This window comes from Molothrus ater, chromosome 14, assembly GCF_012460135.2.
Source record: "Molothrus ater isolate BHLD 08-10-18 breed brown headed cowbird chromosome 14, BPBGC_Mater_1.1, whole genome shotgun sequence".
Classification (NCBI taxonomy): domain Eukaryota; kingdom Metazoa; phylum Chordata; class Aves; order Passeriformes; family Icteridae; genus Molothrus; species Molothrus ater.
The window spans coordinates 3,858,675-3,927,073 of NC_050491.2; the positions used below are offsets into that span (position 1 = coordinate 3,858,675).

The 68,399-nt window shown below is 52.4% G+C and overlaps 3 protein-coding genes across 7 annotated transcripts in view; all 3 read right to left on the bottom strand.

The window, feature by feature from the left end:
• Positions 1 to 36,305: 36,305 nt before the first annotated feature.
• Positions 36,306 to 43,376, bottom strand: CNGA2 (cyclic nucleotide gated channel subunit alpha 2). Its single transcript, XM_036402013.2, has 6 exons — positions 43,276 to 43,376; positions 42,205 to 42,318; positions 41,174 to 41,344; positions 38,875 to 38,982; positions 38,390 to 38,496; positions 36,306 to 37,732 (listed from the first exon to the last, which is right to left on the bottom strand). The coding sequence occupies exons 1-6, from the start codon at positions 43,359 to 43,361 to the stop codon at positions 36,306 to 36,308; spliced, it is 2,013 nt and encodes a 670-aa protein (XP_036257906.1). The 5' UTR covers positions 43,362 to 43,376.
• Positions 43,377 to 45,954: 2,578 nt separating this feature from the next.
• Positions 45,955 to 58,361, bottom strand: LOC118698595 (mitochondrial fission factor homolog A-like). The gene is made up of 7 exons (XM_054516345.1): positions 58,294 to 58,361; positions 54,184 to 54,388; positions 53,201 to 53,349; positions 52,400 to 52,488; positions 51,698 to 51,859; positions 48,782 to 48,860; positions 45,955 to 47,712 (listed from the first exon to the last, which is right to left on the bottom strand). Exons 2-7 carry the CDS (start codon positions 54,386 to 54,388, stop codon positions 47,581 to 47,583), a joined length of 816 nt encoding a protein of 271 aa, XP_054372320.1. The 5' UTR covers positions 58,294 to 58,361; the 3' UTR covers positions 45,955 to 47,580.
• A 1,309-nt stretch (positions 58,362 to 59,670) lies between these two features.
• The window catches only part of PRRG3 (proline rich and Gla domain 3), a 10,200-nt gene continuing 1,471 nt past the window's right edge, over positions 59,671 to 68,399 (bottom strand). The window contains exons 1-6 of one of the 5 annotated variants that reach the window (XM_036402019.2): positions 66,475 to 68,399; positions 66,244 to 66,285; positions 65,505 to 66,044; positions 64,446 to 64,627; positions 62,405 to 62,565; positions 59,671 to 61,907 (exon numbers count right to left, since the gene is read on the bottom strand). The exon at positions 66,475 to 68,399 is cut by the window's right edge and continues 918 nt beyond it. In XM_036402019.2, the coding sequence (XP_036257912.1) occupies positions 61,368 to 61,907; positions 62,405 to 62,565; positions 64,446 to 64,521 (777 nt within the window). In that variant the 5' untranslated portion in view covers positions 64,522 to 64,627; positions 65,505 to 66,044; positions 66,244 to 66,285; positions 66,475 to 68,399 and the 3' untranslated portion in view covers positions 59,671 to 61,367. Of the gene's footprint in view, positions 61,908 to 62,404; positions 62,566 to 64,445; positions 64,628 to 65,504; positions 66,286 to 66,474 lie in introns of all 5 variants that reach the window. The other 4 variants (XM_036402018.2, XM_036402017.2, XM_036402021.2 and 1 more) reach the window with 4 other exon arrangements.

The window sequence follows — 68,399 nt, forward strand, 5'->3', positions numbered from 1 at the left end:
CTCCATCAGAAAGGACCAATTAGGTTTGCTTCTCCTTTTGAAAAACACAAATTTCTGTCACCAGCTGTTCATGGGACATGGCTGTCTGGGCTGCTTGTCTCAAGAAATTTGATTAAATTGAGTTAAATTCAGTTAGATTTAGTTATCATGTATTAATTACAGGCCATGCTCAGATTTCTGTGAGTTCCATCATTCCAGTGCCAGAACAGGTCAAGGCACGGCCGAGAGTGGAATATGTTTTAATCTGGAGGAAATACAGCTGCTAGATCAAACCAAAAGGCTGAGCAGCTCCACTCCAGCCCATAGCTGAATTCATTTCCTCTTGGGTCTCACTTTTGCTGGAGTCATCCATCCAAACCACTTATTCTCCAAGGACAATTGCTGTGCAGTGCAGGCCAGTGCAGCAGAGAGATTTCTCTCCTGACAGATTATCCCCAGGGAGAAGCTGAGCAACGCTCCAGGGCCTTGCAGAAGATGAGGTCTGAAAAATAATTCGGCACTACAAACGTGTTCTCCTTCCCCTCCACAGGCACCTTGGGCCCCTGAGGGCAGAGCTGGGCACACAGGGGCTTCCAGAGGAGCCCCCACCCCTCTGTGGGAGCTGGGTCATGATGCTGGTCAGCCCAGGGGCTGTGTCCCTCCAGGTGTTTAATTAAAGCACTTGGGCTTCCCAAGCAGTGGGGTGTGAAAGCAGCACCTCATAAAAACGTCCCAGTCCCAATAACACTCCTAAATCAGCTTCCTGGGATGCAGCTGTAACAACCCCCCTGCAGAAGCTGTGGCAGCACAGGGAAGGTTTTATTGGCCCTTAGTTATGAGCTTTGGCACAGAGGAGCTCTCCAGCACTGCAGCACCTCCACCAGCAGCTCCCAATGCTCCCACACCCTGCCACACACTGCAACACCTGCAGCCCCCTTCTAATCCTCCCAGCACCCAGAAAGCAACACTGTCAGCTCTCCCTCTGCTGTTTTCCTGGTGGTGACCTGTGTACAATTGATTGAAGCCTCCTGACACGCCAGCTGCTCCCAGGCTCCTTGCTGCAACCTTGAGGGAAGTCCCACAGGTCAGGTCACAGACTAAGAGCTGTTGAACACATCCCCAGAGGGGGAACCTCATAATTAACAGCTCTTTAACCCAACTGAACCCCTGCAGGCTGGATATGTTCAGAAAGACATGGTTAATTGTGGGAGCAATTAGCCTCTGCAAGAATTCACCAGGTACACGATGGATTCTCTGTGCCTGGAAGTGTTTAATTCTCAGTGGAGGTTTTTTTTGGAAGATAAGCTTCTGTCTGACCAGGGCGGACAGGCTTCATACAGGAATAGCCAATTTTATGCAAGAAGAGATGAACAGAATGGTCTTTTGAGCTGGAAAATCTCTAAAATCTCTGAAACTATTAAGAGAGAGTGAGACATTTCTAGTGGGTTTGACAGCTAGATGACAAATCTGTGTTAAATTCCACAGGATCCAAAGAAACTACTCAGCCTCATTTTCTGATATCCTCCAAGGGGTTTCCCAGTGGGGGATTTTAGCTTTCCATTTTTTAGCTTCAGAATAATTTCCTGAGTTGGAAAACTTCTCAACCTCCCCTCCTCTCACCTCCCCTGCTCCTCCATCGTCTCCTGTGTCTCAGAGTAGGTGCCAAGCTGTGCGTGGGTGCACCCCTGGGAGAGGCAGCAGCAGAGCCAGCCCACACGTGTGAGGAGCAGAGCAGTGGGCACCAGTGGGAGAAGCCAAACTTTGCACTTTCGCTGCCCAAAATGATCTCAGAGCCTGGGCATCACCCCCTTTGCCAGCCCTGGAGAAGCCCCACAGCACAGGGAGGGAATGGCTGCTTCCATTTTGCTTCCCCAGAATAGTTTGGGTTATCAATATTTCCCTTTTAACTCTGCTGTGAAGCCCAATCTGCCCAAATCCATCAGGGCACAGCAGCTGTGCTTGGGGTTGGCTCACCCCCCCAAAAAATGGAAGCAGTTGTGAAGCTCAAGGCATGCTGCAGGTGATTAAGAATTAATAATTGCTTCCAGGTCCAATTGTTTCAGCCAAGATTGTTGAGTTTGGGATTTTTTATGTGTTTTGAAAAAGATGGCAAATAATTGAAAGTGCAGAGTAACTCCTAACCAGTCATCACCTTCTGTGGACTTCCATCCACACCAAAATAGAAACCTCTCACTCAGAGATGCTGCACCCTCCCTCCCAACCTTGCTGGGCTGGCTTAGCAGGGAGATTCTTCAGGAATGCCTGAAATACAAGTTTTGACCCTCTCCAGTAGTTCCTTGTCTGTCTTGAACTCAGCAGCTCCTTTGCAAGATCAAGGAGGAAAAAAACCCAAGGGTCAATTATAAGTGGAAGAAATGAATGAAAAGGTGGCTAGGCCCACCAGTATTAATTTTAAAATATAAATATTTAGGCCATTAAATGTAAAAGCAGTCAGCCTCTGAGTTTTGGTGGGGCTTCCTGACAGGCATGACAGCAGGACCCTGCATGGGAGAAATCTGCTGTTATGAGGCTGCCAGTCCTTCAGAGAGCAAAGAGGTTAATGAAATAGAGGCAGAGAAGATTGCAATGTTTCCTGCACTTCCTTGTAAGTTAAATGTGTGGTAAGTACTTTTCTTCCAGAAATCCCAAGTGGAAGGAGTAAAATAACAACCACTTGAAGGATTGAACCCAGAAGTCTCCAGTTGAATTCATATTTAAAATAGGGAGTTTGTACAAATGCTTGGAAAGCTTGGGGCAAAAAAAATACAGAAACAGCAGTCGCTGCTGAAACTTCTGGAATGGGGTAATTTGTAGAAGAACCCAAGACTTGGTCAGGCCTTTTGAAGGGGACAGTGCCCCTGTGATCATCCTCTGTGCACTGAGAATGTGATCATTCACTGTGCAGCACAGCAGGGATGGTGGGAAAGGGCTCTGGGGACACGGAGCAGGATTTGAAAAGCCAGGGAGGATTCAGCCCTTGTCCCCTGCAGTCCTGCCTGTCCTGAGGCTGGCTCAGGATGGGCAGGGCTGTGAGGTGCTGAGCCAGGCAGGAGATCAGCTCAGAGAGGGCAGCCCAGCAGCCAGCCTGCAGCACCAGAGATCATGGAAATGATCTCAGCTTTGGGCCCTGCTGAGCTGCACTGGGAATGGGCACCCTGGGCATGCAGGAGTGAGCAGGCAAGGCCACAGGGCACATCAGTTGAAACACTGCTTCAGTGACATTAAAATCACCCCCTAACATCTCCACACGTGTCTTGAGGCAACTTGTGGGGCATCCCAAGGTGAGAGAGGCTGGAGGGGTGACCTCCTGCCATAAGAGCACCCTCCAGCACTGCAGAGCACCCTAAGGCTTCCTTGCCTGTCTGTGGTTGCCTTCTTTCTGCAGATAGCCCCCAGAGGGTCCTGTCACTGCCCATCTCCTCTCCCTGGCCAGCTGGCACACGCTGGAGCTGCAGGCAGGAGCTGGCTCTGCCCACGAGCACGGCCAGCAGGGCTCTGGAAACCTGGCTCCCCTCCTCAGTGTTGGGGAAGATGAAACAGGAAAGCCTTATAAATATGATTGCCTGGCAAAAGATTTTGAGAATATGGAAACTATGAGCGAGATTGAAATGAAAGCAAGCTTTGAGATACCTCAGTTACTGAACAACTGGAAAACAGTGACAAGGCCAGCTGAAGGTGATCCCCTTTTGATGGAACAACACCCTCTGCTTGCAGACAGGCCCAAGGGTCAGAGCAGACCCTGCCAGCTTGGCAGAAGGGGCCCAAAGAGGAGTTTTTAGGGTTTAAAATGTAACCCAGTATGGTAATGTAATGATTCTTATAGGCTGTATGGAAATGCTATAGGATTGTATATTGTACTAGATTGGTCAGTGAGAATTAGAATATTCAACACAGAAAATGATTTATAGTGTTGTAATGGGAACTTCACTCTCTTGTCTCTTCCCCCTCTTAGCTCTTACCTCTCGTACCCCTTTTACTCTCTCACCCTCTCATCCTCTCTCCCCCTCTCTTCTCTCAGCCCTGCTCTGAGCTGTGCCTGGCAGCTCCCAGCAGGGCCCTGCACCCAGGCCCTTTGCAATGAACCCCAAGTTCCAGACCTGGCTGCAGAGATCTCTCATCTCTGTCCATCCTGACTGTGCTACCCCCGACGCTCTGACACTCAGGAGATGGGTTTTGTCAGTGCACTGACACAGCAGGGCCAGAGCTTCTCTCTCCCATTCCATGGGATCTGTTCCTGCCCCAAGAAAGAGCAGAGATGAACATCAAGACACAGCAGTGCAGGAGTGAGGGAGGCACTTGCACACACAGCTCCCAGAGAGACCCTCGTGCTCAAACTGCAGCTGAGATGCTGGTTTGTCCCCTATCAACACACTGTCCCCTCTTGTCATGCCCTGTGCTGGCCCTGGCAGCCCTGTGGGATGGCTCTGCCAGGTTCTGAGTGCCACAAACACCCTGGGAATGCTCAGCCAGCCAAACAAACCCTGGCTGGGCTTCTGGCTTTGCCCACAAAGAAACTGGCTGATACTCACAGAGCTGCTCACAGCCAAGCTGTTTCATTTGGTTGGGTTTTCCTTCTCTTTTTGATTTGTATCTTGGTTCTTAGCTGGTTCTGAGCCTGCAGGAGGGGCCAGGCTGCAGTGGGTACATATCAACACAGCCTGGCTGATTCAGAGTGACCAAGCATCTGACACGAATCCTCCCAAATCAGCAACGTGTCCTTGGTGACTACTGGCACTGCAGAGGTGGAAACCACGCAGAGAAACCCTACAGATGTGATTTCTCATCCCTCTCCATACAGCCTGAGCCTGGAGCCACAGTGACAGGCAGCTCTGCCCAGCACTCCCAGCCACATGGAGGCTGAGGTTAGGGAAAGGCAGGAGCTGTGCCATCTCCCTCTGTCCTGACACAAGCACAGGACCCTGTTTCAAAGACAGCAAGAGCTTTGGGATCCTTCAGGTCACTCTGGAAGTGGCATTTGCTTCCAGCCCAACTGGTCCCTGCTGCCTCAGTGATGGAGCACTGCAAGGTTTGTAGGGCACTTTCCCCTTGACAACCCAGACCTTCCTGTTCAGCTTCTCATGTCTTTCTGGAAGCTGTTCTGCCTTCACCCAAGCTGAGTTATAAAGGCACCAACACCACGAAAAACCCCAGGTTCCTATAGCATTCTTAATGATGTTCCTGGTCTAACAGAGCAGATTTACTCCAGAGAAGGCTACATCAAACATTGCTGTTCCATGTCTGTCTGTCTGCTCTCCCTCTTGCCCACTAGCTGTGAACAGCTTGCAAGGGAAAACACACCTGAAAGCTCAGGTGTGCTCCTGACTTGTGGCTGTCCCTGTAAATCGGGGCTTTGCACAGCAGATCCTTCTGGCCCTTCTTCTTCTCCTGCAACAGCAGCAGAGGCTTGGTTGTTGCCGCATTTCTCTTCACAGAGAAAAGCAAGGCACGATTCTTCCCAAGAATATTTCTGGGATTCACATTCTCTGAACCTCAGAGAAAGAAAAAAACAATTCTTATTTCATTTGCTGTGCCTGTGTTTGTGTCAAAGTAGAATGCAATGTGGAGATTGTTTACCCACAGTGATGGTTTTGTTTCCTTGGCCTGTGTGTGTGTGTGTGTGTGTGTGTGTGTGTGTTGGGACTGTTGGGGGACAGTCACGAGATTCTGGGCAGTGTGTGCAGGGTTGAGTGCTTGGCAGATCCAGTTTAGATGTAATGTAACATAGTGTAATATAATTTAGAATAATATAGTACAATAAAGTAATTAATTAGCCTTCTGATAAGATGGAGTCAGATGCATCATTCCTCCCTGCCATGGGGGTCTCTGCAAATCCTATACTTGGTGTGAAGGCAGCAGACAGGAAATCCACATGGCACTCCCTGTGTTGTGTGAAGATTCATGGCTGTGTTCTCTGAAGGTCAGCTTCATCTGCTGCAGGCAATTAGGGATAATCTATGGCTCCTGCTGCTGCTCCAGCCCTGGCCGTATGCTCCCTGTCAGCACCAGACCATTGGTCAAACAAAAGTCACAACTGGTCAGTGTCCTGGAGAGATGCTGTGCCAAGAGCAGGAGCAGGGAGCTCCTCAGGGATGGGCTCCCAGGGATCTTGCTTCTCTGAACAGCTGGGGAGTGGCAGAGAGGGACAGCCACAGCACCCCACAGCTTCTGTCCCAGTGCTGTCCCCACAGAGCTCACAGGGCACCCTGTCTTGGTTTGGAAAGCCAGGTGTCTGCTAAGGAAGGCAGGAGCCTCCCCTGAAATGGAGAATGTAAACCCTCCCCACCCCTCTGAATTGCTGTAAATTTTAAATTAAGGGGCTCTCAAGCAAAAATATGGGAGCAGGAATAGCAGTTCTTTATTAGGGAAGAAAATAAAAGGATAAAATAAACAATGCAGCACAGTAAAACAACACTGACAGAGTCAGAACCCAGCCTGACACCCTGTGGGTCAGGCTGTTGGCAGCAGTGCCATTGGAATTGTGGCTCAGCCCTCCTGCAGTGCCAGGGGTGGCTCTGCTGGAGCAGGGATCCTGTAGAGAAGGATGGATTCTGCCTCTGAAGATCCAGGGGAAGGAGAGGCAGCTGCTGTTCCTCTGGGGAATCCAGTGCAGAAGCTGTGCTGGTGTTCCAGAATCTCCAGATTATATCCAGGTAGGAATGCTTGGCTCCTCCCCCTGGGCTCACATCTCCCAATGGGATGCTGTAGCTCTTATCAGCCATGCAGGGACATTCAATGGCTGCTATCAGCAGGTGTCCCCTCCCCAGGGAGGAGTGATTGAAGGAAAGCTGCCCACTGAACAGAAGTCAGCTGCCACTCAGATGGCAAATAGAACACAATTTGCTTGGCAATCCAGAACACACCCGCAGCCCTTTGCTCTCTCCATTGCTCTCTTATCTCTCTTATCTCCTTTATCCTTGAGATTGCATCACTTGCTCACCTTCCCTGCCCTATTTGGAGCCCTGATGTCTTCCTCAGGGTAAGGACTCCTCTTCCTGTCTCTCTGCATCTGCTTTTTGGGGTATTTCTCTGTTTGCAGGCAGAGATGGATGTAGACCACGTGCTGATGCCTAATGGTTTTTTCCCTTTTTGTTTTTTTCTTTTATATATTCTCTATATTTTTTACACATATATTTTCAGCTCTGTAGCCTATTGTTGTATCTCTGGCTAGTTTTCCCAGTACTTTTCCCTAAGCAGAAAGACAAAACACATTCCAGAGCCCCTGTTTTCACCTACAAAGTTTAGTCCCATCTGAGGGGAAGGATTTAAAAGGGGCTTGAACTGGAAGGGGTGGAATTGCATCACCACTTGTGCTCTTAATTGGTGATTTTTGTCAATTATGCTAATTTGCTAACTACAAAACTGTATTCACACTGTGAGGGGGTTGGGCATTTAGTGGACATTTTCCATATCTGCCCCTGGAGGCCTCCAGTAAAAACCAACTTTTATATTATCTCCTATACTAATATAATCCTGAAAGTGTGTTGTTTAATTTCTAGGTTCTTCAAGGCCTCAATGCAATTCCCTCCTTTGCCCACTGGACTTGGAGGACCTCAGGGTTTGGGGATGGCAGGAGGCAAGGAAGGGCTGCTCTGAAGGGGAGACACGGGCAGGGAGATGTCCCAGATGCCTGATAGACCCCAGGGCCACCCTGAGTATGCTGAAACCTGGATTTAGGAAATAACTTTGAAATCTGAGCCTGAAACCCTTGACTTAAAGTTATTTTCTCATGGTTGCTCACTTGGTGGCATCTCTAAGCATGATCTCTGCAGTCTGCAGAAGGGGCCTGGGGATCCCACATCATTTATACCACTGAAACGAGCACCAGAGACAAGGCTACAACCCTGACTGCTGACCCACAGCTGGGACCAGAGTCTGAGAGTGCCCTTCCAGGGGCTTTGGGTTCTGGGATTGCAAAAATTATCACAAAACAGCATATCCTGCAAATGAAGCTCACATTAGATTTACAAGAGCTCTCTTAAGAAAGCAGCCCCAGGTGGTGCAGGCAGCTTTTCACCAGGGACTGCAGTGAGGCCAGTGAGGGGCAGTGGTAATGAGGTCCCTGCTGGGGCCACTGGCAGCAGGGGGAATGTCACTGTCATCTTTTCTGAAAAATCCTCTTTGCCCAGGATTTTCTTCTGGGAGGCTGAGAAGCCTCAGCTTCTCCTGTGTTTGCTGCTCTGGAATGTAGTCTGGAGATTGTTTATCCAAACATGTGAATTGTTTTAACTTCATGACCTATCACCATCAGCTCTGTCAAGGCTCTGAGGAGTCAGTCACAAGTTTTTATTATTCATTCTTGTTAAGCCTTCTGTCTGTATCCTTCTCTTTCTTTAGTATAGTTTTAGTATAGCATAAAATAGCATAACATAATATGATATATTATAATATGATATAATGTGATGTGATTAATATAATATAATATAATATAATATAATATAATATAATATAATATAATATAATATAATATAATATAATATAATATAATATAATATAATATAATATAATATAATATAATATAATATAATATCAGCCTTCTGAGAACATGGGAGTCAGACTCCTCATCTCTCACCTCGTCCTGGGGACCCTCACAAACCCAGGGGAAGGATGAAGGGGTGGCAGATATGGTGACCTGGGCCATGCCCCAGAAGCTGGTTCCTCCTGCCAGGCCCAGCAGGGAACGGGAGCTGGGGCATTTTCTCCCTCTAAATTGTCTCTATGGGAGGAGGAGGTGGCTGAGTTTGCAGCCTCCCTGGCCCTGTCTCTCCCTGTTTGTGTGCTTTGGTTCTGAGCAGCCCTCAAGGCTGTGTTTTGGAGAGAGGGTTTCATCAGGCAAAGGAAAGGTACAAAGATGAGTTAATGAGAACGATTATTCAGTGACAGCTGCTGCCACTCACCTCCTAACGAGTGCAAGGCACAGCCTTGCAGAAACAAGCCTTTCTCTGATGATTATGTTCAGGAGATTAATTTAGGAAACTCTGCTTAAGACCCGTGGTGATCTTATTTGAAATCTAGTCAATGAACAGGCAAGTGTAGGGGAAAAACATCCCTTGTTTGAGGTTCAGTTGCTGGGAGCAGACAGATGCTGGGACATCTTTCTCTCTTCTTCTCTTCTCTTCTCTTCTCTTCTCTTCTCTTCTCTTCTCTTCTCTTCTCTTCTCTTCTCTTCTCTTCTCTTCTCTTCTCTTCTCTTCTCTTCTCTTCTCTTCTCTTCTCTTCTCTTCTCTTTCTTCTCTTCTCTTCTCTTTCTTTCTTTCTCTTTTCTCTCTCTCTTTCTGGACTGTGGCTCACACAGGGATGTGCAGTCCTTGCTCTGCTGTCCCTGGGCTCTCCCCAGCACCCTGGGGCTGTGTGGCTCAGGAGCTCAGCCTGGCTGCAGAATTTCATTCCCTGACTGCTGCAGTCCACAGATCCAATGCCCTGCCTCAAGCCCATGGCTGGGGAAGGGCTGGACCACGAGCTCCTGCAGGGATCAGTGGCCCTGCTTGTCCTGCAGGGAGACTCCTCTGTACAGCCACAGTCAGGTCTGCTGATGGCCATCCCTGTGTCTGTGCCTGGGAGCTGCTCATCACACAGGCAGGAGATGCCCAAGCTCAGCACATGCTGCCTGCTATTTAATGTCCCCATCAAGGCACAGAGAAACCAAATGGACTGGAAAACTGGCCCAGGATCAGTGCTTTCCTTCCAAACTGGCACCCACGGAAGGCAGGACTCCTCTCCTGGCACGCCCAGCAGCCCCTGCCCAGCTGGGCACAGCCAGGGACAGCAGCACTGCCAGGGGCACTCTGCCCAAGCTGCAGAGGGTGGCACAGGGTGTCCCTGCTGTGCCCCAGCGTGTCCCTGCTGTGTCCCAGGGTGTCCCTGTGGCCTGGCACAGCTGACTGGGGGGACTGTCCCTGCTGCCCAGTGCAGGCACAAGGCTCAGCTCCTTTGGGGCTGGCATCAGAGCCCTGCCACCAGCTCAGACAGATGGAGAGCCAGCCCAGCTCCATCTCCTGGGGCTCTTTGGCCACTACAGAGAGCTGAATTGGGCTGGCAGGTGTCCAGACCCCAAATGCAAACATTTGGGCAGGAGTGGCTGTGAGCCCAGGGGATGAGACTCTGTTTCCCATCAAAGCCAGGGAGGGAGGTCTGCCCCACAGCAGCTCCTGGGATTTCCTCACCTGGAGACACCAAATCTGATGCTCAGGAGCCTTCACAGGCTCCTCCTCAGCTGCATTTTGGGCATCCACACTTTCTGCCAGGGCTGGTCTCGCTCCCAGGGCAGTATCCCAAAGTATTGGCAGTAGAAATCTGCATTTCCCTTCTGGTCTCCCTTTGAAATCATTCTCTTTGACCTGTGGTTGTTCCTCCTCAGCTCCTCCTGCAGTGACCCCTGAGCTCCAGGGCCCTGCTGAGGTCTGTAGGGAGCAGACAGTGCAGTCAGCCCCTGGTTCTTTTCATAAAGCTCTGGGTATTTTCTGGTGTTTTCTAAGTGATATTTTTCAATTCTACCCCTTCAGTGCCTCCTTCACACCCTCTCCATGGGTGGAGGAGCACATGGAGGCTCTTGGAAGGGCTGCAGGGGTTTCACTGCTGTCTTATTCAATGCCCAGGAACTGAAACCAGTCTTTCCCTACACAAATCTGTAATATTCCTTGCACACAGCCTGTGCCTGGCAGTAAAACTCCCATCACTAATCCATACTACTCCCTTCCTACAGAAAAGAAAGGAGTGGGGTTACCATGCTCTCAAGGGATGATGAAACCATTGTGGTCTTCTCTATATACCCAAAAGAAACTTTTATCAGCCTGTGGTTTGGGCCAGAGGTCTGCAAAAAGCCACGCTCTTAAAAATGAAATTAGAAGCCTTGAAGAATTTTTATTTGCTATCTCTGCTCATAGAAAATTAGAGGTGCAGGACATGAGGTCTGGTTTTATGTGGAGGCCTTTTTCTCTCTCTTTCTTTCTTTCTTTCTTTCTTTCTTTCTTTCTTTCTTTCTTTCTTTCTTTTCTTTTCTTTCTTTCTTTCTTTCTTTCTTTCTTTCTTTTCCTTTCTTTTCTTTTCTCTCTTTCTCTCTCTCTCTCTCTCTTTCTTTCTGTCTCTCATTTTCTTTCTGCCTCTCTCTCTTTCAGTTTGTTTTAATTGCAGTACCTCCTGTACCACAGAAATGTGTCTTGCATGACAACTAAAGGCAGAAAGAACACTCACTCCATAAAAAGTCTGATCAATACTGCTGGACAGCCAGAGCCAAAAACATGTCAAAAGTGAGCTGGGAATTCAAAGAAAGTCACAGCTGTCATTCAGAACCCCAGGCTGTGACAAAGGGCTGAGTCCTGCCCTGCCTGGCTGAGCAGCCCTGGCAGGATGGGAGCTCTGGGGCCAGGGAATCCCTGAGCTTTGGGCATCAGATGGAAAGCTGGGGGAGCAATGGAAGCCACAGGGGAACTGCCCAGCCAGCACTGGGAGTGACCCTGCTGCAGGAGGATGGGATACCAAGGGCACAACAGTCAATGGCACTGCAGGTGGGGACAGCAGGGGTGTCAGGGACCAGGGGGCAAGGGCAGCAGGGGGACAGCACTGTTGGGGAAGATGAAACAGGAAAGCCTTATAAATGTGATTGCCTGGCAAAAGATTTTCACAATATGGAAACTATGAGTGAGATTGAAATGAAAGCAAGCTTTGAGATCCCTCAGTTACTGAACAACTGGAAAACAATGGCATGGCCAGCTGAAGGTGATCCCCTTTTGATGGAACAACACCCTCTGCTTGCAGACAGGCCCAAGGGTCAGAGCAGACCCTGCCAGCTTGGCAGAAGGGGCCCAAAGAGGAGTTTGTAGGGTTTAAAATGTAACCCAGGATGGTAATGTAATGATTCTTATAAGCTGTATGTAAATGCTATAGGATTTGTATCTTGTGTTAGATTGGTTAGTGAGAATTGGAATATTCAACACAGAAGAAGATTTATAGTGTTGTGATGGGAACCTTGCTCTCTCTCATCCTCTTTACCACACTCTTCCCTTCTCTCTCTTTCCCACTCTCTTTACCTCTCTCTCTCTGGGGCCTGCTCTGAGCTGTGGCTGCAGCTCCCAGCAGGGCCCTGCACCCAGGCCCTTTGCAATAAATGCAATAACCCACAAGTTCCAGACCGGGCAGCAGAGATCTCTGTCTCTGTCCATCCTGACTGTCCTAGCCCTGCCACTCCTACACATCACCCAGTGCTGAGCCCAGGGTGGCCCCTGCTGGGGCAGAGCACTGAAAGGGGAGAGCAGGAGGATTCATGGGCACAGCCATAATGAGAGCCAGTTACCCATGACCATCCTAAATCTTGTCAGGGAGGGGATGAAGGGACGTCTCCAGTGGACAGGCTGGGAGATTTAACACCCCCATTCCACAGTGTAATCACAAAATGAGCCCCCGTGCTGGCAGGATGGGGACTGACTCCTCCCAGGGCTGAGCCACACCTCAGACAGGAGGGAGGGAGGGTAAATAATGCCAGAGGCACTGCAGGGAGGCCCAGAATCCCACCCTGACCCCAGGAAGGATCAGGAGGCTGCCAGCATCTCTCCCAGTGCCCAGGGAGGGTCAGGAGGCTGCCAGCATCTCTCCCAGTGCCCAGGGAGGGTCAGGATGCTGCCAGCATCTCTCCCACAGCCCAGGGAGGGTCAGGATGCTGCCAGCATCTCTCCTAAAGCCCAGGGAGGGTCAGGAGGCTGCCAGCATCTCGCCCAGTGCCCAGGGAGGGTCAGGAGGCTGCCAGCATCTCTCCCACAGCCCAGGGAGGGTCAGGAGGCTGCCAGCATCTCTCCTAAAGCCCAGGGAGGGTCAGGAGGCTGCCAGCATCTCTCCCAGTGCCCAGGGAGGGTCAGGAGGCTGCCAGCATCTCTCCAAAGCCCAGGGAGGGTCAGGAGGCTGCCAGCATCTCTCCCACAGCCCAGGGAGGGTCAGGAGGCTGCCAGCATCTCTCCCACAGCCCAGGGAGGTTTGTCCAGTGTCATTGGAGAGGTGGCACTGTCACCCTCCAATCCACTGTCACTTTTGGAAATCTATAAATGCTGGAGTCAGAAATTAAAAATTCTCTTTTACCTTGGAAAGAGCAGCTTGTGCACATATTTTGTGTCTTATAGTGACATGGGGGCTCTCCCCAGCCTGGGGACATGGGTCACTGCCACCTCCCAGGGGACATGGGGGCACAGAGGACATGGGGAGAGCAGTGACAGCCCCTGCAGCCCCCACACCCACAGAGGGAGGCCACGGGAGCTGCCTGCCTCCCCCTCTGCAGCCTCCTCATCTGTCCCCACGAGAGAGGGAAATCAGGTAAGCGATGTCTACGAGCCCATATGGACGGGCTGGGATGCTGCCCAAGCTTCAGCTCGAAAAAAAAGTGCACATTTGATGGTATAAATATTTTGGTTTGCCTCCTCCTCGGCAGCCCACGGGCTGCAGCACAGGAAGCACAGCAGCAGAGCAGCCTGGCAAGAGGCTGATCCCCACAGCTCCCAATGTGTGCTGCAACAAAAGCCCACACACACTGACCTGCCTGCCCACGAGCCTCCCAGGCATTGCCACCAAGCAGAGAGGCTTCTGCCAGAGTGAAGTGGGGCTTTCTGGCCCTGCAAGGTGCTGCTTCCCAAAGAATCTCAGTGGCTGCCACATTTAGGACCAAGGAGATGCCTCATGAGACCATCCCGTTCTCATGGAGCTGTTTGGTACCTTTTGTTGCTCCCATGACAGAAAAGAGCTGATTCCCTTCCTGTTAGCAGCCTGAAATCACAGAATGGTTGGGGTTGGAAGGGACCTTAAAGTTAATTTCATTTCAACCCCTGCTGGATTGCCCAGGGACACACTGGGAGCAGCTCCCCACTGCTGGTTTGCTCTCAGACCCCCAGAGCAGGACAAGGAACCTGCAGCACTCACTCAGACAGTGCCTCCCTGTGTGTGTGTGTGCTCCTCAGAGCCAAAGCTGAGCCTGGGATCTGCACTTACCTGGGCAAACATTTGTTTTGTGCTCTATCAGCAAGGTGAGTGCGCTATTCCCCTGTGTAAACAGCAGCTCCTCAGACATAAGCACTTCTGAGCTGTGCTGCACTCCCCTCTTGAAACAGCCACTTTGCACATGAAATCTGCTGCACTCTCCTGTGTCAGCAGAGTCAGAGCTCCAGGCTGTGCTGGACTCCCCTGAAATGCCTCTTGTCTTGCATGGTATCTTGGTTTGGAAAGACAGGAGTCTGCTAAGGAAGGCAGGAGCCTCCCCTGAAATGGAGAATGTAAACTCTCCCCCCTCTCTGAATTGCTGTAAATTTTAAATTAAGGGGCTCTCAGGCAAAAATACGGGAGCAGGAAATAGCAGTTCTTTATTAGGGAAGGAAAAAACCAAAAGGATAAAATAAACAATGCAGCACACTAGAACAACACTGACAGAGTCAGAACCCAGCCTGACACCCTGTGGGTCAGGGTGCTGGCAGCAGAGCCATTGGAATTGTGGCTCAGCCCTCCTGCAGTGCCAGGGGTGGCTCTGCTGGAGCAGGGATCCTGTAGAGAAGGATGGATTCTGCCTCTGAAGATCCAGGGGAAGGAGAGGCAGCTGCTGTTCCTCTGGGGAATCCAGTGCAGAAGCTGTGCTGGTGTTCCAGAATCTCCAGATTATATCCAGGTAGGAATGCTTGGCTCCTCCCCCTGGGCTCACATCTCCCAATGGGATGCTGTAGCTCTTATCAGCCATGCAGTGACATTCCATAGCTGTTATCAGCAGGTGTCCCCTCCTGAGGGAGGAGTGATTGTGGTCACTCAAAGAGAGAGATAAGGCAAACTGCCCACTTGACAAAGGTAATCTGCCATAGGATGGCAATTGAAAACACCTTGCCTTGCAATCTTCAACACGTGGGAACAGGCCCAGGGTGTTTGTTTATCCATTTGTAGGTGCACTCTGTTCCTTGTGCCATCCCAGTGGATGGGTCTGCAAGGCAGGAACAGGAAGAAAGGAGGATCAGCAGCATGGACACAGGAGAAAAAGGGTTAAACACTGGGTTTGTCCTGTCAGGCTAACATGGGACCTGTCTGAAAGAGAAAGGCAAAGGGATAAAGCAGTTTCCCCTCTCTGGCCTTAGTGCTGGAGCTCCCTGGGAGATGGTGGCCAAAGCAGGAATGTGTGGGGAGTGGGAGGACCCAAAAGCTGCTAAAAGTGGGTCCTGGACAGGGAAGAATGAGGCTGGAGGGAAGGTGCCAGCAGAGCTCCCTGCAGGAGAGGTTTGTGGCCCTCTCAAGGTCTCATCTGTGACCTGGTGCTGGTTTGGGAGCTGCTGTGGGACCAGGAGGGGCAGAGGGAGCTGCACAGCCCAGCAGCCAGCCTGGGACAGCCTGGAGCCTGCTGGGAGGGGAATGAGGTGCACAACCTGCAGGGCTCAGGAGCTTGGGGTTGGGAGCAGCTTCTTCCACTGCCCAGCCAGGGCTCACCCATGGGAAGGGCCAAGGAAGAAAATTGTCACAGACATCTTTTATGAAAAATCCTTTCCTTAGGATTTCTCCTCCTGGGAAGCTGAGAGGCCTCAGAATAAAATGTAACCAATGATTATCTGCTGCTGTGGAATGCAACAGGTGCATCTGTGATTGGTCTCATGTGGTTGTTTCTAATTAATGGCCAATCACAGTCAGCTGGCTCAGGCTCTCTGTCTGAGCACAAGCCTTTGTTATCATTATTTCCTATTCTATTCTTAGCCAGCCTTCTGATTAAATCCTTTTTTTATTCTTTTAGTATAGTTTTAATATAACATATATCATAAAATAATAAATCAAGCCTTCTGAAACATGGAGTCAGATCCTCATCTCTTCCCCTCTTCCTTGGACCCCTGTGAACATGGTCACAGAAAATTATCTGAGCCAATGAGCCCGGGAAAGCTTTGATAAACCCTGAGTGTGACAGAACACCTGAGGAGAAAATGTCTGTGGGGTCCAAATGTCTCCTGAGACACTCAGGAAACCCCTTCAGCCTCAGCAGATGGTGGCACCACACAAGCCCCCAGCTGCTGTTGTTTTCACTGGAAAACACTTTTGTCATGACTTCTCCCCCTGGTTTGAGGCTCCTGTCAGGCCATGTTTGGTGATGTGGGGGTGAGCTATCCCCACCCAGCCCACTCTGGATGCTCAGCTGGGTTGCTCAGCTATTCTGAGCTGCCTGCAGTGGTCTGGGGCTGGTGGTCCCATATCTCTGCTGTTTATATTTCTGTTGAGATGGAAAGGCACAGAATACTGAAATGAGCCCACATTGAGGAGCTGGGCTGGGGAAGGGAAATCTCCTGTACCTCCTATAGCACCTAACCCACCCCATGCCACAGGATGGGACACTGTCTTTTCTCTATAGGTAGGGAAGCCAAGGCAAGAAAAGCAAAATTATTTGCCCAGGATCACTCATCAGAAGGCTGTGCACATTCAGGAGGGTTCAAAAGGAGCAGAGAAGGGCACCTGAGTGAGCTGGTGAATGGAGGACACATGGTATAAAAGCTCTGTAGAAGAACAGAGCTTGCTCAGCCTTGATAAAGCAAACTGGCAGTGATGTGATTTTTTTTCTCTATAAATACACCTGGAGGCCAAACATCAGGGAGGGGGGGGAAGCTATTTAAGCTGAAGGACGATAGTGGCACATGAAAACATCCATATTTATGCCTGAGGAAGTGAAAGAACAAGTTTGGGAAGAGAGAAGGGAGAAATGAATGGCCTGAAGGGTAGGCAGAGGAGATGCAGGCAGGGGCCAAGCAGGAGCTGCCTCTCCCAGAGGAGGATTCCTGTGGGATCAATGGCCCTGCAGAGCTCAGGGTCCTCACCCTTCCTGCAGGACTGGACAAGGCAGCAGGTGGGAGAAGGGAGGGGAAGCAGGAGCAGGGCTGTGGAGGAGAGGAAGAGATGTCCAGCCCCGTGTGGTGTTCAGGGAGCCCTGGGTGTGTGTTCTGTCCCCATCTGTCAGAGCTGGGGCAGTTCTCTGCTGTTCTTGGGGCAGTTTTTTCTTTATCTCTCCCCCAGCCACTCCTCCCTGCAGGAGATCTCTGCTGTCCATGGCCACTGAGTGTCCCTGCAGGGCTGATCCAATTCCATCATCCCATGGGGAGATGCTGCGCCCAGGGGAGGAGCCAAGCATTCCTACCTGGATCCAATCTGAGCTTTGGGACAGCCTAGCAGCCTTTGCCCAGTGCATTGCCAGAGGAGCAGCTTCTGCTGCCCTGCATGGCCAGAGGGAGCCCAGGCCCATCTCCAGCAGCCCTGGAGCTGCAGAGGAAAACTCCCCCCTTGTGCAGGATCCCTGCTCCAGCAGAGCCACAGCTGGCACTGCAGGAGGGCTGAGCCCCCATGGGATGGGGCTGTGCCACCCCCTGACACACAGGGGACAGGGACTGGCTCTGACTCTGGCAGTTGGGAGTTTTTTTGGTTTGGTTTTTTTGTGTATGTGTTTTTGTTTGGTTGGTTGGCTGGTTTTGGGTTTTGTGTTTGACTTTTTTTGTTGGTTTTTTTGTTGTTGTTGTTGTTTTTTGGGGTTTTTTGTACTATTGCATTTGTATTTTTTTATTTTTCCTAGTAAAGAACTGTTATTCCTATTCCCATATCTTTGCCTGAGAGCCCCTTAATTTCAAAATGATAATAATTCAGAGGAGGGGGGTTTGCATTTTCCATTTCAAGGGAGGCTCCTGCCTTCCTTAGCAGACACCTGGCTTTTCAAACCAAGACACTGGGGAAGAAGGTGATTGCCAAACTGCTCCTCAAGGTGAGCAGCAGGAAAACAGCTGCCTGGGCTCACAGGAGGAGCTGGTGCTTCATCCTCTCATCCCCCAGGCTTTCCACACACACGTGGCAGGTGCTGGCAGGAGTCCCTACATCCCCCAGGCCAGCAAGGGGTACAGCCCCCCCCAAATGTCACCACACAGCAGCCCCAGCACAGCCCCATGCTCTGCTGTCCCCCTGGCTCAGAAGCAGAGCCAGACATTGCTTCCTCACCCCTGCTTCTAGAGCAGGCTGGGATTTCCATAACCATTAAAAACAAGCCTTTGTTATTAGCCCTGTGAATTATTTATCCTGTCATAATTAATGCAGGACTGTGAAGGGCCGTGGCAGAGCTCCCCTGGCAGCAAACACCAGCCCCTGCTCACCACTGGGGCATTAAATATGCATTGGGGCTGAGAGATGGCTCCAGCTCCTGATCCCTGCCAGGCTGGCATCCAGCAAAGTGCCCTGGGCATGGACACTTCCCTTGGGAAGGGCTGGATGAGCTGGGGGTGGCAGGGGAGGGAGGCAGCACCAGGGAGCCCAGCTCAGCCCCCCTGCAGCTCACCCATGAGCAGAGACACCTTCCCGGGGTGGGATCTGGGCCATCCTCAGACACATCCCTGCCCTCAGGCTCTGCATTCGTCCTGGCCCCTCTGTTTTCAGGCCAGGTTTGGGGAGGATGAGCCCCTGCACCACTCCTTGCTGTTCAGAGATGTCAGCTGGGCTGCAGGGCTCCAGGGACACTGAGCCCAGAGGGAGATGCCCACCCTGCCTGGGCTCCCAGGGCCCTGCAGAGAAGGGGTGGGATCCTCTGCCTTGGTGGCTTCACAGGTTTTAATCAATTGCCTGCAAAGGAGGGAGATGGGGAATAGCCTGCCTGATTAATAAAATAAGAGGAAATCAACAGCTGCTATGAAGCTGCTGAAGTCTTTTGCTCATTGCTCAGACCAGCCCTTAAGAAGCAAAGCAATTCCAGAGTCTGAGGTTTCTCAAACTCAGCAGGCTTTTAGGCAGAGAGCTGTGCTGGGAGCCTGGGGAGCAGATCCCATAGGCACAGGCATTACAGGACACCACAGGCACTCTGTAACAAACTCACTGCTCAGCAGGGTGGCAAAAAACAAACCAAATCCAGGCCTGGTGCAACAAGTCAAGGGATCAACACGTGGATGCTGATATTCCTTACCCCACCAAAAACCTCTCCCCTTAACTTCCCTCTGTAAGGCTGGATCCTCCAGGACACTCTCAGCACCCCAATCCCGCTTGGTTTACACTTTCTTTCCCACTTTTTCCCTTTTAGTTTAGAAAAAACTTTACACCTTTTTTTCCTTTTTTCCCAAAACTGGATGACAGTGGCAGGGTCCAGAGAAAAGCTGGTCCCAAGTACAGCTAAATTGATTTAAATCCAATATATGATACAGAGCACATAGATTTGATCAAGATATATATATGTCTGTGCTCAGACATATATAACTGTAAGAGCAGCAGTTTTGCAGCCTGGCCCCATAAAATTGCTGCAAGCAGCCTTTCCCAGGTGCCTGAGAAAGGATTATTTGAAAATATTCAATTAACTTACTCTGCCACACAGGTCTGAACCCACTGGCATGACTGGAGCTGCTCCCATCCCACCACTTAGGAGGTTTAAACCTAGGAGAGGAAAAAAGAAGTATTAAAACTTATTGTGTGGGCTAATCCTGGCCCAGCAGTGAAGTGCACTTAAAATGACCCTTCTCTCATTTGATGTTTCTCTTATTCGAGGATCTTTCTGGCTCCAACATCCATTTCTCTGTCAACAGCCCTCAGTGCATCTCTCCTGCTATCTTTAGGCTCAGTTTATTGATCCCTCATTCCTATCTATCCATCTCATTCTTTTGTGCTCATTCCTGCCCTGTCACTCCATTTACTGCAGGGCGCCTGTCCTGGTTTACAATGTGCAGCTCTTTTCAGCCCCTTTTTTCCACATTTCCCCTTTCCTGGTGAGGAGATCCATGAGGCAGGGACCTGCTGGGCAGCCTGCAGTGCCCACCCAGCTGGGAGATGAGCAGAGCTGTTTGGTTTTGTTTATTGTTTTCTGGGGGGTTTTTGTACTATTGCATTTGTATTTTTTTTTTATTTTTCCTAGTAAAGAACTGTGCAGGAGCAACCCACTTTGGCAGGGCTGGAACACCCCCTCGACCTCTCCTGGGAGGGAGTTAAATATAAACCAAGCACCAGAGCTGTGGTGTCAGACCTTCTGGCCTGCAACTCCTGCTGTGACACTCCTTATCTGAGGAGATTAGTCAGAACTCTGTCCTAAAGCTGCCTCTGAATCCCAAACACCAGCCATAGCCTTGGAGATAAGGGCATCAGTGTCAGCAGCCTCAGTGCTGGATCACAGCAGAGCAAGGAGCAGGGAAAGGCAGGGGAATGGAGGGCAGAAAAAGGCTGAGAAAAGGGGGAGGATGAAGGTGTGCCCTCAGAGCTGCTCTGGTTTTGTTTTCACCTTTCATGTCTGGAAAGGTGAACTGGGGAAAAGAGAGGCCAAGAACAAAGCCCTGTCACTTAGCCTGGCTGGTTAACTCATTATCCCTAATGTGTGCCACGCTGTGGCAGGCAGGACAAGGTGAAGGAGAAGGGTTTTCTGTTTTCTGTCTCAGAGCAGGGAAATGAAGTCCCTCCCTGCTCAGCAGACAGCCTCCTTTCAGAGGGTTTGAGCTGAGGGATGTCCAGACTGTGCAGAGACCCCTCCCCAGGGCTTGGCAGGGCTGAGACCCTCACAGAGGAAACCCAGCTTCCCTAAGGATGGTTTGTAACTGAAAAACACCCTGCTCTGCAAGCAGGGACACACACAGAGGGTGTGAAAACCAGCTGGGAGCCCAGTGCCTCAGTCTGAATGAGACTGAGGCCTCAGAAAATGTCAGGGAATCCCCAAATCCTGAAGTCACCAAGAGCACAACGTGGAGCAGTGAGAAGGGCTGAGGAGGAACAGGCAGCTCCATGAAAATGTGGCCATGAAAATAATGGAATTGCCAAACCTGACCCCCCTCTCAGTGGGAACAGGGCAATCATTACTGTTGAGAAGGATGAAAGTTTGACAAGAAAGTCTCACAGATATGTATGACTGGGAGAAAGATTTTTGAATGTAGAGTCTGATGAAGGAATAGAGATGGAAGCAAGTTTTGATATAGAAGAAAAGAATTGCTGAGCCAGTCTCACTGGATAACCAAGGAGGCAAAGGGTGTGTTAGTTAGAAGGGGTTTTTATGGCTTAGAGCAAAGGATAAACCCACCCCAAACAAGAGATGTTTTTACCAAGCAGAAAGAGAGCACAGGCAAACAAGGCAGCAAATGTGGCAAGTAGAAAAAAGGTCTCAGAATTTTCCACTGCAAGAAAACTGAAAAACAACTTCTAGCTTAAACTGTAATGTACTGACTCTGAGTGATTGGAGAATAGTAACATGAATATGGTAATTATAGTAGTTATGATAGGCTGTAGATAATAGTTAAGGGATAGATTGGTTCTCTGTATTAAGATGCTCACCAAAGAAAAGTATAAAATGCATTGTAACCTAAACCAAAGGGTGTCCAGGGCTGCCTGCAGCTGGAGCTGGCAGCTGTGGGCACAGCTCTGTCACCCACAACCCTGGATGCTGTAACCTCTCAGATACAATAAACTGCATTTTGGAGAGCCCCTGGAGCCCCACATCCCTCGTTCAGGCTCTTACACATGTCCATCAGAGCTCAGGGGTTTGTTTGCACTGAGGACTGCCCTGTGGGATGTTATCCACCAGGGCACAGCACTGCAGGTGATCCTGAGTCCCAAAAGCTTTGTGCTGTACAAATCTCAGGGCTGAACCTCAGGGCCCAAAGCAGCTGAGGGGCAGAAAAGCTGCTCCCTCCATTTCTCTGCCTGAACCACCACATTGCCCCCGTTTGGGCAAGCAACATGGAAAGACACTGATGCAAAAACCAGCTTCTGTCCTCCTGAAAAAGCCACAAAAGAGAGAGATGAGGGAACAGCCATCCATGGCAGACAGACACTGAAGAAGATTCATGCCCCCAGTAAAACCTCTTTCCACATTGTAGTCCCAGCAATTCAAATGGAAATTGTTTTTTACAGGAAAAGGACAATAACAGGGAGGTTGCAAGGGCACATCCTTATTTAAGAAGTCCTGTTGGGTTCTGGGGAAGAGAAGGGAAAAGGGATGGGATGCTCTGGGTAAAACTGCAGTCCAGAGCTTCACAACCAGGAGTTCAGATTGCTCCCATGCTCTTGGCAAGCTGGTGGCATTTGAAGGTGCATACTTGTACTTCCCAAGCAGGAGTATCCCCTCAGTGTTGAGTTTGTGAGGTCCCCAGGACGAGGTGAGAGATGAGGAACTGACTACATGTTCTCAGAAGGCTGATATATTATATTATATTATATTATATTATATTATATTATATTATATTATTACATTATTATTTATTACATTATATTTTATTACATTATATTATTAAGAACACTATACTAAAACTATACTAAAGAAAGAGAAAGGATGCAGACAAGGCTTAACAAGAATGAATAATAAAAACTCCTGACTGACTCCTCAGAGTCTGGCACAGCTGATGGTGATTGGTCATTCAGTAAAAACAATTCACATGAAACCAATCAAACATTCACCTGTTGGGAAAAGGACCTCCAGACCACATTCCAAAGCAGCAAACACAGGAGCAGCAATCAGATAATTATTGTTTTCATTTCTCTCTGAGGTTTCTCAGCTTCCCAGGAGAAGAAATCCTGGCAAAGGGATTTTTCAGAGAATGTGACAGTGGCACCCCAGCCCTGCTTGGTGCTCTCTGACCGGCTCCCAGCCCCGAGGAACTGAGGCAGGGGGGTGATGGTGCCTGGGCCCAGTCCCTGTCCTGCAGGGATGCTCCAGCAGCCTGCACAGCCCTGGGCACCCTCCAGACCCCTCTCCCAGCGTCTCCCTGTCCCACCACCAGCAGCAGCACAGGGGAGAGGAGCCAGGTCCTGTCAGAGACACATTTTCTGAAAAATCCTTTTGCCAGGATCTTTTCTCCTGAGAAGCTGGGAAGCTTCAGCTTCTCCATGTTTTGCTGCTTTGGAATTGGAGAATTGTTTACCCAGCATGTGAAATTGTTTCTACTTGATGACCAATGACAGGTCCAGCTGTGTTGGAACTCTGGTCAGTCACAAGATTTTATTATCATTTCATTCCTTTCCTTTCTAGCCTTCTGATGAAATCCTTTCTCTTTCTCTAGTGTAGTTTTAATATATTTCATATATATATCATAAAATAATAAATCAGCCTTCTGAAGCATGGAGTCAAGATTCTCATCCCTTCCCTCATCCTGGGACCCCTGTGAGCACCACCAGAAGATCCTGCCTGACTCTGCAGGCTCTGCTCCCTCCCCAGCCAGCACACAGCTCATTATTGCATTTCCCTGTCCAAGCCTCTTGGCGCCTCCAGTGCTGCCATGGAAGGATCCACAGCCCCAGGAGTCTCACTTTCCCAGACATATGGGGGTTTTTGAAGGAGTTTTGAATGAGTTAGAGACAGGACCTCTGAGGTTTTTTGATGATGTGATTTATTTTCTTATCCTCTACATAGGCAGGAAGGTTTTTGTTGTTGTTGTTGTTTGTACTATTGCATTTGTATTTTTTTTTAATTTTTCCTAGTAAAGAACTGTTATTCCTATTCCCATATCTTTGCCTGAGAGACCCTTAATTTCAAAATTATAATAATTTGGAGGGAGGGGGGTTTCATTTTCCATTTCAAGGGAAGCTCCTTTCCTTGGCAGGAGTGAGTTTGGCTCACATTGTTACAGCATGGTTCAGAAGGCCACAAGACCCTCAGTTACAAGACCTTTTAAGGAGTTATTGACTAATAAAGCACTGCTAACAAGGATATTTATGTTTTTAACCTAATCCTTAAATATTTTGTTTTATGGAGCCATGCTACAAGTGTAAGCTTTCTTAGCCAATCATGTTCTGACACACAAACCTACAGAACTGCATTCTGAACTCCTCTGTCACTTTTATTTTTTCTATATCTTAAACTCTAAAACTCTAAACTTTCCTTTACTTATCTTAACATGTCTCTGCTTGGAACTGTAAATCCACATTCTCACTTCTAGTACATAAGTTTGGAAGACTTTTCCAAGGCTTCAGATCAAATCCTGTGTTTAAGTCCAAGGTTTGGCTTAAAAGTTCTGAGAGTTCCTTGCATTTCAGATTCCCACACAGCCCCAAAATTCTGAGAGTTCCTTACATTTTGGATTCCAACACAGACAGCTGTTTTGTGACCACCAGGAGACATGGGGATAGTCCTGAGGGGAGGGGAAGGGAGGGGAAGGGAAGGGAAGGGAAGGGAAGGGAAGGGAAGGGAAGGGAAGGGAAGGGAAGGGAAGGGAAGGGAAGGGAAGGGAAGGGAAGGGAAGGGAAGGGAAGGGGACTCAGCCTTAATTCATCTGGTAATTTCTCTGAATTCACAGAGAACGTTAGCAGCATCAATACAACTCATTTGCTGCACAGCACAGTCATGGGCTGCCATGGCAGGAGGCAGTGCAGAGCATCCTGTGCTGGAGCCAGAGGGTGAGTCCAGTGGGTCAGTGCACAGAGCTCCACCAGCCCCTGGGGCACTCCCCAGTCCAGGTCAGAGCTGAGTTTGGAGCTGGCAGCTGAGAAATTTTCTGTGCTCAGGAGACAGCCCCACCTGTGCTGGTGAGCAGGGGGAGCACCTCAGCCTGAGGGCTGCCAGCAGCAGAGCCCCACCGTGCTCCTGTCCAAGCCTGAGGCTGGAGAAGGGAACAGGAACAGCCTCCATGCAAACAGGTCTGTCAGGCTGAGCACCAGCTCTCTGTGTCTGACAGAAAGCAATCAAGCCAAGGCCAGCTTACAGGCAACCTTTGCCACTGCTTTGCAGTAGAAAGATTTCCATAAACTGCTGGTTTGGTTGTTCTTTTCATGAGCCATTTTGTCTCAATTTGTCTTTCCCTAAAGGTCATTCTCACAGACAGCAGCCCACTGGCACCCATCAGTCAGAGGCTCTGACAAGCCAGAGGATCTGTCAGACCACAGTTTGCCTCCCAGCTACATTCAAGGTTTTACATTCAACATTTTTAATTCCCCTAATGGAGCTTTCCCTCCAAGGCTAGCACACTATCAGAAGGCAGGGAGGCAGGAGCTGGCACAGGAGAACTCTTGAAATGCACATTACTGCCAGGGAAATGCAGGCTGCCACAGCAGCAGAGCTCAAAGAAGCCATTGGGTAAGAGGGCACAGAACAGCCCCAAATTTGGGAGCATCCAGGTAAAGGTGAGATGCACAGGGATCCCAGCAGCTTGAAGAGGAGTCAGACTCTCTGTGTCCCAGGTGAGCAGGCTGGGAAAGCATCAGGAGATGGCAAAGCCTTGTCTGGAGCAGGACCTGTCTCTGTGTCACCTGCAGAGCTGGCAGAGCCCCTGCCACAGGGTGTGGGCTCCTCCTCCTGCCCTGTGAATGGTGAAGGAACTCCACAAGAGACCTGTCCTGCTCCTGCCAGTCTTCTGGAGGGCAGCACCCCAGCAGGGGCTGCAGCTGGATGGCCAAAAACCATACACATGGCAGCACCTGCTCCAAGAAGAGCTGTGTCAGCACACAGCATTAAATGTTATCATCATTTCCACTCCCTTTTGGTGAGGTGCTGTGTGGTATTTGCAGGGGTCCCCAGGACGAGGTGAGAGATGAGTGAATCTGACTCCATGTTCTTAGAAGGCCGATTAAAATAACATAAACATAACATATAGATTACATTACATTATAATTAGATTATATATTATATATTATATATTATATATTATATATTATATATTATATATTATATATTTTATTATATTATGAATACTGTACTAAAACTATACTATAGAATACAAAAACTATACTCTAGAATACAGGAAGGATACATACAGAAGGCTTAACAAGAATGATAATGAAAAGCTTGTCTCTCTCCAGAGACTCGACACAGCTGGCTGTGATTGGTCATTCAGTAAAAACAATTCACATGAAACGAATCAAACAATGACCAGTTGGTAAACAACCTCCAGACCACATTCCAAAGCAGCAAAACACAGGAGAAGCAATCTGATAATTATTGTTTTCATTTCTCTCTGAGGTGTCTCAGCTTCCCAGGAGAAGAAATCCTGGCAAAGGGATTTTTCAGAAAATATGCCAGTGACAATGCTGCAGGCAGGTGTGAGCCGTGCCAGGGCTCAGGCAGCCCAGATTTATTTCACTGAGGGTGGGAAGGTGGCTCTGGGTACCTCAGGACAGCGACTTGGACCTGGTGGGAGGGACAATGGTCCCACAGTGGAGTTCAGCACATGCAGCTCAAAATCATGATATAAATAAATTATTTAAAAGCTGGGGTAGGGGGAACCCCCTAAGCCCTAGAAAAAGCTGCAGAGGCAGCATTGTGAGCTGAGTCTTGAAGATGTGGGCGCTGAGATGGCGTGGGACCCCCACATCTCAGGGATGGCCGTGCACACTTGTGAGCTGAGCAGAATTCAGGGTAACAGGAGCATGGGGCAGGAACTGTCCCCTGGATGTGCAGGGAACAGGTTCAGTCCTGTGGCATCTGAACCTGCAGATCAGTGAAGAGTGAGATGAGCACAAATCATGTTGAAAAATACATCAAACCTGTCCCAAGTGGATTCCAGGAGGAAGAGGAAGCCCCCATGGTGAGTGACACAGTGCTCCTGGCAAAGAGCTGAGGAGGGGGATGGCTTCTGGTCCCTTCTGCACCCCAGGGCACCTGGGGGAGCCCAGTGCCAGGGGCACAGGGGAAATCCTGGCTCTGACTGCAGCACTGCTGCTGGCATTTGTTAGGCATTGATTGCACAATCAATGGGCTGTCAGTGTTAGTAGCATTTTAACTGGAATTATAATAACAACAACTGTTTATTGCATTTTTGGTTATATTGTTAAAACTTTTAATTAGACTAACAATGAATTTTGGGCTTGGCATAAGACAGTGTGTTTGGGCTAAGACAGCATCTCTGTGCTGCCCTGCCTCAGGGGGATGAGCTCAGGGTCTCTGGCTGCAAGGAAAAGCTCAGCCCCACACCCACCTGATGCAGGGTCCATCCCTGTCTGCTTCACCCCCTGCAGCCTTCCCCAGGCTGCTCCTGGGGACAGATGTGCCAGGCACCATCCTGAAAATGGGCACGAGCCTGACAGCCCCAAATTCTGCCCCAGTGTGGGGCTGCCCAGCCCTGGCAAAGCCCCTCTGAGTGCCCATGACAGCTTCACCTTCTCAGTCCAGAGGGTTTCCCAGCATGGAGACACACAGGAGATTGGCCAACCAGCACAGAGCTGCTGAGCCCCAGGTCCCTCATCTCAAGGGGAGACTTCATCCAGCTTCCCCCAGCAGCCCAGATAAGCCAGGCATGTCTCTGTCTCCCAGATAATGCAGCTATTTCTCCATCTCCCAAATAAGCCAAGCATTTTCCCCATTTCCCAAATAAACCAGGCATTTCCCCATCTCCCAAATAAACCAGGCATGTCTCCATCTCCCAAATAATCCAGGCATTTCCCCCATCTCCCAAATAAACCAGGCATGTCTCCATCTCCCAAATCATCCAGGCATTTCCCCATCTCCCAAATCATCCAGGCATTTCTCCATTCTCCCAAATAAGCCAGGTGTTTCCCCATCTCCCAAATAATCCAGGCATTTCTCTATTCTTCCAAATAAGCCAGGCCTTTCTCCATCTCCAAGATAAACCAGGCATCTCTCCATCTCCCAAATAAGCCAGGCATCTCTCCATCTCCCAAATAATCCAGGCATTTCCCCATCTCCCAAATAAGCCAGGCATTTCTCCATCTCCCATATAAACCAGACATTTCTCCATCTCACATAAACCAGGCATTTCTCCATCTCCCCTGCATGCCATCCCTTGCCACTCCTCTGAGGCCCTGTCCCAGTGACTGGCAGCATCTCAGGGCTCCCAGGGTAAGAAGCAGCCCGTGCTCACAGCCCACCCAAGGGAACAGCTCACCACAGCGTGCTCCCTTTTAATTTGCTTGTCCAAGCAATAAAGCAGAAATGAGGAATGGCAGCTAATTAAAAGTATCGATCCATGTGGCATTCAAAGCACCCGGACCAAGCCAGGGTGGGGCAGGGAAGGAGGGATGAGGAGCCTGGAACAGAACAGAGCACAGCAGGGCTGCAGTCAGGTCTATCCTTGCTCCCTGGGATTTCCTACATGGGAAAACTCTGCTCTGACAACCCTCTCCTACAGGGCTCCATCCCTGAGACACTGAGTCTTTTCCTTACCAGAGTGTAGGACTGTATCCCCTGTTGATGGAGTGACAAAATTATCCTTTGTCTCCTCAAAAAGGAAAAGAGCCCAGAGGTTTCTCTCCTCAATTAGGTGAAAAGACACCTCATAGCACCTGGGGGACTTCACCTCAAACTTAAGGACAGCCAATTGGACAGAAGCCAAAAAAGTCCCACCTCAGCAATTCACTAGAAAAAGAAGAGAACAAAGGAACTGATTGCCATGAGGTGTTTTACCAGGAGCAAAGACCTTTTGCACCTGGCTCGGTTTTTCTCTGTAAAGAGTTTTGTTATTTTGCCTTTTATTAAAACTTTTTGTTTCCAACACTACCACAGAAGCCATCCTGCTGATTTTAAGCCTTCTAAGGTAGCTGAGCTATCTTGGGTGTGAAACAGATCTCCAAGAGCTTGTGAGACCTGGCTGGAGGAGACCCCTATTTCCCCAGAGGAATCTCCAAGGTTCCCACTCCCTCAGCTCCCTGTGCATCCTCATTTGACTTGCCCCGTGTATTTTTAAGGCTGGCTGACAGCAGACCCAGAAATGGAGGGGGGACACAGTCAGGATGTGTTTCTGCAGCGAGGCTCTCAAAGGTCACTGCCTGCAGAGCCCTTCACATCAGGAGAGAGCACACAGGAGATGTTTGTCTCTGTGGCTCAGGTACAGGCAGGACTCACAGCGTGCCTGAGGCCAGAAAATCCAGACAACTTCCAGCCCACCTGCTCTGCTCTGCTCACCATTGCACAAGGTGGTTTTTAAAACCAGTGTCTGTCACTCACATGGGAATGGGAGTGGGAAGATGGGGCCAGCACCAGGGTCTCAGGTGTCTGCTGTGCCCAGGTGTCTCTTAGCAGAGAGCTGGTGGGAATGGATTCAAACTGAGAGCAGGTTTAGATTAGCTATTAGCAAGAAACTTTTTCTGTGAGGGTGGTGAGGAACTGGCACCAGTGAAATTGTGGCTGCCCCATCCCTGGAAGTGCTCAAGTTCAGGCTGGATGGAGCTCTGAGCAACCTGGTCTAAGGGAAGGTGTCCCTGCTGGGTTGGAACTAGATAATCTTTAAGGTCAACCAGGCCATTCTACAGTTCTGTGAAGAGGAAGCTGCTGATGACAAGACAGGAGCTGGAGTTGCCTAAGCCTGGCCAGCCTGGGTCTGTCTGGAGGGGAAGGTGGCAGCTGAATCCTCACTTCCCAAAGAGTAAAAACTTTGCATCTCAAGAGATGAGCCAAGTGAGGAGCATCCAGAGAGTGCTGTGCCAGAGACAGAGCTGGGAACAGGCTCAGGAGCATCCACAGCCACTCATGAGGCAAGAAACTGTCACTCTCTTCTTGCTCTGCATCACCCATCCCATTGTCTCCCCATCCCTCTGTGTGGGACAGCTACCAACAGCTCTGCTCATGGGATCATCAAAGAGCCAGAAACTCTGCCTGAAAGCTTGCTCCCTGTCCCTCTGACCTCACACAGCAAGCAGATGCCACCATGGTGTGGAAGATTGCAATGCAAGTTGTGTTCTATATCCATCTCTATGGCAGATTATCTTTGTCAAGTGGGCAGTTTGCCTTATCTCTCTCTCTGAGTGACCACAATCACTCCTCCCTCAGGAGGGGACATCTGCTGATAACAGCCATTGAATGTCCCTGCATGGCTGATAAGAGCCACAGCATCCCATTGGGAGATGGTGAGCCCAGAGGGAGGAGCCAAGCATTCCTACCTGGATATAATCTGGAGATTCTGGAACACCAGCACAGCTTCTGCACTGGATTCCCCAGAGGAACAGCAGCTGCCTCTCCTTCCCCTGGATCTTCAGAGGCAGAATCCATCCTTCTCTACAGGATCCCTGCTCCAGCAGAGCCACCCCTGGCACTGCAGGAGGGCTGAGCCACAATTCCAATGGTTCTGCTGCCAGCACCCTGACCCACAGGGTGTCAGGCTGGGTTCTGACTCTGGCAGTGTTGTTCTAGTGTCCTGCATTGTTTATTTTATCCTTTTGGTTTTTTCCTTCCCTATTAAAGAACTGTTATTTCCCTGCTCCCATATTTTTGCTTGAGAGCCCCTTAATTTAAAATTTACAGCAATTCAGAGGGGTGGGGAGGGTTTACATTCTCCATTTCAGGGGAGGCTCCTGCCTTCCTTAGCAGACTCCTGTCTTTCCAAACCAAGACACATGGCCTGGAGTGTGAGGGGAGCAGAGTCCCCAAGTGCATCATCCCCATCCCAAGACTTAGAAGCAAAGAGGAACCTGCAGGAAAGGACTCCTGCTCTGAATATGCTCCAAAAGCTTCTCAGAGAAATGACAAAGTACCTTCTCATTTTCAAAACTGCCCTGGCAGCCTCCTCGGTGAGGTTTGCACCCAGATTGTGGGCAGGGACCCTGGGGGGGTCTCCATCCCCTGCCTGTGGTGTTTTCAGTGCTCCCTCTGAGCTCTGGGGACTGCAGGCACAGCTCAGGCTCCTGCTCTGCTTCCTCTCCTGCATTCCCCAGCCAGCAGCCTGCTCCACCAGGCCATGGCACACCCTCCTACCTTGCCAAGCACCCAGGCAGCTCTTCCCAGAGCACAGCTGTCACCCTGATTTTTTAAGATTTTCTAAGCCTTCTGATGTTTACATTCTTGTAACAAACTTCCTCGCACACTTTCTGTAAATAACTTATTGTTTTGCTTTCTTTTACGGAGGAGGAGAAATGTGATGGACTGTTGGTTGTCCAGTGTCATTGGAGAGGTGGCACTGTCACCCTCCAATCCACTGTCACTTTTGGAAATCTGTAAATGTTGGAGTCAGAAAATGAACTTCCCTTTTCTTCACCTTGAGAGCAGCAGTGTGTGCACTTGTGTTGTTTTGTGTCCTACAGTGACAGCCAGACACAGAGAGGGCCAGTGGCCACTGCACAGCTGCCTGCCCCCATCCCACCCCACACCTGGGCATCACAGCACTGCAGGAGATCAAAGATCCTGCTGAGGAACCCACCCAGGCAAGCAGGAGAGGGATTCACTCTCTGTGACAGGCTTTATCTGGCTCCCAGAAGGATAAACCTAAATCCTCTCCTGTGTTTCCCCTCCACTCTCCAGCCCAGAAGATGAAATGTGACATGTGGCCAAGACCAAAAGGCAACGTTTAGGACCAGGCAGGGCTGGGCTGAGGAGAGCACCAGGGAGAGCTCCATGATGGGACAAGGAAACCTTCACCCTCAGGAGCCCCAGACTGGTGGGTCAGGGGGAGATGGGCTCTTGGGAAGGCACCCCAGGATCTTCCATGCCATCCCTCCAAGGGAGGTGGTTGAGATGGCTTCACCTCCTGCTCACCCATCACCCTGAGCTGCTGTCATGGCAACACATGCTTGGATTCAGGAAGGAACAGGTACTTCAGCTTGTTTACCCAAGAAGGAGGCAGCATCCTGGTATTCAGAGCAGGAGAGAAGGAGGGGAGTGAGCCAGCAGGGAGCTCACAGAGCTGGACCTGCTTGGTGTGCAGGCTGCAGCCTCCTGCCTCCCACAGGAGGGGTGCAGCTCCATCCACTCTGCTCCTGCTGCTCATGGCTGGCAGATGTGCTCATGGGGGTGGTGGCAGTGCCCACACCTCACTGGGACCCCGCATGAACAGGGGCTGATAGAGGGTTTAACTGCACAGGACAAAACTGGGACGTGCTGGGCACTCAGCACCAGCCTTGCCCTCCAGAGGACACCACACCTCAGAAAGGTCCTTTAGTGCTCAAAGAAAAGCCAGATTGCAGCCCCCCCAGGGCTCTGCAGGGGCTCCTGCTTCTCCAGGCATTCATTTCCCAAGAGCAGCCCCAGCACATGGCACATCCAGCACCACCCAAGGACCTCGAGAACAAGCTGAGGGCAGAGCCTTTCCTTTGGAGCCTCCCTCTCCCTGCAGGAGAAGCAGGCAGTGCTTTGATCTCAGAGCTCCTGAGCCCAGAGGAGCCTGAGCAGGATATTTCCCTTGCAGGAACCAGCTGCACGGGGGGCTGGTGACCACCTCCATGTGCCAGCCCCTTGGGAAGGGGTGGAATCTCACTTGCAGCAGCCTCTGCATTCAGAGCCTCGCTCCTGGGAGAGCAGCTCCAGCACCAGCAGCAGTGCTGGCTCCCCTGGGTGCAGAGGGGGCAGGAGCTGCAGGAAGAAGAGCTGTCTAGGAAGCTCTAAAAGAAGCCCATGCTGGAGTTGCCTCCAAACTTTCCTGATTTTCAAGAGATTTGGGTCCAACCAGCCCATAGGAAAGCCACAGCATGGTCAGGATGACAGAGCAAGATGGGAGCTTGCCCCTGAGCTTGACACCATCCCCCTGGCACACAGATCTTCTCACCAGGCTGGGCCTGCTGTGCTTCAGGCTTCAGGCCAGACCCTCTCTGCAATCCCCAAATCCACTGCTCCAGCCTGGTTTGCAGCTTGCTGACCTCACGGAGCTCTGGAGAAGGGGCAAAGCCAGATGGCCTCCGGTGCTGCAGCCCTGCTGCCCACAGCCTAAGCAGAGGCTATTGTGGGGTTTGCTCACTGTCACCAAGGGGCCTCCTCATGAACACCTTAAGAAGAGCAACAAGCAGGCAGCTGGGAGGCAGCAGTTATCACTGTGGTGTCCTGGCAGGCTCCCTCCTTTTCCCCAGCTGTGAAATGGGCACCTGCACGCCCAGAGGGCAGCGAGAGCTTTTTCTGGTATCATCCAGTGACATCCATTTAATTCCTGGAAGTGATGCTCACCCCAGTGTGGCACAATGCAGTTATGGGTGATTCACCTGAGCATCCCAGGCCTTTTCCTGCAGCTCTGGTGCAGGCAGGCCAGCCTGAAGATGCATCCTTTGATAGGAAACATCTGCTGCAGATGTCAGGGGGTGGATGGGTGGCTGCCTGGTGAAGTACATGTTTTCCCCTGGCATGACCTCTCCCAAAGCCAATATATTTGCTCCATATTTGATGTCTCCCATCCACAACACACAGCTGAGAAACCCCCCTACAACAGAAGCTGTCTTTGGAGAGAGCCAAAAGGAGGAAATGATTAATAATATATGGACAAGGCAGCTCAGAGCTCTGTGTCTCTGCAGGGAGCTGAGCAGACCCTTCCAGTGGGCTTTTCCTCCTGGATGCCTTTGCCAGCTCTCTGTTCCCCATCTCCAGGAGAGCCTTAGGGAAACCACCTGTAAAATGGGCAGCAGCCAAAGCTGGATCTCAAAGCTGAGCCCCATGTCTGCTCTGCTGGGAATTGAGGCAGCCTGCAAGTGCAGCTGTGCCACTGTGTGCTTCCCTCCAACATCTGCCTGTCCTGCTCACTGAAAAAAACCATGGAGCTGCTGCTAATTTCATTAGCAGGCCCGTCAAGCGGTTCATCAATCCATGATTTCCTGGCTTGCCGCCCTGAGGAAACAAGCGGGATCTGCTCTGAATTCACAAAGCCATCCCCTGGGGTCATTTGTCTGAAGGCTTAAAATTTCCCGAGTGCATTATTATCTCGGATTAAAACTGGGGGAGGGAGGGGCCTTGATTGGTTTTTCTGCCCATCCCCGGGGGTAAAGCAGAGCTCCCTCAGCCTCCAGCAGCTCCCGAGCCGCGGCAGGAGCTGCTCTGCTCCATCCGTGCCCCTGCTCCTACCCGGGCGGGGGTAAAGATGGGGCAGAGCCCAGGGGCAGGGGCATGGATGGGACAGAGCCCAGGGGCAGGGACATGGACGGGACAGAGCCCAGGGGCAGGGGCACACACGGGACAGAGCCACTGGCGCAGGGCAGTGGAGGGGACATCGAGAAACAGCCGTAGTGGCATTGCCAAAGGCTTCGCTCTCCGCCCCCTGGCTCTCTGCGAGCCCGCACCGAGGGTCCCGCAGGCAGGGTCCCGCACAGGGCGTCCCCTCGCCCGCATGGAGCGTCCCGCCCGCAAGGACGGTCCCGCCTGGATGGTCCTGCTGCCCGCAAGGAGAGTCCCGCACAGAGTCCCCCCTCCCGCCCGGGGATGTCGCACTGAGGATGCCCCATCCTGCACGGGGATGTCGCACTGATGAGGGTCCCTTGTGTCGCACTGAAGGTTCCCTGTGTCGCACTGAGCGTCCCCCCATCGCGCCCTGAGGATGTCGCACTGACGTCCCCTCTCTCGCACGGGGATGTCGCACGGAGAGTCCCCTCTGCGGCACTAAGGGTCCCCTCTCCCGCACGGGGATGTCGCATTGAGGGTCGCTCCTGCACGGGGATGTAGCACTGAGGGTCCCCCCTATCCCTCCCTGAGGATGTCGTACTGAGGGTCCCCCCGCTCCCGCACGAGGCTGTCTCACTCAGGGTCCCCTCTGTTGCACTGAGGATCCCCCCTATCCCGCCCGGCGATGTCGCGCTCAGTGTCCCCTCTGTCTCACTCCGTGTCCCCTCTGTCGCACTCCGTGTCCCCATCCCGCACGGTCGGGGCCCGGAGGTTCCCGCGCGGGCGCGGCGGTTCCGCGGCCCACAGCGCCCTCTGCCGCCCGCCCGCGGCACCGCAGCGCCGGCTGGGGAACGGGGAACGGGAAACGGAGCGGGGAACGGGGAACGGGAAACGGAGAGCAGGGAAGAACGGGGAACGGGGAGCGGGCGGTGCGGGGAGAACGGGAAACGGGCGGTGCCGGAGAGAACGGGCGGTGCGGGAGGGAACAGGTGGAGAGGGAGGGAGAACGGGCGGTGCGGGGTAAAGGGCGGGCGCTGCAAAGTTCCAGCTGCAAATCCATGACCGATCCTCCCAGGAAAGGGGAATTTGGGAGCCGTGGCTCGTGGCATTATAAGGAGTAGGAACTGCAACTACGCCGATTTCAGCCAAGAGCATCTTGATCATAAAAGAAAAAAAAAAAAACAACAAACCCAGAAATGCTACAAATGCTACCGTTTAATTCAGAGATGATGAAAAACATTTATTCTTACCCCAACTTCTAATTTGGTAATGTAACCATTCCTAATGCCACAATCCCAAAAAGGAAGGCTGTTTGTTTTTTTTTTTTTTAATGGAAAACATTAATATGAAATTCAGAGAGGCAGCTTTATATTGGAGGGAAAGAAAGAACAAAGGAAACACCCTCAGTTTTCCACTATGAACCCTTCTGGGTTGATATTTCCCTGTGTGTCCTCCCATCATTTTAACCAAACTCTTGGCTCAATTTGACCCAGAACATGAATTCCCTTCTGCACCAAACATTTCCCTGCTTGGAAACCAGCCCAAGCCCACTCCATGGGTGCAGTGGGCTCACAGGTCCATAACCAAGAAATGAGGTGTCATCCTCCAGTCCCAGCACTGCCCCATGCCCTGAGGCAGGGGTGACACTGCTGCTTGCACTGGCGCTGCTGCTGCTTGCAGGGTTTGGGGCTGTTCTTGCACCGTCTCCCTCTCCATCAATCTGCTCACACCATGGAGCACCCATGGCTGCAGCACAGCCTGGCAGAGCTTTGCTGGCTCTCACAGTGGTGCCACATTTCCACCCTCACACATGTCCCTGTGGCTCTGCCACTCATCTCTCCTCCAGAAGGCAGGGGCCTCTGCAGCCTGCAAAGCCCCAAAACTCCTACTGAGTACAAGAAAACCCCCTGCCTAAGAAAATAAATGTGTTCTGTGCTCTCTCTGAGCTACCCACAGCCAAGCAAATATGGGCACAGTTGGCTCCCACCATGGCTTTGTTCCTTAAAAACATGTCCTTTCAGTCAGACCTGTCCTGGCTGTCATTAGACAGAGAAGAGAGACACTCTCAGTCTGAGCCCTGCTCTCTGTGTGACTCTAGCACTGCCAGCACTGCTCCTCTGCATTGCACTGGTCATGCAAGGCACCCACAGCCCCAGTGGGACCCACACTGCTTCCACAGCAGGAGGCTTGGGAACACTGTCTGCAGGCAGGTGCAGTGCTCAGGGCACCAAACCACCTGCACCAGTGCCCCCTGGCAGCACCAAACAACAGAAGAGAGAGGCAGCAGCTGCAGGCCCTGCCAGCTCCATGACCAGGGCAGTGACAGTGACCCAGATGAGCCTCTCTGTCTGCAGATGTCAGAGGCACAGTTTGGCCTGTCTCAGCTGAGTTTGGGAACCTTGTGGGTAAACTTTCTAGGCAGTGTTTGCAGACACTCACTGAGGACTGATGACCTGGAGTGAGTTATAAAGGCTGAACCCAAAAGGCAATGAAAAAAGTGACAGGACAGAGGCGGAGCTGGGACAATCCCCTGATTTGGAGCCACCTCAGGGGCTGACATCAAGGCAGTGCCACAGCAGCAGTGCTAAGGACCCGAGAAAAGGCGCTGGCAAGGCAGCCACAGGGTCTGCCTTGTGAAAGAGCAAACACTGCCTCAGCACCAGGTCAGACATCATCCAGCTGATTCTGTTCCCCCTCACTGCATCCCACCACCAGGTGAAGCTTTCTCCTCATCCTCAAACAGACTGTCTGAGCTGTCAGAGAAGAAATCCTCCAGTTCCTCCTGCCTCATCCTGGACTCCAGAGCAGTGATGCGCTGCTTGAGCTTCATCTGGGCATCGTTGTACTCAGTCAGGAGCCGGCCAAAGCGGGTGTGCAGCGTGTCCAGGTTTGAGGCCACCCTGTCCAGCCTCTCCTCCACGCTCTTCCCTTCTGTGCTTTCCTCTGCAGCTGACTCATCCAGCAGCCCTTCCTTCATTAGGATCTCCCTGCCACGCTCCTCCAAGATCCTTTTGGCATCAGGGTACTCTGTGACTGCTTCCATGAGATCTTCCTTAGACAGGCAGAAGAGATCAGAGTAGCCCAAGCTGATGATGTTGGCCGTGCGCCTGTTGCCCATCTTGCTGCCTTTGATGTTGAGGATGCTGATCTCACCAAAGCAGCCCCCTGCAGTGAGCAGAGCATACTGTGTCGTGCCATCGTCCCCCACCACGGCCAGCTTGCCCTCCTTGATGATGTACATCTCCTTCCCAATGTCCCCCTTCCGACACACGAAATCCCCTGGGCTGAACACCTGAGGGCGAAGCTTCAGCACCAGCTCCACCAGCAGCCCCGCCTCACAATTCTGGAAAATCCTCACCTTCTTCAGCGTCTCCAGGTGAACATTGATGGCAATCTCTGCCCTTAACTTATCAGGGAGGTTCTTGAGGACCTCCCGTTCGTCCACCGCCTTCTTGTTGGTCCACAGGTAGTCGAACCACTTGATGACTTTGGTTTCCAGCTCTTTGCTCACCTTGCGGAACTGCATGTAGTGTTTGACGGCATCGATCCTGGCCTGGAACTCCGCCCTGGTGGCGTTCATGTTGGAGATCATGGAGCCCACATTGCCCACGATGGTGGCGAAGATGAGGACGCCGACGAGGAAGTCGAAGATCACAAAGAGGTACTCTTCATCCCTCACAGGAGGAGGGGTCTCCCCAATGGTGGTCAGCGTCAGCGTGGACCAGTAGAGACAGTAGACGTACTCCCGGGTCAGAGAGCCGTACTCAGGCTCTGTGACGTTGGGGTACACCCAGCTGTCCTCCCCGAAGCCAATGGCCTTGGAGATGGCGTAGTAAATGCAGGCGTTCCAGTGGATGATGACCAGGATGTAGAGAACCAGGTTGCTGATGCGGAAGATGTTGGGGTGGCTGGTTCTGGTCTCGGTCCTGTCGAAAAACTCGAACATGCGGGAGAAGCGCAGCAGCCTGTTGAAACGCAGCTCAGGGCAGTGCAACCCCACCCAAAAATAGGCCAGGTCTGTGGGCAGGCTGGAGAGAACATCCAGCTTGAACTGCAGCGTGGGGATGTAGTTATCCCGTAACTTCTTCAGGTCCTTGACCAGGAGGCCCTGTTCCAAGAACCCTAAAGAGAAGCAAATCACAGGATTATCTCGGTTGAAGTTTAATTTTTCTGCAGGTTTTGTGAGCACCTGAGCAATAGTATGCCATGGATTTGTATGCATAAATTCACAGGGTCACCCAAACATTACCAGTTCCTGCTCTACTCAGTTTGTTATCACTCAAGACCTTCATCTGGCAAAAGCCATCCAAAGATATGACTCAGGGATTTAGTCTCTTGCCACGAAGAAAAAGGAGCACAAAGGTTTTCATCCTCCAGATCATGAATTATTGCAGTTCTGACAGAAAACGTAGAGCCAAGTGCTGCCTTCCGAGAACATTAAATTCTACCATTTTTCCATGCAGATAATTCATTAGCTGAGCTGATGCAAAATCAGAGATACAGACCTTCAACTATGCCCGAATACTAATAGTAATGCAGGTAATTTTGTACAATTATTCAAAGGTGAAGTTGAAAGCTGGGAAGATTAATCTTTCATATTGAAACTTGCTCCATTTCTCAGATCTTCTAATTAGATTCTTTCTCTGGAGTCTGCTTCATACTAGTGAACACTGAGGTAGGCAAAACCCTCCTTCTAATGGAAGTGTGGGTTGGTGGATTGGGCCTGTCCCTTGCAGCTCATCTGCACTTGTAAGGGATTAAAGGAAAGCTCCTGCTCACCTGTGTGCAGGCGGATCACTGTGTCCCCGAGGTAGAGAGCATCTGAGATGTAATCCAACACCAGCCACAGCACAAAATAGGTCTGTTGCAGGTCAGTGAAGCAAGCCCTGGTGGAGAAAGGTCATCAAACAGGGTGTGAGACCACAAATCCCCACATCTTCTCTATTACAGCTGAATGTTGGCTGATCCTGAAGTGCCCAACTCTACAGCAGAGCTTGGCCACTGGACACCCCTCTTTTAGGAATTAAAACTCCCTGCTCTGAAAAATCTGCCCTCCCTTGATGGAGGTAAAGCAGCATGTTGAAACCACCTCCCAAATGACCCTGAAACCAAGGCCCTTTCCAGCTGGGCCAGAATTGACAATGATGGGAAGAGTCTCTTTCCTTTCAGTGCCCAGCAGTGTCAGGTTGGTCCTGGTTGAGCCACAACCAGCAGGTGATCAGGAGGGTGAGAGGAGGCAGGAACCCTACAACCTCCCAGCTCACCTGGCCACGAGCAGGCACCAGTTGTAGAGGACAGGAACTGCAATCACAGCCAGCCAGTGGTAATAGCAGTCCCCCGCAGGGTCCACCACAAAGAACAGCCATTTCCTCCTGGAAATGTGGAAAACAGGGTAGGAACAAACCATGTGAGCCACGTCCTTCATCCCCTGCACCACACTGCCTCCAGCAGAGCTGCAGCTTGGGGGCCAGCCTGTGAGCCAGGACCAGTCCCAGCAGTGCCAAATCCCAGCAGTGCCAAATCCCAGCACTGCTCAGGTTCCTTTATTCCTAAAACTGAGCTGAGAATGCAGCAGAAGAGGAACCTGTGGGATGGTGAGGCAAAGCAGGGGGCCCACATGCCACAGCACCCCCGTGGCAGAGCCAGGAACAGATGTGTGGAAGGGGGGGATCAGAAGAGTTCTCCTGTTGTACATGACATTGCTTCTCCCAGGTGAGGCAGGGACCCGTGCCAGGCACATCTGAAGAGAAGAGTAATTGGAACAGGGAGCAAAGTGTGCTGCAGATCAGTGGCAGCACCAGGAGGGGCTGCCCAAGCCCCAGAGCAGTGGCCCCGGGGGCAGCTGGCACGGCAGGGCTGCTCCTGTGCCTCCTGCAGGCTGCACAGCCCGGCCTGCAGCCTTTGAACTGCTCCCAAGTGTTTGATCCTGCTCGCCCTGGGACTCTGAGATAAGGAGCGTGCGCTCCCCTTGCCAGATTCACTGGAGAAGCTGGGGAAGAGAAACTCTGTGGCTGGGTTGATAGGTTTGTAGCAGCCTGGTGGGGCAAAACAGCTTCTCCCTCCTTCCCTCTCTCCCAGCTTTTGAACACAAAACTCCCTCCAGTGATAGGAAAAAAACTCAACCCACTTGCCAACAGATTCCCCATGCCCACCCCATTACTCTGGCAGCTTCAAAGGCAGAACCCTTGCTTGAAGTCTCCTTTTCCTGGAGTACAGGCAGTGCCCAGAGTGTGGGCCCTGGCACTCAGCTCAAAGCCAGCCCCAGTCCCTCATGTTCACCCTCTGTGCACCCACAGACAAGTGGTGATCCAGCCTCCCCATTGAGAGGGCTTATTTTTAACCAGAAAGTGCAGCTTGAACATTTGCTTTTTGAGAAAGGGGCTCTGCTCCCTAGGACAGACAGCAGTGCCACAGGGGAAGGACTCACCTGCAGCCAGCACCCACAGCCACCAAAACCTCAGTAATGCTGTTCATGGTGTTGGTAATTTCAGCTTTAAATCACCAGTGCTGCCATGACAGGGGGCCAGAATCACTGACTCTAGGCAGCAGAGCGAGGACTGGAAAAACAGAGTTAACCCAGGAAGATGGAATAATCATCTGCCTCTCCCCAAAGGCTTTGGAGCCATGGAGTTGCCACAGCCATGAGCAGCTCATGTGTGGCATTACCAGACTTGGGGCTCTTCTTACCTGTGGAAATGAGGGCCTAGAAAACCCCAGCAGCTCCCACGGGGTCCCCAGAACCCAGTGGCACTGAGCAGCCCTTTCCCAGCACACCTCAGCTCCTTCTAGGCATGAACAAGCTCCCTTCAGCCTCACAGGGCAGAACAGCCTTTTCTTCCATTACTGGTAAAGACCCATATACAAGGCTCAGGTTATTTTTCTCCTACAGAAAACAATTATTTCTTGGTGTTTTAATTACCATGTATAATGGTAGGGTCCAGGGTAGTCTGTGAGCTTTGCCCTCTAATTAGCCAGCAGAAGAAAAGCCAGGTTATTGCTTCTCACCAGGAGTGTGAGCTGAGGAGATGAAAGGGCTGGATTTGAAAGAGCTTTTTCACAAAGCTGCTCTTTGTGGGGACACAGCGAGCAAACACACTGCCTTCATGCTGCAGATGATGAATGAGACTGGCAAATCCCAGGTTTGTGGCTCCTGGGTGGGATGCAGTGGCTGCTGGGTGGAGCCCAGCCCCTCACATGCACAAGGTGCATCTTATTACAGACCCAGGGCTGGCTCCAAAAACAACCCTAGTGTGGGACTAGTATGAATTGGGGAGGTCTGATGTGTTTCCCACCAGGGCATGGACGAGGAGAGAGAAGATCCCATGGCTGAAGGACAGGCCAGGTCTGAAATTTTCACAGGGACAGTCTGCCAGCTCCTGTGTGTCAGCAAAACAGCCCAGCAGAGCCAGGCTGGCTGCCAAGACAGGGGCTGGAGAGGGCAGGAGGGACCCTTCCCACCACCCCACCCCAGATCCTTCTTTCCCACCCCCATGGGAGCCCCCGAGCTCCACACACAACTGATCCCCAGCCAAGGATGGCAGGACCACAGCAAAGGGACCCTACTTTTTGTTTAACTTCTCAGTCTCCTCATCCTCAAGCTCATCAGCAGCTCCTGCAGGCACTGTCAGGAGCTCAGGGCCTTGGAAACGCTCCAGGAAGGGGTCTGGCCTCTGCTGCTCCTCGTGCAGGCTCTTGTTGGCCCAGTCCCTGAGCACCAGCACCAGCCGGACTATCCTGCACAGGGAGACAGGCACACCAGGGGTTAACACACAGCAAGGACAGAGAAAAGCTTCAACAGAGGCATCAGGGGAGCTGCAGCTGGGGAGAAAACGCTCACAGCTCCCTCTCAAGTGTGGTGCTGCTCACAGGCGTCCCAGGAAGAGGGAAGAGATGAGAATCTTGACTCCATGTTCCAGAAGGCTGATTTATTATTTTATGATAAATATTATCTTAAAATAAAATGATATACTAAAACTATACTAAAATGATAGAAGAAAGAATTTCATCAGAAGGCTAGCAAGAATAGAAAAGAATAATAATAAAATCTTGTGACTGACCAGAGAGTCTGAGCCAGCTGACTGTGATTGGCCATTAATTAAAAACAACCACATGAGACCAATCACAGATGCACCTGTTGCATCCCACAGCAGCAGATAACCATTGGTTACATTTCATTCCTGAGGCCTCTCAGCTTCTCAGGAGACAAAATCCTAACAAAAGGATTTTTCCTAAAAGATGCCTGTGACACTCAAGCACTAGAATTTGTGGTTTATCCCTTTTAGTGATGATGTGGGACCAAACATATACAAGCAATAGAGGCCACCCTGACAGAGTCCCACGACTTCTACCCCACTCCCACAGGAATATGAGGGATCTGTGGGGCACTGAGGCAGAGGGAAGCTGCCTGCAGGGACAGGAGCCTCTGAGCCCTGTGGGGGTGAAGCCATCCCACACCAAAACCCTCTCCAGGGGCACAAAGAGCAGCATTCACAGATGCTCATCCATGAATTCAGACAGCAGAAGAGGATCCTCACCCCACAGAACAAAGGGCTGTGAACAAAGGGCTCACCCACCCCAGGGGCACACACCAGTACCTGGCCAAGGCTCCCTGGCCCTGGAAAGCATGGTCAGCCCTCTGCTCCCCCCCATGCAGGCTGGCTCCTCTCTGCAGCTCCGAGCTGGTGCCATCCTGGGTTGAGCAGGTCCTGCTGGGGGGGAAAAGGGGATTATTGTACTAGTGAACCCCAGAATAATGAGTATTGACTCCATGATTGTGGAAGGCTGGGTAAATGTTTCATTAAGTTATACTATATGAACACTATACTATACCATAGAGAGAAAAACCTGTGACCCTTACAGACAGTCACAACACAGTTTTGACCTAATTGGTTAATAAATTAAAACAATCTCACTAATTAAGAAATCCCTTTTTAAATAATCTCCATAACACATTCCACAGTGTCAAACGACAGATGCAGCAAGTGAAGATAAGAATTGTTTTTCTTCTGAGTTTTCCCACATCCTTCCCCAGGAAATCCTGGTCAAGTCTGCGTCTCTCTCTCTGTTATGTGATCCCACAGGGGATCACACCCACTCTGTGCCACCACACACAGAGGCTCACTGGAGGAAACAGGCAGCAGAGATTGGGCACCACAGCCCTGCCCTGTGCAGGTGTTCACAGGGGTCCCAGGAGGAGGGAAGAGATGAGGATCTTGACTCCATGTTTCAAAAGGATGATATATTACATTATATTATAATTATATTATATATTATACTATATTGTATTATATATCATATTATATTATATATCATATTATATTATATATATCATATATTAAAACTATACTAAAAGAATAGAAGAAAGGATTTCATCAGAAGGCTAGCAAGGAATAGAAAAGAATGATAATAAAATCTTGTGACTGACCAGAGAGTCCGAGACAGCTGACTGTGATTGGCCATTAATTAAAAACAACCACATGAGACCAATCCCAGATGCACCTGTTGCATTCCACAGCAGCAGATAACCATTGGTTACATTTTGTTCCTGAGGCCTCTCAGCTTCTCAGGAGAAAAAATCCTAACAAAAGGATTTTTCAGAGAATGTGTCTGTGCCAGTGCCCATGCCAGGCCTTTCCCTCCCCTCCCCAAAGCAGGGAGCAGCTGACCTGGTGCTGAGCCCTGTCCCCTCCGTGCCACCCTCGGGCTGGTGGTTGGCTGGGGAGCTGTGCACACCATTGCTCCTGGCTGGCATCCTCAGGGAGAGGGCACCAGGGGCACACACGCTGCCCCAGGGACCTGCAACAAGCACAGAACAGCAACAGGAAACACATGCAGGACACATCACAGGTTTGAACACAGGAATCCAGCACAGAGTGGGAAGAGAGGGTCCCACACCATGGCAGGGGCCCACACCATGTTCCCCAAGAGTCCTCCAAGCGATCCCACAGCTGCCTGGAGCCATGAGAGATGCTCTCCTCATCGTTCAGGCTCCTCATTCATTGCCAGAGGAACACCTCTGTTTCCTTCTCTTCCCTGGTTCTGCCACCTCTCCTTTGCCTTTCCTGCTCTCCTTGCCCTCTGTTACCTGGCCTTGCCTGCCCCTCTCCTTCCCATTCCTTGCCTTGTGCACTTCTTTTCCCTGCCCTGCCTGCCCCTCCTTTGCCTCGCCTTTCCCACTCCAACCCCTCCTTTTACCCTGCTTGCTTTCCCCTCCCTTGCCTTGCCTTTACTTGCCTTGTCCTTCCTACCCCTCCCTTGCCTTGCCTGCCTCCTCCTCCTTTGCCTTGCTTTGGGTTGCCTTGCCTGGCTTCTCTATGCTTTGCCTTGTCTTGTCTTACCTTTGTTTGTCTTGTCTCCTTTCCTTTCCTTGTCTTGTCTTGCCTTTCCTCTCCTTTCTCCTTGTCTACTTTCCTTGTCTCCTTTCCTTTCCCTTCCCTAGGGCACCAGTGCCACCACCACCATCCACTTATGAGCCCGGTGTCCCCCAGAGCCTGGAGCTCTGCCTCAGGCGGCCTGGCAGGGCTGGCTGGGTCACATCCCTGCCCCAGGAGCTCCCTCGAGCTTTTCAGACACGAAGGCAGGGCAGGAGCAGCAGAGCTACGGGCACGGTGACAGGGGGACAGTGCCCACCCCGTGTGGCTGTCACCGCCCCGCAGCAGCCCCCGTGCCCTGAGCAGCAAGGCACACTCTGAGGAGCTGGCAGCCGTGTCTGGGGATGGAAGGGGAGGAGGGAAATGTGCTGCTCGGGGATGTTCCATTTCCCTATGCACGTGTTCCCCTCTCCCCCCAGCCATCACCTCCTGAGGGCTGGAGGGATCCCGACAACTCCAGGACAGTGCCCACTGGAGATCCAGCCATGCTGAGCTGCTCTGTGTCCTGGACATCCCAGCCATGCTGAGCTGCTCTGTGTCCCAGAGATCCCAGCCATGCTGAGCTGCTCTGTGGGTCTGGAGATCCCAGCCATGCTGAGCTGCTCTGTGTCCTGGAGATCCCAGCCATGCTGAGCTGCTCTGTGGGTCTGGAGATCCCAGCCATGCTGAGCTGCTCTGTGATTCTGGACATCCCAGCCATGCTGAGCTGCTCTGTGTCCCAGAGATCCCAGCCATGCTGAGCTGCTCTGTGTCCCAGAGATCCCAGCCATGCTGAGCTGCTCTGTGTCCTGGGTCTCAGTGCAGCCAGGGACAGGCACAGGCAGCAGCCCCAGCTGGGCTCAGGTGCTGCCACACCAGGGGATGCACCCAGATTGCTGCCCAGGGTTCTGCCCCCACTCCCCTCCCAGCCCCTGCCCTGGGGAAGAGCAAAATGCTGATTCTATCCCTGCTTCAGAGGTGTGCCACAGCTGCTGCTAGGATGGAAAACTGGGAAAAGCAGACATATTTAACACACTCACACCCACTTACCTCTTCGCCTGCTGGCAGAGCAGGGGACCAAAGTGCTGCTCTGGAGTCCCAGCAAAGAGCTGATGAGTTTGAAGGTGATCATGAACTGCACCTTTCACCAATTTCTGCCCTCTTACTTTGCTCAGGAAGTCATTCTAGTGCCCAGTTAGCAAAAAATCTGCATCCCCAAGGCAGTCAGGAAGAGGTCAGCTTTTCTCCTCTCTCTCAGGATGTAACCATTAGCAGTGGCTGAGGATCCATCCCTGACAGGCACACGGAGTCCTGCACCTTGTGCAGGGCTGATCTGAAAGCACCAGCACCTGGAGTCTCTTTTATCTTTGCTATCAAAGGTTTACCTTTTCCTTTCCCCTTCAAAGCCTTGAATTCCACTTGTTCTGATCTCCCTGAGCACCCACGCAGCAGGCAGTCCAAAGGAACAAACAGAATTTCCCAGCCTTGGCTGGGGCTCCTGGGCGAGCACCCAGCAGCACAGGATGTCACCCCGCTCTTGTCCCCACATCACAGGCTCCAGGTGACAGCCCACCAGGAGCACTGGCAGCAACGTGCCTCTATTCCAATTCTCTTTTTGCTCCCTGCCTGCAGCTGCCTCCAAAAGGAACCTGGGAGCTCCAGAGCTGCTCCCTCGAGCACCATCGTGCACAAAGCACTTTATTTGCTGTGCAGTTGTCGTGGCAGTGGCCCTTGGGGACAGCCAGCCCTGCCACGTGTGCTGCCTTGGGACAAAGCAGCCAGGAGGAGGAGGAAAGGAAGAGAAAAAAAGGAAATAAAAGCATCACTCTCCAACAGGGACAGCATTAACCAGAAGCTTTTCTACTCAAGACTCCCCCTCAGCCAGGGCAGCTGAGACACCCATGAGCAGGTGACAGTCCTGCTGCCAAGGGAATAAACCTTACCTGTTCCCACTGACTGGGACATCAGCACCAGACTCCACAGAAAATAAACACATCCAGAACACAAAGAGTTTATTAAAATATGCATTTGGGGTCAGTGTTTCCAGAATTACACCAGCATTTATGCCTTACATAGAAGTCATATTTTCCCACAACCTGCCCATGAGAACATATCCAGTTTGGCCACCTCTCCTCCAAACACCTTCCAGCCACACTTTGAAGGTGGTGTGCCTTCCCAAAGTCATCCCTCCCCAGCCCAAAATAAACCCCAAACGCAAGCTTCCTCCACAACACATTAACACCTCTCAAAGGAGAGAAAACAGACAATTCACCCCATTTCCTGGCCCCACTCACACCCCCTTACACAGAACAGCTGTGCAAGGTCCTCCTGCCACAGGAGCCACCCACCCTGCACATCCCCCTGCCACAGCAGAGCACCCAGCACACCACCCTGGCTCTGGTGTGCAGTGAATGCCAGCACTGTCCTGTCCTCAGCTCAGCAATCAGCCCCAGGTTCAGAGCTGCCATTTCTTGGGGACAGATATTCATCAGTCCCTGCCAGATTCACAGTCACGGCCACTTGGTGCGGTGTCAAGCAGAAAACACCTGAGCACTGATGTCTGTAAATAAGCTATTGGGACATCTGGATGACATGGAGATCCAGCTATAATTAGGTACAGGTGACACAGAGAGGTCTTGTTAAGCCTTGCCAAAACCTGCCCCCAGGGCCTGCGTGCACAACTCCAGCAGATGTGCTGGATGAACCACCAAAAACATCTCAAAGTCACCTCAGAACCAAGTGTTAATAAACTCTGGAGAAGGAAACAAACAGGAAAGCTGTTAAACTGAGCTTGTTCACAGCTAAAGAGCATCTGGGGCAGGAATTTCCCTCACCATGTTCTTCCATCATGACTGAAGTTGCAGGTTGGCAGCAGGACCTGGGAGAGACACTCCTCCACTCCCCTCTGCCATGGAGCCTAACAAATATCTATTTTCTCTGCCCTGTTTGGTGCTGCTATTGCTGTTTGCTCTGAGGTTTTATAATCCAGAGAGTCACCATGGGCAGGTTTCCCATGTAAATCTCTCTGGGAAAGAGCCAAGCCCCTGGATAAGCCCAGATGTCAGCAAGGCTCTCACATGTGAACATCTGCAAACCTGCAGTGGCTGCAGGGATGGGAGCTCCTGGCCCCTCCACTCCACCTCCACCAACCAGCAGTTGCACAAGGAAGAAAAGAAAACCCAGCAGAAGTTTAGAAACCCTCAGTCACTCCACAGAAGGTGAGGAATAGACCACAGCAGTTAGCTGAGAACTTTTATGGGGTCAGGGTTGAGATCCCCAAGGTGGGACATGGCCAGGCTGTGACTGTAACTGGACTCCACACCCACAAACACCCAGCTCCTCAGGGTTGCATCTCCTCTGGCAGCCTGAGGGCAACTGCACAGGGCAGACACCTCCTGTGCCAGCCACCAGCTCTTCAGAGACCTCAGCTCTTCACAGCAGCTTCTCACACCCTCACTGTCACCAAGGCCTGAAGGACACACATTCTTGAGGGCCCACAGTGCAGAAAGCAGTCCTAAGCAAGAAAAATGAGTTTCACTGCTGGCAAAGTACACGAGAAATGCTCCTCTGCCTGCCCTCACCCACCCTGCCAGGCGAGCAGGAGAGGTTGGGCATGGGCTGTCATCTTCTGAGCCAGAGCCAGGTGTTGATGAGGCAAGCAGAGATCATCACAGAGTACACCAGGGCCTCCTTCTGCCTCCAGGCGTGGCACTGCTCCTCCAGCACACGCAGCCTCCCCGAGATCCTGGCCAGCTGCAAGGGAAGCAGAGGGCACTGTCAGCACCCAGAGGGGCACTGTCACCTCCCGTGGCACAGCAAGGGAGGCACAGGTGGAGCTCTGCTCCTTCAGTGTAGGAGTGGTAGGGGTAGGATGGTCAGGATGGACAGAGACAGAGATCTCTGAAGCCAGGGCTTGGAATTTGGGGTTTATTGCAAAGGGCCTGGGGACAGGGCCCTGCTGGGAGCTGCCAGGCACAGCTGAGAGCAGATCCCAAAGAGGGAGAGAGAGGTAAAGAGAGTGGGAAAGAGAAAGAAGGCAGGAGCATGGTAAAGAGGATGAGAGAGAGCAAAAGAGTAAAAGAGAGAGAAGTTCCCATTCCAAAACCATAAATCTTCTTCTGTGTTGAATATTCAGATTCTCACTAACCAATCTAGTACAATATACAAATCCTATAGCGTTTACATACAGCCTATAAGAATCATTAAATTACCACACTGTGTTACATTTTAAACCCTAAAAACTCCTCTTTGGGCCCCTTCTGCCAAGCTGGCAGGGTCTGCTCTGACCCTTGGGCCTGTCTGCAAGCAGAGGGTGTTGTTCCATCAAAAGGGGATCACCTTCAGCTGGCCACACCATTGTTTTTCCAGGTGTTCAGTAGCTGAGGTATCTCAAAGCTTGCTTTCATTTCAATCTCACTTATAGTTTCCATATTCTCAAAATCTTTTGCCAGGCAATCATATCTATAAGGCTTTCCTCTTTCATCTTCCCCAACACTTCAGGTCCTCCTTCTCTAAAGCAGAAGCTCCCTTTGTGTGGGAGGAGAGGCAGCAGCACCTCGGGTCTGCAGCAGATGCTTCAGGAGGATTCTTTCCCATCAGAGAGCATCTGAGCCCCTCTCAGTGCCACCAGATGGGTCTGGCTGGGTCCTGCAGCCCCTCGGGGTAGGAGCTCCATGGATAACACACATGTAAGCCTTCTCCTGAAGGCAGGACCAGTCTGACAGCAGCAGCCCACGAGGACTGAGCAGCTGCCCCAGCAGCCTCCTCACCCATCCCCTGTGGCTTTCCCAGCAAGCATTTGCAGCCCTTTCCCCCATCTCACCTGCCTTCTCATTGCTGCCACCTCTGTCACCCCCGCCTCCTCCGAGGTGCTCTCTGCAGCTGGGACAGGCTCCTGGGAGCTGGGAAGGAAAGCAGAGATGCAGGAGGGCCAGAACTGCTCGTGGGGTGCAGCTGACCCCCACAAATGCAGTGCTGCCACAGGAAGCTGAGCCAGGCAGTGTCACTATGATATTTTCTGAAAAATCCCTTTGCCAGGATTTCTTCTCCTGGGAAGCTGAGAGGCCTCAGAAAAGAATGAAAACAATAATTATCTGATTGCTTGGGAATGTGGTCTGGAGATCATTTCCCAGCAGGTGCATTTTCGATTAATTCCATGTGAATTGTTTTTAATTAAGACCAATCACAGCCAGCTGTGTCAGACTCTGAGGAGTCAGTCACGAGCTTTCATTACCATTCTTTTCTAACCTTCTGATGTATCCTTTTCTCTTTCTTTAGTATAGTTTTAGTATATAATTTCTAATACTATATATACTATAATATAATATAATATATAATATAATATAATGATATAATAAATTATATAGTATAAGAATATAATAAATAATATATTATAATATAATATAATATAATATAATATAATGAATAGTATAATAAATATATAATAATGAATATAATATCATATCATATATCAGCCTTCTGAGAACTTGGAGTCAAATTCTCATCTCTCACCTCACAACACCACAATGCAGGGAGTGTGTGCCCAGGCTGGGCTGCACCAGGGGAAGGCAAACAGCCCTGCACAGCATGCACCCATCTCTCCTGAACCCCCCCGTGCACATTGGTACCCCTCCAGCATGCACCCAAAGGGGCCCGACGGACAGACAGACAGACAGCACGTGCCAGGACAGGTAACAGGAAACACAGGTTTGTATTTCTTTAGAGGTGCAACAGAGAGAGAACATTTCTACTAAGCATCCATCCTCTGTAGTGCCAGGAGTTCACTGGGGGCTGGATAAAACATCTTTAGAGCCAGCCAGGTAAGCAGGTGTGACAGGACAGTGCTGAAATGGAGGGGTGATCCTGTCTGCATCTGCAGGTGAGGAAGCTGCCATCAGCTGAAGGGAACTATCACTTTTTGCTCTTGTAGCACATTTTACCTGCAAATTGAAATATAAACAAGCAACTCATATGTTCAGCACTTTCTTCCCTCCCTGGAAACACAGGGGCCCCCACTGGAATGAGCTGCTGCACTGGCAGAGGCAGCACAGACCACTGATTTCCAGGGCAGCCCCTGGAGGCACAGCCTCACTCCAGGGTCCACACCACTGATTCATAAAATAAAGCAGATCCACAGTGAGAAAAATATAAATTCCTGTCATCCTAGGCTAGCCAGGATGACAGGAAGTCAGCTATTCTATCACCAAAACTCCCTTGTGCACACCAATAACTCACACAGGCACTCAGTGATCCCCTAGGGGTTACCAAGCCCCTAACCCCACTCCTTGGAGCCCTGGGGAGGGAAGGGTGTTTATCTCTGCAACATGATGCTGATCTCACTGAAGACAAGCCAGAAGAGCATGTGGAGATTCACTGAATCCCTGTCTGAAACTCCATTTGTGAGATAATACCTGCACAAAATGTAGCTGCAGTGTAAAATGACAGTCACAACAGAAAGAAAATGCAATTTTCCCCAGTAGAGAACCATGAAAAAAGGACACATCCTGCAGCTTTTCACTCAAAATCCCAGTTGATACAGGTAGACACCCTTTAAAGTAGAGACTAGAAATTGCCTTCTGGTGACTCATACCCTTCAAGAGGTCACTGTCAGCCAGATATTCCAGCTCTGTCTGAGACCAGACTTTGCTAAAATTTCAGGACAAACAAGTCAGCAGAGTCTTGTTGGTTTTTTTACTGGTGCACAGGGGTACAAAGCTGTCATACTGAAGGGATGTAAAGCACTAAGAAGAGGTGTTTGAGGGTGGCTGCTTTCAAAGGGAGATCAGTGCCCGGGGAGAAGCCCCAGAGTGACCCCACTGCATCACAGCAGCTCTGCAGGCCACCATGGCCTGCATGCCCTCCACTGCCACAGGGAGGAGAGAAAAGGTCTTTTGCAGCCACCAACCAGATCTCTTGGCCATTAAGAAATTAAAATGATGTTTGAAGACAACCTCAGCCTCCAGTTTTGAAGAGCAGACACATCACTTTGGATGCTCAGCAAGCAGCAGGGGAGGGAAGGCAGGATGTGCCCCCGATGATGGATGTGATGATGGATGCTGCTTCTCCTCCCTTTCTGCCTGGAGGCTTTGCTCAAGGAGAATGAGGAGTATTTAGATGTTCCTCCAGGTGCTCAGCAGCCTTAGAGCAGTGGGGACACCTTAAGGCTGCAAGGATGTCTTTGAGCAAAGAGAATTCACTGCAGCAGCACAGATGAGGGTGGTGGAGATGGTTCCTCCAGCACATCTGCAGGGACTGAGGCCACTGCACACCTGCTCCAGGGAGCACAGAGGGACACCACAGCCTGGCCAGGGCACTGGCTGGGGGATGAGTGCAGCCAGTTCAGGGAAAGGCTAATTAAGAGTGACCAAGACACAGCCAAAGGTGTGTCTTGTCTCAGGGACAGCACCTGGGTCAGGCCATCTGCTCTGGGTTTTCATTCCCTTCACACACCCCTCTCCAACAAGCCATAAAAGCACACAGAAAAATCAGTCCTTGCTTAGCAGCAACCCCCCAGCAATGCCAGAGCAGCACAGGGCACTCAGGGTGCCCAGGGACTGGTGTTAAGCTGAGCAGCAGAGTCAAGGCTGGGTTAGTGAGGCTCACCAAGGCCTGGCACCCAAGGCAGTCCAGAGCAGCCATGCAGGAGCATCCTGCAGCCCAGAGCTTACAGAGCTCGTGCCCCAGCAAGGCCCAGGCCAGTCCTTGCAGGGTGACACAGAGCTGGCTCAGGACACGTCACCTGCACGGCGCCGGGTCCCGCAGAGAGTCCTGGACACGCTGGAGGAGCACCTGGCCCAGCAGGTACATGGTCTGGAAGATGTTCTGCATGGAGTAGATCCTGCCTGCCTCTGTGAAGAGGGGCAGTGGGGCACTGGGAGCAGGCAGGGGACAGGAGCCTGGCCTGGGTGCACACAGAATCGTTGCTGTTACTCCCTGTCTCACACAGCAGGGCACAGCCTGGCACGAGGCACTGCCCCTCGTCCCTTCAGCAGCTCTGGGCCATGCCACTGGCACCCAGATGGCATCAGCTGGGAGAACCCTCTCCAGCAGCCCTCAGGCTCAGAGGGACACTGGATCCCTCCAAAGCCAAGCACAGCTGTGTGCCTGCCATGCTGCTCTCCTGCCACCCAGGGCAGCTCTGGGCTTCAAGGGGGACAGCAGTCCCTGCTCCAGCACTAGCTCAGAGACAAATTCCCCACTGCAGAGACGCATGAGCAGAGGCCTGGGGAGCAACACAGCTGCCTTCAAAGCTGCCCAGCACAAACATCTCTGGCAGCAAAGACCACATTCCTCTCATGGATGAGCAGCACCTGCCAGGCACTGCATTGCTCTGATCTAGATCCCCCCGGCCCCTCCCAGAACACCAAAACAGCTCCAAAACAGCCCAGTGAGAGGAGATGCTGCTCCCCACCCACCCTGGGTGCTCTGGGCCCGTGCTCACCCCTCGTGGTGCTGTCCTGGGCTGTGCAAGGCCAGCTGGGCACTGTCACTCGGGGTCCTGTCCCTCCGTGCCCTGCTGCTGTGGTGGCCCTGTGGGAATGGAACAGAACCACGTCAGCACAGGGCTGAGCCCAGCCTGGAGCCCCCATCAGCACGGGGAGAGCACTCAGGGGGAGCTCTGCAGGAGCCCCAGCCTGGTGATGCCACTGCAGGTAGGGAGATGTGCCCAGAGCAGACAGAGGGTCCCCAGCAGGAGCCTGCTGAGCTGAACTCTAGCCAGATCCAAACCCCTGAACCTAACCCACCCAGGATCAGCTCTCCAGATTCAGGGAGGTTGAAGCACTTGAGGAGGCAGAACAGCAGCTCCAGCAGCCAAATAAATCAAGTCTTTGCCTGTCCATGCCTGGGACTTCTCTTTGAAAGGTTCTCACACAAGGTTAAAATCTGCTTTTGGCTCTGACCCCAGAACCCTTTACACTGCTGTAATGAACCAGCTCTGTCACATACTTCATCAAGGAGGAAAACAGGACTTAAAAAGCAGCAGCCAGTGGTGGGACTGCAGCTACCTTAGCCTGCCCCCGCCCACAAAATGCAGCAGGAGATGTGGCTGGATCAAGGCCCCAGCACACAGGTGTGCACTGGCTCTGGGTCAGAAAGAGACCCCACCATCCCTACCCCCTCACTCCTAGGGCCTCCTGGAAGATGAATCCTGCCTTGGGGTGATAACAGCTATCTGGAGAACCCCGAATTTGGGCTTGCTCCCCTTCCCCACCCCAGCAGCCCGGCCCTGCCCACACGGTACCGCTCGCTTGCGTCGCTGGGCGCTGGCTCTGCTGGCTGGGGGCAGGAAAGGGACGTCCCCAGAGGGCTCTGGGGACACGTGCACCACCACAGAGGGCACCTTCCTTGGCTGGGTCAGCAGCACTGGCCTCAAACCGGTGTCTGGTATCTCTGCAGGAAGGAGAGAGGGAAGAATTAAGCCAACGTGAATGGCCTCAGGAGAGGGAAGAGAGATGCACCCAGTGGAGAGTCAAGCCTGTGTTTAGTGCCAGATGAACACCATGCCCTGGGGTTTTTGGGCAGCCCAGAGAGGAAGAGCCACTGCTTCAGGACAGCGAGGTTTCAGAGCTGTTTGTCAAAGACAGGGCCAAACACCCTGCATCCCAAAGCAGGGACCCTACCAAAGGCCAAGAGAGAACTGCAAGGGACATGGAGGGAGATGCCTCCACATTTTGCTCCTCACCTACTGGAATTAAGGTGTAGGGGGATAGAATATAAGTAAATAAAGGTAGTAAAGAAAGTAATCTTACCCCTAAAGAGTTGCAGCTGGGTTAATTACTAAAGATTAGGAGCAGGCCTGATTTTAATAGGCCACAGCTGTAGCCAATAGGAAGAGTGTTAAAAAAGAGTGGGTTGGTTGGCTGAGGGGAACTGGAGTCAGTTGGTTACTGTGAGGACAAGGAAGAGTCAGTGCCTAGAGGAGCTGCCTACAAGAAACATCAAGGAGGTACAAAACTCCAGTAATATGGAACCCTTGCAGTGTAATGACAGTAGAACTCTTGCACTATAATGACAACATTAAGTCCCCTCCAGACTTCTGCTGGTGACCTTTTCCCACCTCTTCCCAAGCCATCCACCATCCTGCCCTGCATTCCTGAAGGGAACTGCCTGCATTATCTGCCCCCATCCTCTCCTTTAGCAAAGCACACAAAAAGGGGGGGTTATAAAAGGCTTCTACTCCCTAAGATGTTGTGTCCCACCCCAAAAGACAACCCAGGGCTTTACCTGCCAGAGAAATCCTCTCAGGGATGTGCATCCTAAAGGAGGCAGGGACATCCTCTGCCTCCTCTGCCGCTGTCCCCCTGTCCCCAGGGCTGCAGCTCTCTGCCACCTTCAGCCTGCTGGGAACCTGCATCCTCTGGTTGATGGCCTCTGTGAAGAGCAGGTCACAGCGCGCCCGGTTCAGGTCCAGTCCCCAAAGTGGCCACATCTGGGGGTGAAGAGGGAGGGATTACAAGGGACTGCGCCCCTGGAAAGTCACAGCTGGGCTAATTACCAAAGAACAGCCTTGCCCTGAATTGGTCACAGCTGTGACTAATGAAGATAAGGGTGATAAAAGGGGTGGGCTGGCTGGTCAGGGAGAGCCTGGAGCAAGAGGACCTTGAGGGAGAAGGAATAATCCAGAGAGATGCCAAGAAATAAAAAAAAGGAAGAGAGCTGCTGCTACAAAAGATCTGCTGTGAGGTCAGTCTGGGTTTCATAAAATTAGAGCTTGCAGTCACAGTCAAACCAGGTAAAAGCCTCTGGTCATACCAAGGAAACATTTGCAGTCATATTCCAGCAGGAACAGCCAGCAGAGTCTGTCAGAGAAGCCAGCAGCAGGAGTTTGCTGTAGTCACTCAGGATGGCTATGCTGTGAAGAATAATAAAAAAGGACCCTTTTCATGTTTTTAAATAAGAGTCTGTGCCTTGGCTCATTTCTACCCCTAAGGAGAGCTCTGCTCCATCACACATCTTTGGAGATGTCCTCAGGTGTCCTGGGGGGTTCACAGAGAGGCAAAGAAAGCTGCAAAGTGGCAACAGGAGCAGCACTTCCAAAAATGACAACAGGGACAGCCCTACCTGCACAGGGACAACACAACATGCTGTAAGACAGCTAAAACACAGGCAGACACAAGCCAAAAGACAGACACAAGCCAAAAGACAGACCCTGCAGGAGTGGCCTGGGACAAGGGGATGTCCCACAGTGCCCAGCTGGCAGGACAAGGTGTCCTGGGAGCCATGGATGAGCTTAGCACCCACTGCCTCAACTGAGAGCAAGGAAAGGGCTCAGCACACAGTTCAGTGCTAGTGGAAAAAATTATTTTCCATCCAGAAGTAACGTTTTCTGGAGGGCTGGGGTCATATTTTTGTGTTCATACACACCTTTGAGGAAAAGTGAGGTTTTCTAAAAGCAAAACACACTTTTTTCATGATGGGCTTCCAGTTACCACAGGAAAGGCTTTGGTGCTCAGTTTTTCTCCACACACACGTTCACTGCAGTATCCCCAGGGCCATTCCCCCCAACCCAGCACTCCTTGGGTAACTCACATCCAGCAAGGATGGACTGTGCCCTGAGCAGAGCTGCCAGATGCTGAACCACCCTCCCAGAGGGGAAGGAAAACCACACATCCCCTTCCTCAGCATGGAGCAGAGCCCCCAAACTTGGCTTTCTTCCAGATGGGGAACAGCACCAAGGAGGGACACAGCCCCCAGATCTCCTGGGAGCAGCTGACAGCAGGACCAGGACATGGGATGTTGGATTATATTTTTTTTTTAATTAGAGATGGGGCAACTGAGAGGCATTAAAAAAAACCCTTTTATTCTGTTTCTAGTCTCACGTGAAGGGTGAGACAATACAGATATTATAATTTATTCTATTATAATCAGAAGTTAACTATTTCTTAATTACAATACACTGTAAGTTTTTCTTGTATGATGGGTAAATCTTTTTTCTCTCTGTTTTCTCTTGATGGTTTTTTAACACTAGATGTTATCACAGTGAGCTTTAAGAATTTCCTATAAATCCACTTCCCACATTGGGACATGGACACCACCTGGGGCATTGCAGCTCTCTGTACACACAGTGGCCCCATGCCTCAGTTTCCCTTTTGCCAAGTCCCAGGGTTTTGAGAAGTGCTCTGGGGCCACAATGTCCCAACACTTTCACCAAACCACACAAGCAGAGGGCAATCAATGCACATTTTTGGGAGAGGATCCCCAGATTTCACCTTCCTGGCTCCCAGCATATGCACTCTTTATTCTTTCCCAAAAAGCTGCAGCTGAGGAGAAAACCCCAACAAGCAAAAGGGGCTGAGGCTGGAAGAGCCCAGCCTAAATCCCAGTGCTGCCCAGGCACTCCAAACATGCATGCACAGCATCCTGCACCCTCCTTGCTGGCACCTTTTGAGATCAGTGTGCCCAAAAAGGTCCTTTTTTGCTTCTAGAAAAAATTCTCCACTGTAAGAGGGGCCAGCAGCAGTCAGGGCAGCCCATCACACCCCTCACTGCTGCTCCTCAGGGCCCTTTGGACCCCCTGCAACCCTTTAGGAAATCCCTGGGGAAGGACCATGGGATGTGTCCCCTGCAGCTGCCAGGCTTTGAGCTCTGGGTACAGGAGGGTGGCAGAACCAGCTCTGCACTGCCACAACCAGCACTTCCAGTGATCACTCACCTCCTCCTCTGCCATTAAAAACCTTTTAATTACACAGGCATTTGCCCAGCACCAGCAGTGGTGATTCCCTGCTTGCAGACAGAATCCCTGTCCTGCACTGGGTCTGTCCTGGGGACACAGTGGGGGCACCACACCATCCCCACCACCCTGGCCAGCCCCAACCCATGGGTCTCATCACACACACACTCCCAAAACCCCAAAGAAACTGTTTTTTTCTTCTCCCAAAACCCCAAAGAAACTGGATTTTTGCAGGCACCCCCTAGTCAGAAACAGGAGAGTAATTCCTGGGATGGTCCCAGAATGTGTCAGCCCCACAGGAGAAACCTGCCTCAGACCCCAGGGCAGGGTACAGAGCCATGGAGAGCACCAGGATTCTCCTTCCCATCTGGGGTGCTGCAGAGGAGCCTGTGCTGCATTCCCAGCCTATTCTCTGGGAAACCAGCTTATATTAATAACAGTAAATCTGGAGAAGGCAGAGCTGTTCATTTTCTAATCACCTGTGAAACCACTGCAGCTCCCAATGAACAGAGGGACGGGAGGGGGTGAGAAGCAGGATCTGAGACTAAGCTATTAAGAAAGGAAAAAAAAATCAGCTGTCTAAACTCATAAGAACAAAATGCTTAAGTGGCTGGATTTCCTCCTTTAACTTTCTTTAGGGCTTTTTCAAGCTCTTGCCAAGCACCCCCCTACTCGCCTGGAGAGGCTCAGCCTCTGCTTTGGCACTTCTCCTTGGATTTGCAGCGACAGGGAATTTCCGGCTCACTAAACCAGAGTGGCTTTAAGTCCTGCGAGCCAGGAAAACCTGCCCTGGGGAGGGAAACCCCACAACCTCCCTCCCTCTGTCCCTCTCCAGCCCGGGACACCCCAAACCAGGCAGGCCTGGTGCAGCACACCCCGTTGGGGTGGGGAGCTGGAGGGGGCAGGGGGTTTGCTCCCAGCTCTGCCCTGCGGCTCGGGGGCACCCCTGTGTCCCAGACATCTTTTATGAAAAATCCTTCCTTAGGATTTTTCCTCCTGAGAAGCTGAGAGGCCTCAGGAACAAAATGTAAACATTGATTATCTGCTGCTGTGGAATGCAACAGGTGCATCTGGGATTGGGCTCATGTGGTTGTTTCTAATTAATGGCCAAGCACAGTCAGCTGGCTTGGGCTCTCTGTCTGAGACAGAAGCTTTTGTTATCATTCTTTCTTTTTCTATTCTTAATAGCCTTCTGATGAGATCTTTTCTTCTATTCTTTTAGTATAGTTTTAATATAATATATGTCATAAAATAATAAATCAAGCCTTCTGAAACATGGAATCAAATCCTCATCTCTTCCCTCATCCTAAAACCCCTGTGAACACGGACACACCCTTGTCCCAGCAGAGAGGGACACGGCAGGACAAATCAGCCGGCTCGGGTCTCACCCTGTCCCGGCAGAGAGGGACACGGGCACGGCAGGGCTCTCACCCGGCTCGGGGTGAGCCCTCTGCCCCGGCACGGCTCCGGGGACACACGGCACAGGGACACACGGCTCCGGGGACACACGGCACAGGGGACACACGGCACAGGGGGGCGGTCCCTCGCCCTCCCGGCCCTGGGGACATCCCGGCCCTGGCCCGGGGTCGCTGCAGCGGCCCGCAGAGCTCCGTGCGAGCGGACAAGGGGACACTGCGGGCCGGGGAGGGACACGGGACACTTACTGTGTGTCGCAGACCGACGCAACTCGTCGGACCTGTAAACAGCCGGGACGGGCCGGGGCGGGGACGGCAGGGGCAGCCCGGCCCCCCGGTAATGAGCCCAGGCTCCGGTATCCAACCCGGCCCCCCGGTAATGAGCCCGGCCCCCGGCAATGAGCCCGGCCCCCCACTAATGAGCCCAGGCTCCGGTATCCAACCCGGACCCTCTCGGTAATGAGCCCGGCCCCCGGTAATGAGCCCGGCCCCCCCGGTATCCAGCCCTGCCCCCGGTAATGAGCCCGGCCCCCCAGTAATGAGCCCAGGCTCCGGTATCCAACCCGGACCCTCTCGGTAATGAGCCCGGCCCCCCAGTAATGAGCCCAGGCTCCGGTATCCAACCCGGCCCCCCAGTAATGAGCCCCGCCCCCGGTAATGAGCCCAGCCCCCCGTATCCAACCCGGCCCCTCCCGGTAATGAGCCCCGCCCCCGGTAATGAGCCCGGCCTCCCGTAATGAGCCCGGCCCGCGGTAATGAGCCCGGCCCCCCCGGTATCCAGCCCGGCCCCCGGTAATGAGCCCGGCCCCCCCGGTATCCAGCCCGGCCCCCGGTGTCAACCCTGCCCCCGGTAATGAGCCCGGCCCCCGGTGTCCAGCCCTGTCCCCCCGGTCAGGCCGCTCCCTCCTCGCTTAAAGCCGCAGCCGGTGATTAACACGTTGCGACTCATTGTGGTGCCACCTCCCCCGGGAGCCCTGCTGTCCCCAGCCCTGCTCAGCCGCGTGGTAGAACACAGGCATTGCTGTCGCCAGGGGCAGAAGCAAACCCGGGACCTTCGCCGTGTCCCAGCCCCGCTCCCTGCAGCCCCCGGCCCAGCAGAGCCCCGGGCCGCCCTGTGCCCGAGCTAATCTCTGCCCTCCGCAGCGCTGAATGATCCCCTCGGGATTAACGGCAGTTCTAAACACTTCTGAATGGGGACAGGGTCCAAGACCTGACCGTAAAATCTGGGTTTGAAAGGACTTAAAATAAATCCCCCGCTGCCCTAGTCTTGCTATTTAAAGGGGATTATCTAAGGGGTTTAGGAGCGCACAGAGGGCGACAGGACAACCTGTGCACCTCAATCCCTCAAAGACCCTCAGAAAACCTGTCTGCACCTCACCTGCCGGCAGCTCGGGGCTCGCAGGACAGACACCCTTCAGGTTTCTCAGAGGGTGCACCACATGGCCAGGTGAAGTTCAGGGCTCCAGTTGGATGTTTGGGGTTCACTCCTGAACACTCCCATCCTCACTGGGCACAGTCCAGCAGCCGTGGCAGGGGTTATTGGTGTCACTGTCCCCCACAACACCCTTTGTGGGAAAAAGCCACCTTGTGCCACTCAGACAGTGAGGGTTTTTTAATAAATACCTTTTTTTTTTTTTTTTTTTTTTTTTTGCACAGAAATATACCAAGTTTTACAGAATACAAACTGCAGGGATAATGACCGAGCATCAAAGACAGAGGATGCAGAGCACCCTTGTGTCTCCCTCTGCTGTTCTCTAGCTCTGGCCCTGAGCTGTCAGCTCTCCCCATAACCCCACCCTGCTAAGGCTAGGGAGGGGACAGATGAGGTGCCAGCATGTCCTGCCCCAGGAGCAGCCAGGCTGGGCAAGCCCCAGCTCTGGGCTGAGGGCACCAGCTGGAGGGCATCACTGGGGCCAGGCAGGATGCAGGCCACTGATGGATGGACAATAGCCTTTTGGTGCTGGTGGAGAGGCTGCTGCTGGGTGAACAGTGGGTGGTGGCAGTGCTGGGAGCTTCTGGGCTGCTTCTGGGGGGTTGGAGCACAACCCTTGGATTAATCCATCAGACATGACTGGGGAAGGACAGCCCCGTTGCCTGGACCCTACAGGCAGCTGCCCAGGGAAAGGGGACACTGATCCCACAGCAAAGCACCCTGCTCTGCCCTGCCCTGGCAACACAACCACCTGAGCAGGGCTTGGCCCTGCTCCTGACTGTCAAGGCATGGTCTTGTGGCTCCTGCCCCTGTGAGCAGGACTTCCAGGCCACAGCCCTGGACACTCAGCCCACCTGAGAGGTCAGGAGGAGAGTGGGGTCCCTCATTCCACTGTACCTGCTCTGGAGGACAAAGAGCCCCAAAGAGAGGGGCCAGGCAGGGCAGAGAGGTTTGGGGCAGGGAGAGGAGGTTTGGCCTGTCTGCAGGCTCTCACCTCTGGGGCAGACACCAGACAGGCCACGCTCCAGGAGAGAGTTGAATCCCCATCACTAAAAGACATGAGACCACAGTTGGCTCGGGGTCAGAGAGGACCCCCTTGGCCAGCTCTGCAGCAGCCACACCTCCAGCTGCTCAGCACCCACAGGGGAGAGCTGAGAGCATCAGGAAAAGGCCCTGCTACTCCGAAGTCGCTTACCTCAAGTACAAGACCACCATGAGCCCTTTCTCCCTTTCCAAATAGATCCAGGAGATCAGAGAGCACCTTCAAGCTGCTCCTCCCTGATCTCCACACAGCAAATATCCCTACAGGCACCACAGTGTGGCCCGGGCTCCCCACTCCCACTCGGCAACAAATCCACATGGGGGAATCACCATCTCCCCACAGAGCTGGCCCCACCAACTGCAGGGATGGACAAAAATTTGCCACACCAATCCTGCATCTCCATTACCTAATCAGAGCCCTGAGCAGAAGATCAGGGCCCAGAACATGGGGTGAGGCTGAGCAGCAGCCCAGAGAGGCAGCAAGGCTGCTCTAAACATGGGAAATGTTATGTCTGTTTGAGGGGGAAGTGAGGAAATCAAATGCACCATGGGGAGAGCCCCACATTGAGCCAGGAACAAGCTGCTGCTCTGCTCTGGCTGCTGCAGCACTTACGTGAGTGGGGAGTGAGGGGCAGGAGACGGCTCCAGAGCCATCCCACAGCCAGCCCTGCCTCACCCCACCTGGGGACAGCCATTTTTGGTTAGGAGGGTAAGGCTATTGTGTGATGGCACCAGATTGTACAAGTGAGATGGGGGCCTGACGAACACCTGAAGGGGGTGCCAGGCACGGCGAAGGGAGGGTGGCTGGGTGAGTGTGAGAGTGTGCAGAGGCAGCAGGGAGGCACACCCGCTATTTGCCCGCGGCGGGGGCCGTGGCCACGATCTCCTCGTACTTGGGCGGGGGCTCATTGTAGGAGACGCTGGTCTCCTCGCCGCTGCTGCTGCTCTCCGGGTGGCCCGTCACCTCCTCGTAGGAGGGCGGGGGTGTGGCGCTGGACAGTCTGGAGAGGACGGAGACGGAATGCTCGGGCGGGCACAGGGCGCCGTCAGCCTGGGCGGTGCCCCCGGCCCGGGCATCCCCAGCCCCGCGGCTGCTGGCTTCCCGCTGGTACTGGGTCTCCCCCTGGCTCTGCGAGCGCTCCCGGTACACCATGACCCTGGGCAGGCTGCGGCCCGTCCGGCTGGCCAGGTAGCGGTTCTGGGCGTAGGAGGGGCGGTGGCGGGTGGCCTTCTGCAGCTGGCACCTCCAGATGATGAAGAGTGCGATGACTATGAGGAGAGCCACTCCCAAGAGGGGCACCACCACGTACATAGCGTCAGAGCGCTCCGTGCTGTGCCCGGGGTCCTTGACAGAGTACACAGAGCTGGTGTAGCCTTTCCAGAACTCCATCTGTGACAGGAACAGAGAAACAACCATCACGTGCTGCAGGTGGGAGAAGGACCCCAGCCGCCACCAGCAATAACCACTGCTTTCCCCAGGCCCACAGAAGGGGCAGCATTTTGGATGTCCCCCACCCTTTCCACCTGAGGTGCTGTGGGACCAACACAGAAGGTCCTGGGAACATCCCTCAATATCCCACAGCAAGCAGGGAAAAATTTATTCCACTCCAAGCCCAGCCTAGAGAAACATGGACAACAGCAGAGATTTGCCACACGTGCCGTGGGAATACCAGCTCAACCTGCAGCTGTGGGCAGGGAGTCCTGGCAAAAGCAATGCCTGGGAAGGGAAAGTCATGCTGGGAAGTGAGGCCACAACATGCTGCCTGCAGCCAGAAGAGGACAAAAGGGACAGGAGAGGCTGTTCCCCTTGTGCTTTCCCTCTGTCTCCAGCCTGCTGAGTGTGAGCCCTCCCACATGCCCTGGGACACACATGCAGGACACACGCACCGTCTTCTCCTTGTTCTCAAACACCTCCTTGACCTCCTCATAGCTGCAGACCTCCTCGATGCACTCCCGCTCGATGGTGCCCTGCCGGATCTCCTCCAGGAAGCCATTGGCTCTGGGAAAGCGTTTCAGGAGCGAGTGGGCATTCCTGGCCCCCAAGAACACTGCAACACACAAGGCACAGACATTCTGAGCAGGGACAGGTACCCATACCCCATCGCTGGCCTCTGCCCAGCCAAGCTTTCCAACCCAGCTTCCTGACACCACACGCATCCCCAGCACCAAAAACGCAGGGCTACAATCAGGTAGGACAGCAGGTAGGAGAGCCAGAGGGCCACAGGACTCTTGGGGTCTGCCCAGAGACATGGCACCAGGACCCATCCTGTCAGGGCTGAGGTGCTAGAGACACGACAAGCAGCAGCTGCAGCCACACAGAGCAACTGAGGAAGAGACAAAAGGCTCCAAAAATATTTCTTTCCAACCTTCTGCCCCAATGGATTTCATCTTTCTGCCCCTTTGTTGCACGGCAAGGGAGATCCCACCAGGAGAGCAAGACCCCACAGGGCTGGGACACAGAGCTCTGCCAGGACACGGGGCCAGCACTGAGAGGGACTCAGAGGCCACAGTTCACCACGACAGCCTGCTGGGAGCTGGTGTCCCTGCTGCCAGCTGCTCAGGGTCGTGCAAGCTCAGGTGGCATCAAGGACTCTGTTCAGACCCCAGAGAAACCACTGTCTTCTCCCAGGCCCAGGACAACAAGTGCAATCATCCCCAAAACACAGGGACAGCACAGGGGGATATGAGTCAGGGGCCTGAGCAGCCTCTCCTCACACAGCAGCACATTCTTATCCCCACTGTGTTTTGATGCAGAGGCCTCACAAACTTTCCTCTGCTCCCAAAACCTGGGAGACTCCTCAAGTCTTCTCACAGCACTCCTGGAGCCAGGAGCAGGAACAGCACCTTCCTGCCTGCAGGAGAGACATCAAAGCCTCTCTCCATATCCTGCAGGAGGGACACCTCCAGGGGGTGCAGGAGGCCAGCACCTGCAGCAGCACAGGAGGCAAAGCTGCTTGCTCAGAGAGCAGGAACTTCACACAGAACATGATCCTTCCAGGATCCAAACACGCATTTCATGACTGAGTGTTTCCACAAGGCAGTTCAACACACTCAGCTCTAGGCTGCTTCCAGCTCTTCCCACCAAGCCACAAAATCCTGCTGCTTCCCTTGGGAAGATGAATCAGTTCAGCTGGGTGATCCACAGGAACCTATTTACCTCCTTCACCATCACGCTGTTTTCCACTGGATCAGCAAGGTGAACCCATTCACACAGCAGCAGGAGTATCAGAGGAGGCAGGGGGACACAATCTCCCATCTGACCAGCTTGGTGCTAACAAAATACTGGCTTCACAAGCAAAACAGTCAGTGAAAAGCCACCAACTTCTCTCCTTAGGAGCCTTTTGCCAGGGAGAAAGGCAAGATTCCTTCTGCTTTACCTTCTGTGTATCCTGCTGCTGAAACAATACAGCAAGGTATTTGTGGGAGTATTTGGAAATATCAACAGGGACAAGATCATGGTGTAAGAAACAACCACTACTGTGCTACACCAGCCTGGGCTTGGAGGCACTGAGCTGCTTTTGTGCTGTGTAGGTGCATTTCCCCCTCGTGATTTATTAATGCCTTGCTTCTGTGAGAGTTTGCAGAGGGCTGAACCACTGAGGTGTGAATGAAGAGCAGCATGAATGATGTGAGTCACAGATCTTCCCTCAGAATCGACTTTATTATGCAAACCATTTTTTTTTTTACAAGGACAACCGAAAAAGCATTTTCAAGAGGCACAGAAGGCATCTTGCAGAAGGGCAGGGATCAGCTTGCCTTGGCTTTCACAGTTGTGGAGGGCTATGCTGGCTGGAGAGGAACAGGCTGGCAGGCTGACCTTGTCTTGAGCCTTTCCAGAAGGAGATGAAATTTTACAAAGACAACATTCACTCTGCAAATGTCCTGTACTTTGCTGGAGAAGTCTGGCCTCACCTCCTTTGCCTCCCACCTTGATCAGGCCGTGGTATAAACTCTCCCCTCCTTGGCACTTGAGCCTGAGACTTGGATTTCAACTTCCTCAGCATATCATAGAGCAACAGGCTTGGCTGCAGATCTCACTGTCAGGGTTTTCCATCCCTGCAGAAAGCAGTCACTGGACCCCTTCCCTGCTTTGCCATGCTGAGCTGGCCACTAAGGTAGGAAATAAAAACAGACATACAGGCAGGCAGGTATCAAAAGCACTGTCCCAACTGCAAGCATACTGTGACAGAGGTGTGTGTTTTTCCCCACATGCAATTTCCCTCAGGGACATAGAAATGGTAGGAGAGCAGAAACTGAGTCACTGCTCCCTTCCCTTGAAAGTGCAAAGTGGCTCAGGACCAGAGCAGGAAAAGCAGTGGCCCTCAGGAAACGAGCCTGTCATCTCTACTGGATCCCCAGCTGACATGAAGAGCAGCCAGCCAGGCAGGTGCTGTCCCCAAACCAGGGGGCTGAGGGGACTTGACAATGCCCAGCAGGCTCAGTGCTGATCCCCTGTGCCTCTCCAAGCCTCCCCACACCAGCTGGAGAACCGGTGCTCAGGAAAGATCAGAGCTTTTAGGCAGGGGAAGCAGGAGCAAGGGCTGGGTTCACCTCAGCCCTGCTGGCTTTCCTGAGGTGCTGCTGGCCCCTGGTGGACACCACCCCATGTCTCAGCTGCCCTGCTCGGGGGGCTGCTTCTCTGGGGAAGGACTATGGCTGTGCCTGCAGGGCACATGCCTCCTTGCCTCCAGGGATGGCAGGGAGCTTGTGGTGGAGAACCTGCCCATCACCACATCCACCCCCTGGACATCAGGGTCACCATGAAGGGGACACTGCCACCACAGGGGACACCTTCCACCACCAGGACATGCTGGTGAGCCAGCACCTGAGCTCTGGGAAGGAGAAAAGGTGGCAGTGGAGGAAGGCAGGGACCCAGCTGGGCACCCTCCTCATTAACTGAAGATTAAAGCAGCCTTTTAAAAACACTGCCTGCAGATCTCTGCTCCCTCCCGCACCAGCACAGCACAGATCATGAAAGAAGGCATACCTGTCATCCCTGGGGTCCTCCTCCCCAGCGTGGCTACTGCCTCCACCTTCACAGCTGGCTCTGGTGGCACTCCGAGCAAATCCTGAGATCCCAGTCAGATCTCTCCATCTCCCCTTCACCACTGCTGTCCTCCTTATGCTCCCATCACACCAGGGCACGCAGCCTTCGTGCAGGCTGCCCAGGAGAGCCAGAGGGAGGCTTGAGCCCAGCTCTGGACAGGCCACACACCTCTCTGCAGCCTTGCCAGGCTCAGCCCATCTTTAGTGCTGGCCCAGCAGTGCTCTAGGTGTGGCACAGCGAGCTTGGGGTGGGGCTGAGCTCGGCAGCGTGCACAGAACGCAGAGCCCCGGTGCCACCAGGCACACAGGGCAGTGTGGCCCCCAGGGTGGGCATGGGCATGAGGAGCACTGCTGATGAGAGATGTCAGAGCAGACAGGCAGCCCAGAGAGCCCTGGGGAGGCCTGTCCTGCACAGCAAGCAGCACACAGAGACAGAAATGCTGCAGAGGTCAGACCTTCAGCACCTCCTCTCGACTCCCACCTTGCAGAGGGGAGAGAGAAGCACAAGTCAGGCCAGACCTCAGACCTCACCCAGGGCCAACAGCTGATGGCAGCTGCTCCCCAGAGAGGATAACACCCCCCAAAATGCACAGGCACCCCTTTGTTGAGAGGTGGCTGTCAAACATCCCCCTTCTCTCCAGCACCACCGGCACCTCTCCGCCTTGCCTGGGACCACTTACTTGCCATGCTGCCTCACTCGGCCAAGGGGGGCTCCTGCCTACCTGCAGGGAAGAAAACAGAGAGTCACTGACAGCTTAAATTTCCAACCCAGTTTCAAAGCCCAAGCCTCCATCACCCAGGTTCAGATTCATGCAGAAAGCATGGTGCTGAGTGGTGGACCCACCACAGATCCCAGCCCAGCAGTGCCCCTGCAGAGAGCCAAACACTCCAGCTGCCTCCCTGCTCCTCACCTGCCTGGGGTGGCTGGAGGGGCTCAGGGCACCCTCAGCTCCTAGGGAGAAGCAGGGCCCTTGCAGACTGGATGAAGGAAAAACTGGATGAGGGATAGGCTCCATTTCTCACCAGCAGATGAGATGACCTGCATGTCACAGACTGCTGGGAGCAGCCTGGTGCTCTTCCCTTCCACAAGAGATTGATGGATACAGGTGAAGCAATCATCTTATTTTAGAGCAACTTCACAGACGTGCCAGTTCTCACTTCTGCAACTCCTACCCACAATCTGGTTGTTGGGCCAAGCTAAGGGCAGCAGCAAGAGTGACAGAGCTGCCTGCACACCCAGGACAACAGCTCTCCAGCTGGACAAGCAATTTTTGTGCTTCAAAAGCAAGACTGAACTAAACAAAACCCCACAGAAGTTACATGAAGCCCTGCAGAAGCAGAGGATACCTGCTTGTTTTCCATGCTTTGTCTTCTCCCTGTGCTCAATGCCCCACAGATCAGAGTGCCCTGGCTGACTATTGCTGTGACACTTGCTGTGGCAAAGCCACAACTCTGTCAGGAGTCAGAGCGGACAGGACTGCCCAGCTCCTGCAGGGATTTATTGCAGGTGAAGGAGCAGGCATGGTTAGAAACAGCAGGAACTAAACCACATGCTGGTCTCAGGCCCAGGACTTCAGATATCCAGTTATCCCCAAAGCACTTGGATCTGCTCTGCTGGAGTGAGGTGAGGGACAGCACAGAGCTGTTCTCAGGGTCAGCAGGGCTGGATGCACACTTCTCCTTTCATGTGAAAGGCAGGCACCCAGAAGGGCTGATGCTGCACGCCAGCACACCTCACAACAGCCACCTTCCAGTAAATGCAGCACCTGTCCCTGCCAGCATCAGGTTTGCTGTGCTTTCCAAGGCTCCTACACCTCCAAGTGCCAAGAGGGCATGCAAGCCTGGAGCTGTGTCCAGAGAGAGAAAGCAGCTTCTTCCCAACACTTTGGGAAGCTCAGATTGCAAACCTCAATGTGGAGTGGAAGCAGGAGTGAGGGAAAGCAGCAGAGTACCAGAAGGGAGGGATCTGCTGCCTCCAGTGCCCCACAGCCCAACCCCACTTCTCTGAGCCCTTCTGGGGGATGTGAGAGGCCTCTGGATCCTTGAATTCCCCCACAGGCTCTGAGCAGGGACCACCTGACCCACTTCTGCTGTCATCAGTTTTTACAAAAAGACCCAAAGCCCCAGGATAAAAGAAGGCACAGCACAGAGCACATGCCACAGTTTCCACACAAACCCTCCTTGTTACAGGCATCCTCCCCCTCTGATGGACAGGAGAACAAAGACACAGAAAGAAGGATATTCTCACGTCACACATCAGACAACAAATTTAATGCCGTTTCATTTAATTTACACTCTTTTACTTTCTTCCACGTATCTGTGTCAATGCACCCAGTGCCACAATCAGGGAGCTGCACACAAACCTCCAAGCACAAACAATGCCGGTGAGAAGGGCAGACGTCCCAGCCGCTTATTTTTATTTCCACATGCAAATTCCTGGCCACCTCCCCTGGCTCCAGCGAGCAGGAAAAGCTGGAGCAGCGCACACACTGACGCCAAGGGGAGCAGCATCCCTCCTGCCCCCACGCAAGCCGAGAGAAGCCTGAAGCTGGAGGCTGACCTAGCAGACGCCCACCCATTCCCGATGCCCCCCCTCCGGCTTCCCATCCTCTATAAATACCCCATCGATAGGAGGTTGCTAAGGCAACCGTGAGGAGGCGCGAGGGATGCAGCCATGGGAGTGAGGATGCTGCAGTCGCACATTTGTGTCTCCCCCAGGCTCCCCCCATCTCCGCCCCCGCTCCCGTCACTGCTGCCAAAGGAGGAAATCGTGCCGGGAAAACACGGAGCGTGCCTGGAGCCGGCTCCCCGCGGACCCCGAGGGGACACGGGGGTC

What these genes read in the sequence shown, in the direction of transcription:
- CNGA2 (XM_036402013.2), bottom strand. Translation starts at nt 43,361, where the DNA reads ATGCCAGCCAGGAGCAATGGTGTGCACAGCTCCCCAGCCAACCACCAG. An exon ending in GGGACAGGGCTCAGCACCAG is followed by an intron (nt 42,319 to 43,275) that starts GTCAGCTGCTCC and finishes TTTCCCCCCCAG; the next exon opens with CAGGACCTGCTCAACCCAGG. An exon ending in ACTGAGAAGTTAAACAAAAA is followed by an intron (nt 38,983 to 41,173) that starts GTAGGGTCCCTT and finishes CCACATTTCCAG; the next exon opens with GAGGAAATGGCTGTTCTTTG.
- LOC118698595 (XM_054516345.1), bottom strand. Translation starts at nt 54,388, where the DNA reads ATGTGGCCACTTTGGGGACTGGACCTGAACCGGGCGCGCTGTGACCTG. An exon ending in TGAGAGGATTTCTCTGGCAG is followed by an intron (nt 53,350 to 54,183) that starts GTAAAGCCCTGG and finishes TCCTTCCTGCAG; the next exon opens with AGATACCAGACACCGGTTTG. An exon ending in TGGCAGCAATGAGAAGGCAG is followed by an intron (nt 47,713 to 48,781) that starts GTGAGATGGGGG and finishes CTTCCCTTGCAG; the next exon opens with CTGGCCAGGATCTCGGGGAG.